The sequence below is a fragment of the Amblyomma americanum genome, chromosome 5, assembly GCF_052857255.1.
Source record: "Amblyomma americanum isolate KBUSLIRL-KWMA chromosome 5, ASM5285725v1, whole genome shotgun sequence".
NCBI lineage: Eukaryota > Metazoa > Arthropoda > Arachnida > Ixodida > Ixodidae > Amblyomma > Amblyomma americanum.
The window spans coordinates 74,490,529-74,562,617 of record NC_135501.1 but is presented as its reverse complement, the minus strand read 5'-3'; the positions used below and the strand labels follow the sequence as shown (position 1 = coordinate 74,562,617).

At 45.3% G+C, this 72,089-nt stretch overlaps 1 protein-coding gene across 1 annotated transcript; it reads left to right on the top strand.

Moving 5' to 3' along the window:
• Positions 1-31,210: 31,210 nt before the first annotated feature.
• LOC144134814 (hepatic triacylglycerol lipase-like) lies at positions 31,211-63,406 on the top strand. The gene is made up of 5 exons (XM_077667646.1): positions 31,211-31,518; positions 34,312-34,558; positions 46,256-46,444; positions 54,946-55,185; positions 63,243-63,406. The coding sequence occupies exons 1-5, from the start codon at positions 31,291-31,293 to the stop codon at positions 63,302-63,304; spliced, it is 966 nt and encodes a 321-aa protein (XP_077523772.1). The 5' UTR covers positions 31,211-31,290; the 3' UTR covers positions 63,305-63,406.
• Positions 63,407-72,089: the final 8,683 nt, after the last annotated feature.

Sequence of the window (72,089 nt, the reverse complement as noted above, 5' to 3'; positions counted from 1 at the left end):
ATCGCCAGAGTGGCCAGTAATGTGGGAATATGCAAAGCTCATTGACCTCGTGATTCTTCAAACTAAGGCGAAGTTACACGGATACGTTACTCATGATGCTCTTTCCAGACCGCCAGCAATCCAAAGCTAGCCAAGGATAGTTTATGGCGCGGCATGTCGAAACGAGTACAAACAAATCTCTGAGGACTCCTGAAACGAAATGTGTCATGCAGAACTAATCCTTCCAGGCGCCATTTGTATTCTTTTAAGAGTCCAGTTTCATTGCTTTTGCGACTTTAATATAAATAGGTGTCTTAGTAGATGTAGTGCATGCGAAAAGCAAGGAAAAAACTTTCTGATAAAACTGGACATATTTACTGTTCTCTTCGTAGAAGCATAAAAATTGGTTCGTGATATCGTCGTGTTGCTTGCTAAATTGTGACGTGTTTCTCGCGATGAAAGAAAATCAGCGGCCAAAGGACCATGCCATGCGTTATTTGTTTTCCAACCAGCATATAGCGCCAGAAACCCAGAAGAGAATTTTATAAAACCTGTTTGCATGGGTACGCACCAGTGCACTGTCATCAACACTGTTGTGAAAACATTACACACGTTCTTTTGCAGCCTAAGTTAATAAACACACTTTCAGTGATATAAACAGTCCTTAATACATCTGCACCAAAGAAATGCCTGCAATCTTAGTAAAATAAACATAGACGCTGCAAATTAGCAAGCTTAAATTTGCATAGAAAACGCCACAAAATGCTATCAGAGCAAGCTAAGCCCCCAGTTGCTGCAAATTTAAGGATATTCCTGGGAACAAGACTCAAGTAGGCGAATCCTCCTGCCTCGCTTTGAGCGAAGGGAACATATTTTGTAGCGCAGAGAACGCTCCGGGCTAAAAGCCGAGGGTCTTCAGAACGTGGCTGCGCGTTTATCGCTACCCAAGCGCAGAACTGCAGCAGTTTTAACGTGGCAGCGTTCTGAGGGAGAAAACAGATGTTGGCGCTATCGCCGTTGTGTGCGAAAATAATCAGCACGGCTATGGCAGGCGGGACCAGGAGAACAACCTAGGTGGAAGTAGGCAACCTATGTCACGTGATCCTGCTGCGCCATCACAGCCTGCCCAACGGATAATGAACAAAATGCCCACCGTGGCAGACCGCAGTTGTCACTCGGGTACAGCAACCTGGGCAACACAAGGCTCCCCGCTAGGAGCACTTGCCATCGCGGGGTAGGAACGCATCGCTTAACGATTGCCCCACTGCGCCAGGCAGGGTACGATGAATCCCAGGGATCTATGAATGTAAAGTAGAGAATGACACTCAGCATATATAGAAATTGACCCATTACGCTACAGCATCTTACCCTTAAAGGCATAGCTTAAGTGTCCCGTCGCCTTATCAGTGCAGGTTTCCGTAATTACCTCAAGTGTGAAAAATATGCGCACTCGTTTAAGCGGCACTCTGGGCGCAATAAAGCTTTCACTCACATCTTTCAGGCCGTTCAGTGTGGTGGGTTCGGCAGGCAAGTTCACCTGTGAAAAACGGACCTATCTGCCCTCAGCGGGAGGTGCCGCAACGATGCTCCATCGTAGGCTACCGACACGTCGAAGGGACAGTCAAAAGGTCATTTCTGCGCCACACCCGAAGGCTACGATGGCATGCACAGCGCGTGCACAGTGCGGACCGCCGTTGTGCTTACGGCTTACTGATGGCCTTTGTAGCTCAGGCTGCTATTATAGCTTTGCTTTGTAAAAACGGTGGGAAAGGAAACGAAGTACGTCCGACTAAGAGCTTGCGTTCAGGAATAACACCTGACGGATGCCATTCCATGTGGTGGCGTACCAAACCTTCTCTCAGCCAACATGCTATCTGCCACCGACCATTTGTGCAGGAACATTTACTTCAACAGCGACATGCGACCTACAGTGGTCAGGAGCGATCAAGATCTTGCCGAAGACCTACGAGCGCTTACACGCGCAGAATTTTGGATTACAATGTCATGCAGGATTGGCGGAAGGAATAAAGAGTGCTCATAGCACTAGAAGACGAGACCTTCACCTTTATTTTCCCCTGGGCTATGGAGTTTTACGTTTTACCCTTTGCTAAAACTATCCGCCTTTGGAGAAAAATGGCCGTGTGTTTGTGTGTGGTACTGAAAAGTAAATTGGTTGTTGGGGAATGGAAATGCCGCAGTATCTATCTCAGATATCGGCTGACACCTGAACCGCGCTGTAAGGGAATGGATAAAGGAGGGAGTGAAAGAGGAAAGGAAGGAAGAGCAGCCGTAGTGGAAGGCTCCGGAATAATTTCGACTACCTGGGGATCTTTAATGTCCACTGTCATCGCACACCACACGGGCGCCTTTTGCGTTTCGCCTCCATCGAAACGCAGTCGGTGTGGTCGGATTCGAACCTGGTAACTCCGGATGAGTAGCCGAGCGCCCTAGCCACTGATCCACCGCGGGGTACTTCTGCACAGGAATTTTGAGGAGACCTATGGAAATGATGGAAATGAATCCGTGACGTGGAAGCATTGCAATGACAACGTATTTCCTCTCCTGAAAGGGTGTCTCTGCATAACATGTTAGCAGGCACATATGAAATGAAAGACGCCCGAGTTATTATGCTGGCTTAGCTGATTACTGGCGTCCTAACACGCGATCAGAAACTTTAGGCTATGAAAACAGGTGACGCCTCGCACGTGTAGGCAATGTTTGCTAACAATTTCTTGTGTAAAATTTTCTCGTTACCGTCTGAAGTGACACGTGAGCTATGGAAAATGCCGAAGTTGAGGGGTCCGGAATAATTTAAGCATCCTGTGGGTCTCAAACGAACGTTGACTTTGCACAACCCTCAAGCCCCGTTTGGTTTCCACTCCCAATGAAATCGCCTAATGCATTTCAGCCTCAAACCAACTCAGTAAATTAATTTTATATCCTCTTCCCCTCTGTTGAAACGCGTCAGCCGAGAGGTGGGATTGAATCCTGGTGCTCCGCCACAGTAGTCGAGAGAAGTAAACACTCAGCCTTTGCCATAGCGACGTAGGCCTAGCAGGGCTGTAAATCGCAGTTATCGTCATTACCTGAAAAATTGCTTGATAAAAAGAATGACAACACGCATAGCCATAACTTGTGTGAGCTGATGGTACGAGATCAATGAAAACACTTTTCACAGTGTCGATTTTGATATTGCCGGAACCGTGATGTTCAGCATCCGGAAGATGTTTGCAGGGTACGCAGTGTCGAAAGTCGGCTCGTCGATGAAATGTCTGAGCTGGGCAGTCGCTCCTAGAGATCGCCTGATAATGGTTTGTATGAGGTCCGCCGAGTGCAGCGGCAGTGAGTCACAGATATGCCGTGGCGGCTAAAGTCAATAATATTCTTTGTAGTAACCGCAGTCCTATGAGATTCTAATTGAGAAGGGACACATGGCGACTCGCATTTCATGTGGTAACTGCCATAGAGTAACCTAGTGAAAGATGTTGCTGTCGAGGGATTCCATGCCATCTTCAATTAATAATCACATATGCTGTAGCAACTGTGTTGATTATCTGTTCAGGTGGTTTACAAGACTTTACAATAGAAAAGTAGCAGATACAAAAGGTCAGCGACGTAATCAATATTGTCGTTATGAGCTTGTGTGAAGTAATATTTTTTTGGATATCTGTTAGGAAAACAATTTGCTGGAGAAGTTGTCTCGTGTATTTTTGAGGGTGAATCCTGAAGCACAACCACTCAACCATAATTCACATTGTGCTTCTTTATTCACGACATCTTCGCCCGGGGAGTTTGTTGTGTGATAGCGCGTTCCGCATGCTCGAAATGGAAGGTTGTAATTCACCCGGACAATCCACATTATGATCGAGGACACACGACTGTTAAAAATAAGAGATTTTATCAGAGCGCCAGTCAACTGTAACCATTCATCAAGGCTTGCCACAGAAAATTATACCCCACATATTGCTAACGCAACAGGGCCTTTTAAATAAAGGCCACGCTCACTCTATGAGCGTATGTGTTAACACAGACACGGACAATCGTAAAAGTTTATGAAAAAAGGTAGAAGCGTATGGGGCTATACGAAGCCGTAATGAGTTATAATTCCGGGTAAGACCCAGTCTAAAACTTAGAAAATACAATGATTTTCGCAGTTTGCACTCATGATGCCGAGAAAGCAAAATACACTTGCAAATGGCGGAGCGCGGTATTCAAAATCTGAGAGGGCGCTGCTAAACAGGAAAAGTTCGTGAGGACTGTGATATCAGATCAACGCTTTCAACAGAGCGTATACCTCAAGCTCTTGTGGTGAACACCTATTCCTACAAGCCGAATGTCATTTTCAACATATTGTTTGCTTTATTTTGAAACCGCCTCAAATCTCGGGTGCTTTGACAGAAAAATAAACACAAAGTGCATAAAAGCGTTCTGTGGAAATTTGAAATTGCTATTATTGATCAACCATACTACCAATCATCTTTACACTAGGTATTTATTATTTCACATATCAATTTTATTTCAGGATCCAAAAATGCGTCCAAATGATGGTACCTGCCAGCGATGGAGGGCCTCTACATTTGCAGTTTTCGGGATGGCAGCGTTTTCCATGAGTACTAAGATTTCTTTCTTAATGTAGAGCTGCTTCAGATATCCTCATAGTCGCGTATGCTTAATATAATACATTGGCTAGGCAAGCATACCCAAAAAAGCTAGCATAGGTTTAGCTCTTGTTAAACCTAGTCATACGAATGAAAGCTCCGTTAAGCATGGATAAGAATGGTTTGGCGCCAGAGACGGTCCGACGCGCGCCTCATCGATTACGCGACTGAGCGACCGAGCGCCAGCGAAGCAGCTGTTATACTCCCACTAGTCACGTGGTTCAGCAGCGGCGAGGCTCCGAGGGAGCCCAGCTGCGGCACCGCTCCACAGCGAGACACACGGTATGACGTCACTTACCACACCTCCGCTCCAACGGGTCGAAGTCAAACGCGCACCAAACTTGACCGTGGGTGTTGCATAGACCCGTCAATTAACTGCAATGCTACTCAAGTGTTCGTTAAAGGGGCAAAAGTAAATTTGACATGAAATATGCATACGCCTTTAGTGCATACGTCACTGTATGGCGCAGACTATAGCAGGCGACAGTGACACTCCACATGGATGAGGTCATGAAAATATTATGGTTGCTTGCATATAATTATCTGTCAATGTGATTTGAATCTGCTTACTCGTCTGATTATTAGTGAAACTAAAACGGCGTAATTCATTTCATCAATAAAATTTTGAAGGAAATTTGAAAATGTAGAAAGAAAATCAATTATTAGTAAAGGAAATTTCAGTTATTAGGATATTAAAAAAGCTTGAGTGATCAGACGGAGAATGTAGGAAACTTGAAGAAAAACACGCGATTTATTTTTAACCAGGGTATGCTGATGGACATGCCTCGAGTCAATCAATGCTTTGCTGCTCCCATGAAGGGCTTATTGTTACCCGCGTTGTTGGGATTACTGTATTGCTACTTTTTGCTTTCAGATTTCTTCCTAAGGCTCACGGCTGCTAGTCAGGCAGAGACAAAGACTGAGACAAATGCTGATTTGCCCGGCGTATTATGTGACGAAGCAGATACGAGTGAGACATGGAACGAAACAATGTCTGTGTGTGATTTAAGAAGGGTAAGGCTGGTTGCAGTTACGGTTCCTCTTAGTGACAAAAACGTTGCTCGACTAGCCTGTATCTTGTATCCAAGTGAATTAACTTCAACAGCCCGTAAAGTCACTGCTCTAAAAAATATGTTTGAGCTAAAGTCATCTAAATAAATGTTTGCTTCATTTGGGCTACTAAAAAATAAAAATATATCTAATGTACATCAAGACACCAGACAGTTTACTAAGCAAAATCAAAACAAGATACTTCCCAGCCTCAAGTTTTATTGCTGTATTAGGAATTGTTCCAATGTGCTGAAGTCTCTGAGAATGCTAACAAAAATCAATATTTTTCGGTTTTCAACATAGGACGCAATTAAAGTATAGAGACGGTTAACTTCCGAATCAAAATTTTGTATCCTTGTGCTAAAGTTGGAGCGGAAGTTGAAGCTTTCGTTTAGAATATTTTTTGCTCAAAGCAAGAATGCTTGTAACTTTGCGGCGCGCCTATTATCAAAAAGGTAGGATATCGAAAAGCTGCACGTTTGTGCATCGGATTGTGCAACCCTGGTTATGTGAATTATTTTGGTAATCATCTCCAGTATCTAGCGCTGAAGCATTCGACGAGCATTGTTCATGTGCCAAAGATTCTTGCGACGGGCACCGTCTGTTGAGTCCATAACACATACGACTACTGCGGGAATTACTCGTTTGCAGCTTTACTTACTCTAGTTCTGCAGTCACTGACACCCTCAGAGGTTTCTTCAGTATTGAAAATATCCGAATTCAGGGCAAGGTGATACTTTTGGTTGGGACTAGTTTTTGTCAAGAGGAGTGCGCATTATTAACCATACCTCTAAGAACTGGCTATTTTGTACGCTCTAATATTTTCGGTTTGTTTGCGCTTACGCAAACCTGAAAGGCCATTTGATTTTATTTCTAATTCCAACATTTATGAAGTGCCCTCACTGACCTGGCAAGAAAAATTTGATCTTATTGTCGGCACGCTTGCCGCACGGTTACCGAGAGTGATTGACGTTTCCCAACGACCTCTGGGCTTTGTTATGCATCAGTAAGTCAGGGCTATTAACAAGCATGTCTGATTTAATTAAGCATAAAGGAATGAAGTATGTAAGGTCTAAATTTAGGCGTTGAATTGTCCTATAGGACGAGAGCATTATTATGTAAAACGTGTCCTCATTATGGACCATTTCATGTCATGGAAGCATATCTCGCCACCGTGACAGGACTTCGTTCCATGCATTGAACTGCTGCTCTCTATTTAGTGCAGGAAACGGAAACTAAAAGTCAGAAGATATCTCATGAAAAACCTGCTCAAATGAGACATCTGCAGATATTTTCAACTTATGGCAGGCCTATACAAACGAATCTTTGCAAAGCCGTCCTGGAATTAGGAAGGAAGGTATACATGACAAATCCGCTACACAATTTGCGGCCAACAAGCCTAAAATATTTAAACAATGACCCGTTTAAGATGCGTAATTGGAACTTTTACCGCTGAAATACCTTTTATTGCTCATAACGCCGTGCCGTGGCTCAGTGGTCATGGTGCTCGGCTGTGGACCGCAAGGACGCGTATTCGATCCCGGCCGCGGCGGTTGAATTTTATGTAGGCGAAATTCTAGAGGCTCGTGTACTGTGCGACGTCAGTGCACTTTAATGAACCACACGTGGTCCAAATTTCCGGAGTTATCCCCTCCGCCGTCCCTCAAGGCCTGTGTAGCTCTTTGATGCTAAACCCTATAAACCTAAAGCTAATCTTTTATTTCTTGCACAATGACGTGGTAAAGAAAACCGCGTTTTCCAAGAAGGACGCCAAGGATTACACCGAAGAGAAAAATAGTATCCCGATACTAGCGCTCATGGGCCAATTGGGAGATCTATTGAAGAACATATGTTTACTAGCAAAAAGATTTTTACCATATGGCAGCAAGGAAATGACATTCTGCTCCACTTAACTACGTTGACAAAGAAGTAGGCAATGTCACCTGAAAAGAACAAGAGGGAAATATTTGACGCAGTCATGGCGTTTCTAATACATAGCGAAAGCTTCTAGAATATCTGGCATTCTTGCGCCGCAGTGCTGTTTTAACACCTCACGCTGACCAAACGGGGGTGTGCAGTCACGGTTAGCGCAATTCGAAGCAGATCCGACTTGGGCCGGACCGACACGCCCTGACATGTTCTCTGAGCTGACTACTAAAGCAACAGCACGTCGAGGAATGAAGGAGGATCCAAAAAATATAGGAACGTCAAACCAGTGGACATATTTCATAGGTTTATTTGGTTCATTGCAGGCCCGGTGGGACTGTAGAAGTGGAGAAGAGTAAAAAATACCAGAAAATACAAAAGTATACAAAAATGCAGTACAAAATTAGGAACAATCATAATAAAGCACCAACAAAACATTTTTCATTGGGAGGGAACAAATGGCGCGTGCTAGTGAATTCTATTCAATTAACTGAAGTGAATACCATGTTTTAAAATGTGTGCGTTCAAAAATATGTGTAAGCTAAACGCGTGATGTCTGCTACTGGAAGAAAATATAGTGAAGCTGATATGTTTGTTACAGGATGGGCCCGATGATTTATCAATAATATCATCAAAAAACTTTAAACAGTTGACGAACCTGTGTTCAGCGAGCGCCGTTAGGTTAACGGCAGACATGACTGATGGCGGCGGTAACTTAGTAACAACGGCTCTAAATAAATATAATGGCTTTTGTTTGCATGTCCTCCATTCTGTCTACCTCATGGTGCCTGTAAATATTCCAAGTACGCGGCGTATAAAAGCTTTATAGTTATTTATTTATTTATTATACGTACTTCCAAGGACCTTCGGCAAAACAGAAAGGAGTTAATTATTACAATACTTACAGTACAGAACAAAACAATAATGAAACTATAAGGCACTTTGGACCGAAATCTTGAATTTAGTAGTGCCACAAATATTAGTGTTTATATAATACATAATGATATAATAAAATATTATATAATAACGTTAATATTACTATCACTACAATATATAATACAGTAATGATATTTTGTAGTCGTATATTATATATTAGAAATTTCTTGCCGCGCGGCGAATTGTCCTGCCTACGACGTAAACAGCCTTGTTCTTGTAGAGCTCTAGTTCCAACGGAAACAATACGCTTCAAGCATGACAGGTTTGTGCTGAACGTGAGACAATGATATTTATATTATAAAACTCGGTGAAGGGAATTGTCATTAAACTCGCTTGTGAATAAGGACTGAGGAGATTTATTAGTTGGTCTTACAGACATTAATCTGAATTTCTCTTAGTTCATATTATTTGGAAAATACAAGGAAGGATTCATTGAGGTGATGATGATCAAGGGGAGATGCAGTTATGTCAAATAAGACACAATCGTCTGCATATTCTTGTATTTTAGCGGAAATATCGATCCGAAAATAGTTAATATACAGCAAAAAAGGACGAGGACCAATGAGTGATCTGTGAGGAACGCCTAAAGCAAAATATTCTACGGAAGAATTATCTAAGTTAAAGTTTATGAACTGGGAACGACGCGACAAAAAAGGAGCATTCGACTTCAGCAAATGAGGGGTCTTAAGAATGGTATTTAGTTTGCAACGTAGTTTTGAAGGAAGTACGGCATCAAAAGCCTTGGTGCAATCTATTCATACTGTGTCAATTCGAAATTTCTTTTCCAGAATACGAGATGTGTTCGGGGTGAACTCAAGAAATAGTATTTTTGTGCAAACACTGTGCATAAATTGATTCAGAGTATTTATAGAATGTTGTTATAAACAGGAAATCAAAAATTGTGTTTTTATGTTATATGCTCTATTTTCTGCATGAATAAGGGTTTAGAAATATGGCAGGTAGTTGCAGAGATGTTGCATATTACCTGTCTTATGCAACGAAAGCACCTTGTCCATCTTTTATTATTAGGATACTATACCAGAATATTGTGATTTGCAGAATATAAGGGTAAGATAGATAGCGTGAAATACCTAAGGCTTACCTAACAACACACAAATTCAGATACCATCACGCCCTTATTTTTTTCCATCAAAGAGAAGTGTGAGACTTTTGAGTCGTTCTTTACGAACTGAGTTATCATTAATGAAGTGAGTGAATGAATGCTAATGAAAGGAGGAACTATATGAGTATTTACAATGAAAACTGATTGAAAGAGCGCATTGAAGGTGTTATAAGCTACTAATTAATCAGTAGTGGTGTCATCGCTGACACATAATGTCTTGCAAGATCCGTTACGACGAAGAATTGAACAGAGAACTCACAATGATTACTTTTCAAGAAAACTGGCAGCTGCCGGCTGCATAAAAATCCTTAAGCACACCTCATTTTTACACAGTGTTCATCATTTGCCTCAACGAACCTAGCAATCTGTACGGCGTTATGGGAGATCCTTAATTGTCTCAGCCTGCGAACACCATGCGACAGATGTAATACCTTTCAGTTTAGCCTAGGGATGTTTATATTTTCACGTTTTATTTTCATAGATTGAAGCATGCAGTACTTAATAAGCAATACCAGTCAAATAGGCATTCATAATACCCCTATCAATCTTTTCGCTAGGTTCTTCAAAACTGTATAAAACATCACCCATCGCCTGAATGATCGAGGTGTCATTAGCAGGATTGAAATATCGAAATGTAGTAAGAACGAAGGATGGTTTAGGAAAAGTGTATGGAACAGAAAAAAAATTGTTATGATCAGATCTGCCCTCTACTTCGTCACAAGTACATCCGGTCACCGTAAGGTTCGAGATAAGAAACATTAGGTCCAAAATAGCCCTTTGCCTGGTAGGCTTGCCGACAGTCCGATGGTTCAAGGCTTACGGAATCTAACGACCAAAAACTACTCAATGTGTGAATGACGCCGCAGTGGATCCTCCTGGATAACTTCGACCACATTGGGTTCTTAAACATGCACTGATATCACACAGTACACAAGCCTCTAGCATTTGGCCTTCAAGGAAACGCGACCGCCGCGGCCGAGATATAACCCGCATTTGTGCCACCACGGCAGCGAAGACAATCTGTGTAGCATCATGGAATCGCGACGCTGGCAGACAAGGACACAGAGAGGACACACACAAACACAATTGCGCTGATTCCGAGATAGGAGTTGACTTTGATACATGCCTGACCGGAGTCAGGGAATCCGGGGCGCGGGGAGTCGGTTCCGTAGAAAACTTGGGGCCACGTACGAGCAAGTGCTGGACATCCACAAAGCAGTCCTTGGCAACTCCTACAAAACAAACCTGGTTGCTAGCTGTATGCTTCTTTCGCACGAGTGTCCGGAAGTGTCCAAACGCCTGTTGCCACAAAAACCCGGTGGTAGTATCGGTTATGCGCTTGAGCTCGCGCCATTTCTTCAGCAAAGCTGCCGCAGCTGGGGAGTGAGCACAAGCAGTCGAAGATGTTGTCAATATCGGCGAGCTTGGTGCTGCCATTTTAACCGCATTATCTTGCACATTCGGTGTCCATGGCCCGCCGATAGGAGAAGCCCACCGAAAAGACCCCGAATTTCAGGCAGCACAATCCTGTTGCGGATGCAGAACCCCCGAGATCTTGCCTTGCGCAACGCTCTTGCGATAAAAGGAACAATGCGGCACAAATCAACCGAAAACACGGAGAAGGAGCCCTTTGTACAAGAAATGAATTTATGCAGGATATATTGCTAGGCTAGTTGGTAGTTGCGCTTCATGGAAACTAAGCGCTGGCAGAAAGACACAGAAAGGACACACACACACACACACAATTGTGCTGTGTGTGTCCTGCCTTTGTCCTTGTCTGTAAGCGCTGCGATTCTATGATGTTCGACAACTACCAACTAAGACATATTTAGAAACCTGGTGGGGCACCAACCAAGCCCCACTTTACACCTGTCAGCATTCTGCTCTTTACTTACTTGAAAATAAACAACAATACCGGTGCACTGTTTTCTTGCAACCTTAGAGATAAATAGTGCTCAGGTGGCCAAGCATAAAGTTTCCTATAATTGTTTAGCCGAAATTATTTCTAGACTCTGTACAACTTGCCCGGAGGCCGTTGTTTACACTTGCGTTCGGCTTCAGTGCATTTTTGTTACCAATATCGGTTTGTTCAGGTTCTGACGGGGCAAATTCGAATACTATTGTGCGTAGAGCAAGAATAACTTGCAATGCACGCCACTCAGAAGCGGGCAGCGACTTGTTAATCATGGGTTCCAACTTTCTAGAATAGCCGAGCTGGCGCGATGGGGCTGGGGTGAATGTGGTAACCGTCTGAAAAGGATCAATAGTAGGCTCAACAAAGCGCGCGAGTGGAAAGCCAAATTGGAGACGAACTAGCTCGTCAGAAACGTTCCTTCTATACCCGAGCATACAGGCGTAACCACTGAGCCGCAGTACTGGCTCAGTGGTTATGGTGCTTGGCTAAGCACCCGAAGAAAAAGGGTTCGATGCATTTCTGTGGAGGCGAATAGCTGGAGGACCGTGTTCTATGCGCTATCAGTGCATGTTAAAGAACCTCAGGTGGTCGACATTATCCGGAGCCCTCCCCTATGGCGTTTCTTATAGGCTGAGTCGCTTTTGGACGTTAAACAACATAAAACCAAAGTAACCCTTTCTTGTCCTTAAAAAATTGTTTCCACCTAGGTTCCCTCCCTGACTTCCCTGGTCTCTTCATGCGATGACGCGAAAGCGTTAATTTGTCGCTACGGTTGCTTGGGGGCCCCCTTGCGCGCCCTCTCAAATACAGTGACACGCTTGTTGCCATCATGAACCGCTTTAGTACACAATATCGTCTATATTAATTTACGACGCTAATTAGTGAATATAAACAGTGTTATTGTACTGTAATTCGCCTGATGTGCGGCGAGAGCAAAGTGCTCGTACAAGGCCTCCTTTTAAATTACTGAAAGAATGTATCTGAGTGGTGCAGGCGTATATTTTCCAGCTCCAGGACTACGACAGCGGTTCTATTCCGCTTGGCCACCTTTTTGTTTTCAGCGAAGCTGTCTTTGCACGGCACTGCCATCTAGACCAATAAGGATTTTGCAGTCACAACAACGCCAACGTCGGGTTGTTCAAGACCTTTAAACGATTCTGTGGTGGCCTAAATTGGTGTATTGACCTGCATTGTGACATGCCTTTCTTCTTTTTATAATCCTTCCATCATTAATGCATTTTGATGAAAGTTTAGACTGACTCGTGGTCAGTGACAGGGCAAGCGGACGTGTAAAAATCCCACTAATTGTATCGCACATTCTAGCCAGTGTATCTCACACTTGCACGTACTGGCACGTATGACGGTGATAGGAGGGCACTTTGGGCTTAGCCAAACGTGATCTCTCCACAAATTTCACTTTTATGCTTTGACGGTAGGCTGTTGCAACTACCGACATGGCTTTTTCCTGCCGTCCGAACCCAGCTCTGCGCGTCGTTGGACGCTGGTTTAGGCGTCGATGGCCATTTACTTTTCGTTAGGCGTACTGATGGCAATGTGCGTTCCCCTGGTTATGAAGGCGTCGTTCTGTCAACACAACAGAAGTACCCGCTCGTTACGAGCATTTTCGTAGATTCGACAGTTCCTTCTTTTTATAAGTCGGATGGGGCGAATGATGCTCTGGCAGGCCTTTTGGATAATTTAAAACTTTTTTCTGCTCCGTAGAAGCTTGAATTAGTCACGTTTTGCTACATACAGTACTACCTTCGGTCGCCAGTCATGTGCAAATACGCTCGTTTCGTTCTCTTGCTTTGTATGCAGACTTAAGAGGTTACACACGGATATGCTGTCTAATCTAGCAGTATAAATATCTGTAAGCGCCATGTTTAACTTTTTCTGTAATTGTTAGTCGCTATAGATTTGTTTGGTCACGTTTGAGTAAGTTTAGATAATTACTAAATCATAAGGTTAACAGTTGCTTACTTATCTTCTTTAGTGCAATTTTCCATGGTCAACGGATATTCGATTCAATATAAGAAAGCACTTTACTTTGGTATGTGATTCATATTCGAAGGATTCAGTATTCCGACGCCCCTGGTTTATTTAAAAGAAGAGGCTAAGGCTTACGCACAAAACGCTTTTAGCTCCCTTGCCGGCGCGCCGCGGGTGGCATTGGCACAGGAACGGAGGAGGACACGGAGCCAAACCTTAACCAAAATTGAGGAGGCGCTGCCTAAACGAACATTGGCGAAGCTTTGGGCGAAGCTTTCATTTCACCCAGCCCTGGTGCCTACGTGCTGGGCAGCCGCCGGGTCAGCGCATGTGTCAGCAACAACATCGTCATGGTCCCGTGGTTCAGCGCGCGGCATGAAGGAGCAGAAGTTCTGCCCTGCACCCTGAGAGGCGTACACGCAGTCCTGGTGGCAAGGCGAGAGTTGCCCTCAATACGAGGAGCGCCCTGGTTAGCACAGTTACATTGGCGCCCTCGCGCAGGGCGGCTAGTAACCAGCTATAATTTGTTCTCCCTATCAGCTGCCGATGGTGGTGCTGATCTGGAGAGACCGATACACTAAAACGAGGTTGTTTGGCTCAGTAGGATTTCAGGCCTTTGTCCAGTCGTGTACACGTAAGCTTTTATGCGAAGCATATTAACGTAGGTTTCGGGCCTTCGCGCGACGCCCGGCGGTGGCCACCATTGACCCTGAAGTGGGGTCACGTGACATGACGTCACGTGATGACGTCACACAGGCTGCAGATGGGGCCTCATATCGCGCCGTCGGTCGCCTCCCGGCGGTGGCCACCATTGACTTTCAAGTGACCTTCAAGTAGGTCACGTGACACGACGTCACGTGATGACGTCACACCGGCTGCAGATGGGGCCTCATATCGCACCGTTGGTCGCCTCCCGGCGGTGGCCACCATTGACCCTGAAGTGAGATCACATGATGTGACGTCACGTGATGACGTCACACCGGCTGCAGATGGGGCCTCATATCGCGCCGTCGTACGTCGCCCGGCGGAGGCCTCCACGCTTAGGTTCGCGCCGTCGCGCGCGACGCGGCGGCGGTGCCACATCCCTGCATCACGTGATATGTGACGTCACGCCAGGGATAAAGCGGCACGCGCCCGCCTTCGCGTCAGTCTGTGTGCCCGCAACCGCGCCAGCGTCTTTGCGCCGGGCGTGTATGCGGTCAAGATGCCTCCAAACGCTAAGGACGTTAATAATAGGAATGCAAAACGAAGGCTGCAGCGTGCTACGCAAACCGATGAAGAACGCGAAGAACGCCTAGCCAAGCGGCGCGCTCAATATGCGGCTCGACAACAACGCTCCGAGGGTGTTTCGCATCCACTGGGCTTAACCTTGATAAGCCTCCAATTTTTTTCCATCGTTCTGCACTGCAGTGCGTTCTATCTCAGAGCTGCCTAAGCGCAGATGACAGGAAAGCTGTGAAGCGTCTTGCGGGCAAGCATCGTTTTGCGAGTTGTACGCCAGAGCAGAAGACCGCTCGACTGTGTGGATTGCGCCAGGTTTAACGGTCGTGCACGAGGCGGGCAAGGCTGCCAAAGAAGACGAGCTTCATTCTAATGCTTCAGAACAGCTCTTTTTTTCAAGCAATGTATATTGCCTGAGGGTATAATGGTTATGTAATGTAAGATGAGGAAGATGCTTAAATAAATAAAAAGGTGGGCAGATCTAATGAAATCAAGTAGTGAACGATGATATGGACCCTGTGTCCAGGCAATATAGGAATCCGGATTGCCCGGTGCCTGACCTGCCGCCGCCAGGTGCCGAATTCTCGTCGGCTTCAGCGCCGGGCAAACCCACAACAGGTGGTGGATATTCGCCTCACAGTCTCTGATCTTGCAGACTGGACACCCGGGACGGGGATATAAATCTTAGAAATGCGGCCATTTGCGTGTCACAGCTGGAGTTGGGGCAACCCCTACCCGTATCCTCCGAAGCGCAACCTCCTCTGCACGAGTAAGATTACGGGGGAGGGTTACAGCACACGGAGGGATCGGAGCACGTGTGGGGCGCCGGAGATGTTCCTTTCTTGTTAAAAGGAGGGAGGTGTCATCTAGAGTGCGGACTCGAGGCAAAGACGAGGTTGGGGTCGAAAGGCGGGTCGCAGAATCTGTACGGCTTTGTGCGCTCAGGAGGTCACGCGGGACCCACTCAATACGGATTTGCTGCGTAATGCGTGCCGCTAGACGATGTATGTCTTGGCAAATTTCTGGGTTGCGACTGACGCGTCGCAGTAGGCGTGTGACGTGAAGGGCGTCGGTGCGAAAGATAATGCGGGCCGTAGGTAGCAGGGGAACGGCGGCAACAGAGCAAAGTGCCTCTTGAGCAGCAATCATCTCTGCACAGAAGGCGGAAGATGGTTCTGAGAGGCGAAACCTTGACGTTTTGTTTAAAGGCAGCTTGCAAGGACAGTAAACTGCCATTATTGTTTTGCAGGCCTGAATGCTTGCGTCAACGTACATAACGATGGAGCCATGCGGCAGATTGGCGTCTTGCTCTGTAATTCGGTCGCGAAACGACGATGCCGCGCGGGTAAATGATGGCCGACGTAGATCAGTTGGCTTGTCGTCGCTTAGCTGTACAAAACGCCAGGGAGGAAGAACTGGCGGGGCGGCTGTAGAATGGAGTGCGATGAAGCATATGCCCTGAGTGCACACGTTGTGTGTGTATGGTTTCACAGAACAGCTGGCGATCGCTTTGGCGGTACAAGGATAAAGCAGCGACAGATACTAATTCGGCTGCACGGCTGGAAGAACAAAAGCAGCTGACGGCGGAATGACAGACAGCGAAAGGCGCCAGAGATATAGAGCACAAAGTCCAGCTTGTGGTTAACAGGCGGGCAAAGGAGGCGGCACGTGATTGTGCTACGCTGGTAATCAAACCATTCTCGTGTTTACATGTACTCTTGATTGTGGGAGAGGCAAGTTGATTTTATGCTTCATTTCTCGGTGTGCTAACCAGCTGAACATGAAAACCGGCTTTAGGAAGTGCAATGAAAAGTAACTGTCTCAGTACTCGGTGGGCACCAAAAACGCACCGTGAGGGAAGCGATGGGGGTTGTACAGGACGAAAGGGTGATCGAGGTGCTGTACTGCAGGACACAAGAGTGAATTTGACCGCCTCTGGGCCTTGAACTCGCACTTACATTATGCTGTCGCAGCACATAAACGCCTTTTGCGTTTCGCCTCCGCTAAAACGGGGCCGCAGTGGCAGGTATTGCACCCGGATACTCTGGCTAGGTAGCCGAGCGCAAGGAAAAGCTATTCATCGGGCTGAACAGCCGGGGAATAATTTCGGCCCGCTGTTGTTCTTAAACGGGCACAAACATAGCAGCACACCTGGTGGAAGTGTACATCGACATGCGATCATCGCGGACTGCGATTTTAAGAATACGCTTATTAAGTTTGCTCGCAATACAACGTCATCGAAGTTATCAAAAACTGTCGCCACATTGAATTTCCGAAGTGCGGATATCACGGGATCTGTTCTTTTTTTAAAGTGCCTCATTGTCTATTTTGCGTCCTGAGTGAATGCTTTTTCCATATCCAACATAATTCTCAACGTTGATGCGGGTACTGAAGAGCCTTCATGCGCTGTCTGTTATCAAGCTTCATTACTATAGCTCCTTTTCAGTAATTAAGAGCAATCAGTCCCTGTTTACAGCGATAAACATCCTTGTTAGTCAGAATATTGCTCCTATTTCTTCCGAATTCTGTAACCATCATAGAAGAAATTGCACGCACGCGTTAACACCGAATGAGCAGTTCTTTTTTTCGAATTCAGCGAAATCTAGAAAACGAAAGTAAGTGAATCGATGCTATACTGGCTAACATATCTAAGATATTGGCTTTGGAAAAAAAACCTAATATACTAGAACCTGGGCTCAAATCCTATTTAAAAGAAAAAGCTGAGCCAGGTCCTGGGGATGTACGATTCAAATGACGAAATAAATTCGTAAGAACAACTCTTATTAGCTTGATCCTCATAGCCTGTAATCTTTCGAGAGTGATTTTGCTTTTTCCTTCTCCGGCGTTGCTTTGCTATCAACCCCGTAGGATAAGAATATATCGGCGGCAGACTTTGGTCCAAAATATCAATATAATGAAGACAACACTAAAACTCTCGCCATGAAAGCAAAAGGCGCTTCTGTTACACTGCACTCAAAATAAAAGTTTTCTTTAGCGCAGATGACATCTTGTTCCTAATTTGTCTTGAAATGACAGACAAAGGGAGGAACGACAGGGCTAGAGGTGGTCCCGGTTGTCTATTTCTTTACTAATAAAGAATTTATGTTCCTAAAGAATTTATGTTCCGGCTGAATTAACTAAGTAATCATTCTGAAGCATTATTTTCTGAACAAAGCTAGAATTACCACTGTTGAGATAAACTTTCGGAAGATAAATCGAGCAGAATTAGTTTCCTGTGAAATACAGCCAAAATCAGAAGATTATATGATATTATTGATCAAACTTAGTGCACTCATATCCGGCATATGGTTGAGCAGAGGCACTTTAAATATCTTGTAAAGAACATGACATAGGAACTTGGATAGCGGTAATGTTTAGGCGGACATCAAACTTTCGTTTTTTGCAGTGTTTTTAAGGTAGATTGGGCCCAGAAAAGAATCCTTTTCGCGTATGCCTCATTCTTATCTCAGTTCTAAGAATGTTGAGGACACTAATGCGTCGAGCTAGGCGTGCGGTTTCTCCGTTCCCGCGCAGTTAAAATCTAAGGTGATTGCGGGAGCATATGAATATTTTTGCCTTAATTTATGGGGTTGCTCAGGATATGAGGGATGCTGTAGGGGAGAGTACAGGATAATTCAGACCACCAGGGTATACGTAACGTGAACTTACTTCGCCCAGTACACATGCCTCTCTTCTAGCATTTCGCCTCTATCGAAATGCGAGCGCCGTGGCCGCGATCGAAACCGCGTCTTTCGGGTCAGCAGCCTAGCACGATAACCACTCAACAACGGCAGTGGAATATAAATACCTTTAATCTCTCTTGTTCATAAACCATTGCCAACCGCAAACGGCCGCATTTTGCACAAAAATATGCATAAAATTTTCGTATTCGTATTTTTCTTCTTCTTTTTAGCGGCTAAGTGCTCTCAACACAACTGAACTTGAAGGTGTGCTTGAGTATATGAAAGGCCAAGAATATGAAACTCCGAAGAAGGAGCCTCCAGTAAATAAAGAAACATTCATATGGGCGTTGCTCATTTACGGAATAACTAAAACGGCTCAGAGGTCTCTCATTGCACAGGTAACGTAATGTGTTTTCTTTCTTCATTTTTTACCGTGTATCAGATTCTATCGTGCATACTTCATGGCAGTGTGTATCCTGATTACTGCGAATCCTGAATATATGACGCACTTCATCTCTCATTGAAAATTTCCTTGAGTTGTGTCCGACCGCACTGTTTTGAATAAGAGCATATGGTTTCGTACACAAAGTCGGGCAACGAAAAGGATAATTTTATCCACTATTTCTAAATATTTATTTATTATGTTATTGATCTCACGTGTAAAGCTCCGCACGATTTGCATGGAGACCTTTTAGGAAGCTTTTCGGTATATGACACTGCCGGAATGATGCAACAACAAATATCTTATTGTAGCACAGGGCATACAGCTCATTTTTATTGATGTAAGACGCCGTTCTCAGAAAAACGATAAAAGAGCGAGGAAAACAGTAGCCTGGAATGCTGCGATTCCTGCAAAGTGAATTTTCTATTTTGGCCGTTCTAACTCAGAAGTCAGCTTTGCAAAAGGTGTAGGAATATGGAAATAAGCAAACAGCGGCCAGGCTGGGTTATGATTTAGCCGCATAAGAGTTGAGTTGAGTGGTTGTAAACTACCGGTGGGATTAGCCTTGCAGTTGCTGCCGGAAATTGCTCCTCCGTAGCGACACTTCAATAGAAATCACAGAAACAGTGTCCGCAAAAACCCAAATAGACACTCCTGAGGCCACCATGTGGAGGCCAAATCCGTGTCCTGCAGGTAAAGTAGAAGGCGAGAAGCATCCCTTCTACTCGACTGGCTCCCGCGCGGGAAAACAATGTCCTGAAGAGAACTGTGAGGAACTCCTGCCTTCTTCAGGGATCCGAATAACACAGCCCGTTCCGCGTTGTACAAAGTACAGAACAAGAGGTAATGTTCTATGTCACCACACATACCACACGTTGAACACAATGGTGACAACGCTAGGCCAGTCTTATACATCCACGCCGGCGTACGAGCAGAATCCGTGCGAACGCGGTGCAGCAAAGTGGCTTGGTACCTTTTGAGACCCTTGGTCACACATTGCTGATGAGGAGAGCTCCACAAAGAACTGAAGTGGCACAACACCACATCTCTGAACATTTGCTTGACTTCATGAGGGACTCCATGTACTGGAATCCCGGAGAGAGCTGTATGGGCGAGGTTGTCTGCTATCTCGTTGCCTAAGACACCTATGTGCGAGGGCACCCATTGAAAGCGTATAGAGAAGCCTTTGCTATGTAGATTCTGCACCAAACGTAGGGATCTAAGACTCAAGGCATCAGTGGGGAACCCGTACTCTAACCTTTGAAGGGCAGATTTTGAATCCGTAATTATAACAGTAGGTTGAGGCGTACAACACCGTAGCTTCTTTAGAGCTGCCTCAATGGCAACGCTTTCGGCCATTGTGGAGGACATGACTTTAGTAAAACGAACAGACCAATCATACTTCAAAGACGGAATATGAAAAGCAGCTGCACTAGATCCTCTGACCTTGTCCACAGAGCCGTCTGTAAAAATTTGAAGATGACTGGCATATTCGGTCTCAAGATGCTCCAGTACGAGCGAACGCATTGCCGCTAAAGGAGAATTCCGCTTAGCGCGAACGTGGGGAATTGTCAAGGAACAATCGAGGCTCGGAAAGGACCAGGGTGGCTTCAACGTCTTAGGTCGATCTCGAAGGTCGAGACCCAGAGAACGAAGAGTATTTAAAGCCAAGTACTCCCGGGACTCAGATCTCTTTCGAAGGCGCTGTAGAAGCGCTCTCCCGGCAACAGTCTCTCTGAGGCGGCCAATTTGCAGCAAAAGTCTTTGTGAAGCGGCTAGCCGAAGAGGTTTCGATTGAGACTCATACAGTACTGCATTGTTTGGAGCAGCCTGCGGAACGCGGAGAGCCCTCCTTAGTCCCATTCTGTGCAAAACCTCAAGGGTTTCGAGCTGCGATACCGAGGGGGAAATTAAAGGGAGCTGGTACATTATGCGACTTGTCACCAGGGCATCGTGAAGCCTGATCATTGAAGCAGGATGGTTTCCCCATTGCTCACTAGCAACTCTACGAAGCACATTGAGACGCGAAGATAGTGAAGCCACAATCGAGTCCACAGCTCGTCGCCACTGTAGACGTGAGTCAATAAGATGCGTTCACCCACAGATGCCAGGGCTGTAAGACCGCTCTTGAACGAGGTACTTTGACAAAATGCTGACTAACAGACACGGATTTAGTCTCTGTGCAGTGACTCTTAACAAGTAAGCGCAGTAAAAACCAGCATCGAGTATGTTTCTCACCAAAAGTTGCCAACAAAAGCGCCATCATGGCTGCGAATTTCAGACAAGCAGACCTCGCTGTTTATGTGGCGCCGAAATTTGCTGCCATTTTCAAATAAAACGCTAAGAAGAAACGAGCAGACCTCATTTGAGTACAACTAAATTGGCAGGTTCTTGCCGATGGTCTGTGCACTCCCTACTTGTAAATGTTTTGCAGTCGTATCTGCATGTTTATATTGCAGCTGCAGGACTAAAGGGTAGGAAGAATGTTTTAGATGGAGTACTATACATGAATACAGCTTCCGCAGAACATTCAGTGGAGGAGGAATTACGTCAGCTGTGTCACGCACGGCAGATCTCTAATACCTCCGACCGCAGCAACGAAGCGGCCGCACGCTTCGCTACGGCAAAAGGAAGTGGCAACGTGTGGAGCGCGTCATGGCATCATGAAACCAGAGTAGCGAAGGACACTGAGTGCACTGCACATCTCGAAAGAGGCTCGTTAATGTGGTACCTGAAGCAGCAGTGATATACGACGACCCGAATGTACAGCATCACTTTAATAACAAAAAAACAAGCAAGGACAGCGGTTTTTTAGCGCCCAAGTTGCCTAGCAAAAACCAATGAAAGAATGCAGATGACACCACGTAACAGCTAGCCTAGTTTGTGCTCAAATGGATTTGATGCTAGCCTCTCTCGACGAGGACAGAACCTTGAAAATTTTTTACGCTGGCGCTGCCAATGTATATTGCTAAGCACTCTTCAAGATTTATAGAAAAAGACGGTCAAATGATGCATTCGCCAGAGCGCGACGTCTACGATGACGCAACATTCACTTTACGTCAGCAAGCAGCACCCAGGGTAGACTGAACAGAAGCGTTCATTCATGCATTAAGAAGATAAAAACAAGCGCCAAAGCGCCAGTCAGATATTGCCATTGCTCTTGAAATGCCTTTATCATGGATGATCTTCTCAGCGGCATGCTCATCCTGGAAAAGTAAGCAGATGCGCAGCAACCTTTGACTTCGAAGTCGCGCCGACAGCTATATGCGTCCAACAGCGCCGAGTCCAATTCAGGACACCACAAACTCCTACCACATGTCTGCAAACTGGGCAATTTCTTTGCCGAGAGTAAACTCGCACCGCCTCCCAGCAATAGAGAAACAACTCGGGACATTTCTTTTTTGTAAGTCCAGTGTGAATATTCCTAGCTCTGCAGCGGCACCACATGCGCTGACGCGTGGACATTAGATGAGACGACCAACACGTTCACAGTAGAACATTCAAGGACATGCTGCCGCTGTCCATACCCCTTCAAAGCGCTTGCAGTAAAATTAGGTACGCTCGTTCAGTGTGTTTGTGGTCACGTCGGTCTTGTCGGACCTATGCAGCTAGCACTCGCGCCATATTTTACATCTTGTTGTAATGTACGCGGTCCAGTGACGAGGCACCTTGCTGCTGCCCTGTTCATTGTGCGGACTCGTACCCCTTAGGGTTTGTTTCCCCGCGTTGTCCTTCGTACTTACCTGAACTAACAAAAGATGATGCCGGCGTTGCAGCAACACGAGTGCCACGGATGCGCGATTGCTGCGCCGTCTCGCGCGGGTGTTTCTTGTCGCGCGCCGATGTTTCGGCGCGGCACTCCGCTCTTCGCCAGCGAGGCGAAGTCTAGTGGGAGCCTTTCCCTCCGGCTCGTCCCGTCTGGTCTCAGAGCTTCTCCCCTGCCGTCGTAGCATGGGCGAACATTCGCTCGCAACCTTGCTGGTTAGTCAGACGACCTTGATTCTTTAGCATATTTTGTTGCCATCAGGCGTTGCTGGAGCAACGAGTGGCGTGTTCACATGAGCCAAAGTGTCGACCCTTCGTTCCTTCGGAGGAAGGCCCACGGTTGTCGGCGTGCAGTCGGTAGCGCGCGCGATCACGGGGTGATCTCCGAGCGGTTTTGAACTCTGTCCGCCAAAGTTAAGCGGTCAGAACGCATTACCCTCCAATCTTAACACCTCGCATCTGGCAGCGCATCGTGGGGTTTGCTCTTTGAACATGAGACGACTGTCTGTTCAGTTTGAGAAAATTTCTTTGTCTTGACGTGACAAGTGCTAGGCCTGGCGTGAATTTTTGATTAATAGGAACTACAGCCCTATTTAGTATGCGATAGATTCTGCAGCAACAAGTTTCAACTGTTGGACATGTTCAACACATTTTTTTTCAAGTTTTTCTCCTGAGTTTTTTCATCTCACCAACCTCTTGGCACGGAGTAAGGGAGTGCAAGGCCTTGCGCCCGCGGAGTTACCATGCATCAAGTGAGCGAGTATGGATGCCGCGTGGATGGTCCGAGTTTTCCGTACATATTTTTCTCTACGGTCTCTGTTTCAATCCTAACAGTCAAAGCCCCGCGAGCCGGCAGGCCTTGGTTCACGGGTGCAGTTACGAGCTCGCTTGTTCTGCAGATTGGGGCTGTGCTCTCCGACACCATCGGATACGGTGGGCACCGACCACTCAGAAGCTGCATGCATGCAGTGAGCAGGGTCACCTCACCGGGCTGATAGCGTCATCCTACAGGACTGACGAATCTTCTCTGCTGCGCGAATTTAACCCTTCTCGGGTTTTTGTATTGTTTGCGGTCGTTGTCAGTGAGAGCTAGGCCAAAAGCTTTTCATAACTGCCTGCATCCTGTGAGCAGCGACACAACCACTGGACAGTGGTTTTGGAATAGGCGCACTTTCCTGCCCTGTAGTTTTTGTAACCTCGCACGAACTGATCCATCCTGTTCACCTCAAGAAAGCGCGTTGTTCCCTCGTACTTTATTTAGCACAGCCGCCCGACACGTTTTTGCTGGCTAGTTAAGTATTGCGCCAGAAAGCCCTTGCGGACGCTGTTTCCCCTCTCGTCACTACGTTAAAGGTATGCGGAGCACTTTTCGGCAATCATGCACATCCAGTGGGGCCACTCAGGCTTAGTGTCCAGTAAACATCATCTCGCTGCCGCCTCCAGCGACGGAGCTGCCTGTATCCTGTTCGGCGGCCCTACTCGGTACAGCTAAGGCGAGGCCAGTCAGCAGTCTCTGCCGGCTGCCGTTACCCTGACGACTACTCCAGAATCCCGGCCTGCAATTTTCAACCGGTCTTCTCTTCGTGGGTCTGCGGACACGTAGTCCATTAGTGATGCGAGTCGTCCCAGCGGAGACCTTCATATCGCCTTCGGAACTGCGCTGAGGTCTACATTAACGCTGTCGTCGTGATATCCACTAAAACACCTACCTCCAGTGCACGAAGACCAGGAGAAGCCTTCAGAGTATCTAGTCGGGGGCGCGTGGGTCTACTTAAGGTTTGGGCGATATGGGCTCTCCTCACCTTAAGGGTTTGTTTCCCTGCAATGTCCTTTCTATTTACCTTAAAGGGAAGCTGAAGCACTTTTCGAAAAAATTGAGTTCCATGCGGCATTTTATAGTTTTTAGTCCGCTGAAAAGAATATCGCATTCGAAAAGGGCGGAAATAAACGCGAAAAGCTGTTTTTCGGAAGAAAACGGGCACCAGCGTCTCAGGGCGCCGAGCGAACGCCGCTTATGGCCGGGATCGTCATGACGTCATCTACGGGGATCTCCGGCCAGCACCGACTGTGTTGCTGCGTAGCGCGTTGCTTCAGCTGGCTTGAGAACTGCGTTTTGCAAATTATGGATCCGTCGTTCACCAAAGTGCGGGCCGAAAAGCAGCAAGCAAAGCAGGACGGCCGGCAGACTGCCCGTGAATGGCATCACTTCCGCCAGTTCCGTCCCCCCATTCGGCGCTTCCGGAAGTGAAGAGGGCGTGTCGGCGGCGGCTGCTTTTTAACAAGCGATTGCGGCTTATTTTGCGTGCAGAATCGAGAAAAAATTTACACACATGATTTTCAATGTCCCTTCTTCCCAACCACAGCGTTTCATGCAATTTGAAAACCGTTTCAGCTTCCCTTTAACTAACAAGGGAGGGCGGCACAGCAACATGAGCGCCACACCGGCGCACTTGCTGCACGTGCGCGCTGGAGACAGATCTCGCTCCTGAGCACGGGATCTCGTAGCGCGCGGATATTTCGGCGTGGCGCTCCCCTATTCGCCAGGGAGGCGAGGTATAGCGGAAATGTTTTCCCTCGTGCCGTCCCGTCAGGCCTCGGAGCTTTTCCCCTACCGTAACAGAAAAAAACGGCGCCAGTTTCTTTTCTGGTGATATGCACCAACTAGCCTCCCAAAGTAATCTACTCCCCTGCCATAGCGTCGGCGAACATTCGCTCGCAGCCTTGCTGAAGAGCCGGACAACCGCTATTCCTTAGAGTTTTTTGTTTCTTTCTAGCGTGATTGCTATTGCAGCAATAAATATTTTTAGAATAGCGCACCAGCGCTAGTGTACGCCATACGCAAGCACTTAGCTGACGTTACGCTGAGTCACACCGGGGCTTTTAGTTTAACGCACGTAAACACGAATGCAAAAAGCAGGAACCACATATGGTGTCAAAAGAAGAAATATTTCTCCTTTTTTAATTACACGTAAGCCAGGACCTGCCAAGTCGTGCTGGGCAGGTGGCCAGTTGAACCCAGCTGTGTTTGCACGTTCCTTCCCGAAGAAGCGCTGAATCATCCGCGAACACAAACCGCACGAAGAATGCCAACTACCTATGCTGCTGCCACGCAGGTTGTCATCTTGCAAAGTCCAAACTTTCCTAAGCCGAGCAAGAACATCATCTAAACAGCAACCACCGAGACGTCGAGACGGATACAACTTATGTACATTACCACGGGGGGGAGGGGGGGGGGAGTAAAAATCCAGGCCAAGGTGGTACACTCGAAAACGAGGCGTCTTATTAGGTTTTGGGGCGCCACAGCCGCCGAACAAAGATAAAAATGGGGTAAATTAATCAACAGTTCGTTGCTCTGCAGACAGGGTGAGGCGAAAGCCCAAAGCGGAGTTTATAGGCATAAGCACGCTAACAATATAACCATTGTCATCAGCCTCGCAACGCTTTATCGGGGCAAAAGTCACTCCCACGTCTCTCCAGGTAACCGTGTATTTGCCAGCTGTGGTCACCGTATCCCAGCAAACTTCTTAATGTCATCCGCCCACCTAACATTCTGTCGCCCCTTGCTACTCTTGCCTTTTTTTTGGAATCCATTCCGTCACCCTTAAGGACCAGCAGATGTCTTGCCTTCGTACTACATGCCCTGTCGAACCGCATTTCTTCCTCTTGATTTCGACTAGTATATCATTAACCCGTGCTTTTTTTCTCATAGCCACTCTGCCCGCTTCTAGTCTCTAAATGTTACACCTACAATTTTTCCGTTTATAGCTGAGCCCTGCTCTATATCTTCTGTTTGAGCTCCGTAGGTGAGTACGGCTAGGATACAGCTGCTTTTACTTTTTCCTTAAAGGATATTGGTAAACTACCATTCATCATCTGATAGCAATGGCCGAATGCGTTCCACCCCATTCTTAATCTTGTAGGTATTTAGCGCTTGTGATACGGATCTGCGGTCACTAGCTTTTAAAAGTAGACGTATGCAGTAACCAATTCCAGAACCTCGCTTCCTAATGCAATCTGTTGTTTCCCTGCGAATTTGCTGAATATTACTTCGATTCTGTGCATATGAATGTTCAGACCAACCATTCGGCTCTGCCTATTTGTCTTTGATCGCGGTATGCCATTCATCTCCTGAGTGACCTAGCAAGGCAATATCATCAGCCGATCGCAGGCTACTACCGTATTATTCATTAACTCTTATTTCCAACTATTCCCAATCCAGGCGCCGGAACACCTCCTGTGAACAGACAGCGAACGGCATTGGCCAGATGATGTCTTCCTGCTTGACACCCTTCCTTATTGTCATTTGATTGCGGACTTTATTAAGGACTATGGCAGCTGTGCAGTCGCTATAGATACCAGCCAGTATTTTCACAAGACTCTTGCACACCCTTATTCCGCAATGCCTATATGGCTGTCGAGGTTTACAGTGAGTCAAATGCTTCTCATAATCAACGAACGCTAACAACAGGGGTTGCTAATATGCTGCGCATTTCTTTGCCGCCTGATTGATAGTGTGAATATTGTCTACTTTCGAGTATCTTAAAAGAAAACCTGCCTAACATTTTGGTTGATAGGAGTTTAAGTTCTTCATGGTTCTGTTTGCGATTACCTTAATAAATACCTTGTCGGCAACCGACAGCAAGCTGATCAGTCTTCAAGTTTTCAAGTCCTTGACGTCTCCCTTCTCATGAATTAAGATCATATTAGCGTTCTTCTAAGCTTCTGGCATGCTCGAGGTTAAAAGTCATTGCGTGTACAGGGTGGCTACTCTTTCTAGCACGATCTCTCCCTGCGCTCTTCAAGAGGTCTGCTGTTACCTGATCCTCACCAGCTGCATTTCCCCCGTGGATTGGTCCTAAAGCTTTCTTTACAGCCTCTTTCGTTATTGGCAGGCTGTCCCATTGCTGTGCGCTACTGTCCCTCTCATTAACGTTGTGATTAGACTGGCTACTTTATATATCTGTGCAGAACTATCCGGCTTATTTAACTATCTTTATTCATATTGTTAATGACTTTACCTTCTTTTTTCTCAGTGAATACATCTGGTTTTTACCTATGCTTAGTTTCATCTTTACTGCTTTCAAGCTGCCTCCGTTCTTAAGAGCATGTTCGATTTTCTCCTAATTAAGCGTCGTTATGTCGGCTACCTTGAGGTTATTAACTTTGATCGCTCTGGAAGCTCTATTCTGTCCATAGGGTTAGACGCTTTCATGGTTTCGCGTTTCTTATTCGAATTTTTCGTGTCCTCAGATCGCTTGCCGGCATGTAGTCAAACCATCCTACCGCCTGCTTTTACTGAGCACTCCGTAATGATAGCTGTGAGCTTATCGTGAATTGTTTGAACATTATGGTAATCTTCCTCAGTTGGAGCCGAATATACGTTCTGCAGCGATATTCTGAATGCATCTACTTTTCCTCTTACCTGAATCTCGTTAATGGGCTTCCACTTCACTAATTTATTCCGTTCCCTCTTCTGGCCCTACTAATGTGAGACCTCGCCATTCTGTGGTTGCTACAACTCACCTTTGCAAGGACGTCCACATTCTGCACGATGCCAGGGTGCGCGTATAGTATGATGTCCTTTTTCCTTTTTGACTGACCATTGGGGCTCTTCCACTTCCACCTCTTGTTCTTTCATTTCCGGAGGAAGGTACTTATAATCGATAAATTATTTCTCTGTGCGAGCTCTGCGAATAACACCCCATGCTACTTCTGGAGCCTTAGGCATAATCGTCTGCCGCCTGGTTTCCGGCCTGCTTTTTGCCAACCTTCGCATTGAAGTCGCGCATTAGTACAGTATACCACGTCTTAATAAAAGCTTTCAACGATCTATCTCCTCATGGCAGGATGTAGGCGCGTTGGCCTGCACTAACTTCATCTTGTACCTCTCATTAAGCCTAATTACGATAGATGCCACCATCTCGGTAATAGCATAGAACTCCTCTATGCTGCCGTCTATATACTTACTGATGAAGAATCCCACAACTAGTTTTTGTATGTCCACTAATCCACGATAGCACTGTTAATGCCCGGCGCTTAGTAATGCATACGCCTCACATGTGCTGCTGACCTCAATAAGGCCTATGACATCTCATTTAAAACCCTTTAGTTCTTCGAACTGCACTGCTAGCCTAACCTCATTGGATAAGGTTCTATCGCTGAACGGTGCCAGCTTTAGTTTCCAATGGTTGTCTGTCCGGAGCAAGAGATTCTTAGCACCGCCGCTGCGTTACAGGTATGAACGTCGCCTTGGTCAGTTGCTCCGCAGCCGACGGGGACTTAGGGCCGGGGGTTAACTGGTTTGTCCTTAGAAGGTTGTGGTCATGTACTACACCAAGGTGGCCAAATACTGCATTTATGCGGGAGTGCGTTGTCGGTTTAGTCACCTAGATGAAGCCCCGCCCCAGGCCTGCAAATGAAATTCCATCAACACGTGGAGTTTCTTAAGCGAGGTGGTGAGCTTCACGGCAGCGGGGTTCAATCACCGGTCCTCTTGCAGAGAAGGTAGATGCTCTACCTCTTTGCCATCGCCGCATTATCGCTTATAACTCATCGCTTTTCATCGCTGGGTATAACTGTCTAGTTCTTTGCCGTTTGCTTACCTAAGTCTGTTTTCCTTTCGTTCTTTTTTTATATACCTCTTTTCTGGGCAGGATGCCCTGCAAGGCCTCAACACGTGTAGGTTCTTGGAAAGCAGACTCAATGACAGGCGCGGGGAAAGTAGAACGGTCAAGATACCAGGGCAGAGCTGGAGTACCAGCTGGCCTCCGTATTTCATAGAGTCTCAAGCCATCCTCACTAAATATGGGGACGCACTAACCCCAAGCGCAAACAGGAGAGTGTGGCGAAAGCTGACACTGCTTCCTCCCTTCCCATGTTAACTGATTGCCTCAGCCACCTTGAGGCAAATTACCATGTCGGTCAACCAATGGAGGACGGACTGCGAAATTTGAAGATATGCAGACCGCTTGCTGCCTTATACGGGGATCAAAATCTCGGCAACTTAATGCAAGAGGCATGAGCTGGAATTTAAAAATTTGTGTGAAGCTTGTCTTGTTCTTTAGGTGGAGGAAGGGAATGCCGCGGTCACTTAGAGTCTTGTAAAAAAATGTGCGGCCTGTGGCATTTGCTTTTGGGATGTGAAATGTGGCTCTGTTCGCACCGCCAGCTGTCAAACTCGAAGTGTCGCCGTCTTTATTATCCTTCTGTAGCGAAGAACATCCAAGGTTTCTGAAAACCTAACTACATAGCTTAGAAGCACACCCCTTAGGCCGTGTAATTCTGTCCCAGACGGTACCTAGGCCATTTACTCATTCTTGTCTTGAGCTTGTTGCACAAAAAACTCTCTATTACTGTTGGTTCAGTTCACTAGTAGAAAATCCTTCGAAAATTTTGACGTGGTATAAGAAAGACATATGCAATACCCGCATAAAGGTTTAGCGCATATAACGTGAGTGTGTCGCATGACCCAATGCACGCTATCGAGGGTACCAAAATCTAATCGCATTGCACTGGCACCACTCGCACCATTTACAGAATATCGACATTTGCTACGCTGCTGTCCTAGCTGAATTCAAGCAAAACGCTCTACTTCTACCACAAGTAAAAAAAAAAACGGTGTTTTCGAAATTTTAACAATTTTTTTGTTCTCTCACCTGCATGCAGAAATCTCGATATCATAGGGTTGAGGTATGAAATATATAAAATGTTGTAGGAGATCACACTGCACAACATATTTTCGTGCTTGGCTTCATATTTGTTCACGCCGATACAACTTTCGATAATCGTTTTCCCAAGGGTTGCAAACTGAACACTGCTCGTGATCTTATTGGCAGGCGATGGCCCATAGTGGAGAAGGCCTACATTTATTGACAGTATATTCACCCAGTTTGTGAAATAGGGTATTTAGTTTTCACATACTTGTGTTACATCAGGTATTAAATGCATCTTTTCTGAAAAACAGTTGTTGATGGTTGCAATAAACAAGGTATCCACACATATCCAAAAGCGCTATTTTGTACAGAAATAGCAATGTACGCACGAAAATATCATGAACTGCAGAGTTGTGTCTTTCCGTGGAGACTGTTTTATATTCCTATTCCTCGTGAAAGTTCAACGAACAGGAACATTCTTCATCATTCTTTGTTAACTTTATAGGCAAATCTCCTCCTACCTCTCCTTCAGTTTTCTTAAAAACATTGAAAGATAACTTGTACATGGGGACGCCTTTAAATATTTTACCAATTTAAAAACGAAGTTTTCTGCATACCTCTCATGACAACCATCCCGAAAAAAAGTTAAGTTTAAGGTCACATAAATTAAGAATGGAACTGGTGCCAGGCGGAAATTTATGTGGCAGTTAAACGGTCACTGCACTTTCAAGCACTTTCAATCTTGGTGACTGCCAAATATGTGTTTTTTTTTCATTATGGCGTGGAAATACGTGTTCCTCTCGGCAGAAACAAATGTACTTTAGTCTTGAAGGAAATTATTTATTTCCATATTTATTTCGACCACTTTCGCAGGTATTATCATTTGTATTGACGCAGCAAAGACCTTACAAATGCTACGCAACAGTTGGATGTTTTTCTCCTGAGAATAGAATGGGCCTGGAAATTGGTGGGCCGGTCTCACCCGAAGAAGCTAGTGTGAAGTTTTATTATTACACCAATCAGAGCCGTCTTGGAAGGGAAGTCAACCTTACGAATTGGGAAAATGCCACTAAAGATATCCGAGCACCCAAAAAGCCACTGACTGTAATTATTCACGGATTCAAAGAAAGCTGCAAGACCAAACAGGTTGTCAAACTGAGGGACTCTCTCCTGACAAACGTAAGGCATATTTAATATTTATTCACATTTGCAGACAACAAATGCATACAGCACAATGACATGCGCACGCAGACACACCTAAATGAGGTGTTTGAAACAAGCGCGCCAGTAATTTTAAAAAATAAAGTGTCGAGGTAAATGGAAGCTTTCTGCGGTATTGCAATACCAAGGTTTGCGGACGTCAAAAACGAAGCGAATCCTGTGGACAGGTAAAGCGGTCAGCTAAAGAGTAACAGTTAACTTTTTACTATTACCGATATGCGGCTGCCTGCAATCACAGAATTGTTGTGGGCAGTTAGTAATAGCCATGCCTAGTTTAGAAACTACGATAACAGGATTACCATCACCGCTGTGGCTCAAAAACGCCGGGGCATTTGTTGCACCATTCGAATGCCGCGCGCCTGCAAGGTAGCTCAAAGCGACATTTGGGAAATCGCAAAACGCCGTGGCGCACATAATACGTGCCATGCTCTGCCTTCCCCGCACTGGAGTAGTGAAGTGGCGAGGACTGTAGAGCAGCGCAGCGCGGGCGAAACAGGGAATTTTCACGCGACTTGAGCGTCACCGAGCATCGTGGTAATATGGACATCGCTATGCGCTGCCCGCAGGCGTAGGGTTTTCGAATTGCGCAATCAATGACCGTACGCAGTACCTCGAAAACTCAGTATTTAAGAATTAGTGTAGGGCTTCCTAGAAACACCTGTCCGACAGTGATCTGCAATATTTAAATACAGGCTTTTAAGTTAGAATGGAGCGCTTGTCCGCAAAGCATTGCGAGTGTCGTAGCGCATGAAAATGCAGCCAGGGCATAGTACTTATTAGGCTGGTTAGCCACTACATAGTAGTCACTTGTTTAACTACGTCTCTTAGTCTCCCTATTTAATGAAATGCGCGTAGCCCATCGTGAACAAAAATTCCTGCATATTTTTACAATTTCGAAAACGCAGTTATGCCCGGCACTGTGGCTCAAAAAATATTGCCTACAGCGCTCCAAAATGCACGCGAGCATGGAGGCAGCGCAAACGCTTTATTGAAAGGAACTCTTCGCAAAAGCCAGAATTTGTTGGGCCACAGCACCTAGAGAAGCTGCGTTTTCAATATTCCGAAAACTTATACGACTATTACCTATGGTGGGTTACGTGTCTAAAATAAGGAGACTGTCAGTAATAGCAAAAAGTTTATTCAATATAGTGAACAGCCAAACAGTTAGCACATGTTAGCAGTAATCTGAGGCTACACACCGCTGACAACTCAGTGCCGAGAGAAGCGCTGTTCTGAATCAAAAAGGGTGTATTTAAAACTCGGTATATATATTCACATTACATAGACAGGCAAGTCTCGTGCCCGAAATGTCGTGTATAAGTATCATTAACACTGATGCACACACAGAAAAAAATATATATACACATATATTGTATATGTTACAAGATACTATATGGAGCACCGGACGCGGTATTCGGAGGTCGTGGGTTCGGATGCCACCTGCGGCATGGTTGCTTTTTCTGCTGCTTTGTAAGTAATTTTCTTTAAGCGGTAGATTCTTCTAAGTATTATTATCCCACTGATAAGCACAACCCATAAAAAAATTACACTTTGCCCTATGCACATTGGTTTCGGTGACTGTTGGCTGCCATCATAAGTTTGTCAAAACGAGCCCCTCATTTCCTTTGCCTTGTCTGTTAATAGCTTAACGAGAGTCTTGGTTCTGGCAGTCTTGATGCCATAGGTAGCTTAAGAGGGTTCTCGCAAAGTTTACGCTTTCGCCGTTAGATGACCTTCCACGTCACACTCGCGGTATTACAGGACGTTCTACATCCGCCGGCCGCTATGGCCGAGGGTGGCGCTAGTGAACACTTTCAAGGTTAGCTTACACCCCATAAACATAAATACCCACGAGAGCAGCAGATTGGACAGCCGTCGCCGTAGTTCAGTTGGTGGAGCACCGGAAGCGTTATTCGGGGGCGTGGGTGCGGATCGCACCGCCGGCATGGTTGTTTTTTTCGGCTGCTTTATAAGTAATTTTCTTTAAGCGATATATTAATCTAAGTATTATTATCCCACTGATAAGCACAAGACATAAAAAAATCGAACATTCCCCTATGCCTCTTGGTTTCGGTGACTGTTGGCTCCCTTAATAAGTTTGTCAGACGAGCGCCTCATTACCTTCACCTGTCTGTTATATATATATATATATATATATATATATAGAGAGAGAGAGAGAGAGAGAGTTATGTGTGTGTGTGTGTGCGCGCGCGTGTGTGTGTGTGTGTGTGTGTGTGTGTGTGTGTGTGTGTGTGTGTGTGTGTGTGTGTGTGTGTGTGTGTGTGTGTGTGTGTGTGTGTGTGTGTGTGTGTGTGTGTGTGTGTGTGTGTGTGTGTGTGTGTGTGTGTGTGTGTGTGTGTGTGCGTGTGTGTGTGTGTTTGTGTGTGTGTGTGTTCACAATAACGTAATGTGTTAGTACTTCACACTCAAGCCCACCGAAGCATGGATTGAGGCCAGGAAGCTGTTACTGAGCTCCAGTTTATATTTCTCCTACCCTGCAGCAGCTTCTCGAGTTTCTGTTCGGCGCTGCTGATATACCTGTGCCACTCACTCTAAACAGAAAGGAGTAAACATATTTATGAAAGGGTGTGGGCTAGAGGACAGCTTACTCCCTTTTTACTCCCATATGGGTGTATTCCTGTTTATAATGTGCGGATCAATGATTATGTCTAATCATAGTTGTTAATAAACGTGCAATAGGTACTAATAGACAAGCTGGAGTGCCTAACACTGCTTCGCCTTCAATTATAGGTTGAATGTGACGTTATTGTCGTCGACTGGAAGGGTGCGGCTGCATTTCCATACTACGGTGCAGCGGCCGCCAACAGCCCAATGGCTGGCGCAGAGCTCTCCGTGCTGCTTCAATCGATGTACACCAAATTATCCCTGGATCCCGAAAAAGTACACCTAATTGGCTTCAGTCTCGGCGCACACGCAGCAGGGTGTTGCGGCCGCCACTTTCATAATTACACTCGGAAGAAGCTTGGACGAATCACAGGTATTGCCCTACGTATACCTTGCTTTATAGTGTTCATGTTTTTCCGTGCGTACGCATTATCTGTGCCATTAGATGAAAGTCCTGTTGTGTGTTTCTCTGTGTGGCCACCAAATGAAGCCTCCGGTGCCTGCAGCTAGCCTAGCGCGAAAACCTTTCCCTGACTACAGCAGCAGGGATAATGTGCGTCTGCGTAAAAAGGTAAAGCTCCTTGACAATTAATGAGCGGGTTCTAGATAGGCATGTGCAGCAGCATCCCCGAGCGAGCGTTGAATGAGAAGAGAAGAAAAAGCGGCTCGTCAGCCGAAACGTCAGCGTGAACGTGTCATCAGCTGAGCTGAAGTGGCTGGCAAAGATGAGATACGTGTAATGGAACATACATAAAATAAATTAACGCATTGCTGTCAAGGCATGAAAGCAAGCTAAAGTAAAGTGACATTCATCGGCGCATTTTTCAGGCAACTAAATGCGGAGAAGGGTTAAAGCATAATTGGGCAAGCATCGTAAAAACGCATTCTGTGCACGGATTGCATCACATGAGAACGTCTTAGCGTGGGCCAAATTTTTGACTAAAAGATTAGTATGTACTTCGAAGTATATTGTTACAGCAGTTGCAATGAGGCATGCATTCTACCGACACATAAGAAAAGTTGGTGTCGTATCCAGCAATCCAGAGTGCAGCAATAAAAACAAAATTTATCATCGTAAATAATGGAGTAATTGTTAACAAATTACTTTGAATAGGGGCGAAAACATGGAGTATTTACTGTAGTAGAACTTTCTGACGGGCTTGTTGGTACATCTCTATTAAACAGCGTGCGCTAACAGGAGGTACAAAGGAAACTTGGAGACAACTTGCGCTTCTTTCTGCTGTCTCCAAGCTTTCTGTGTACGTCCTGTTAGCGCACGCTGTTTAATGGAGTATTTACAGGCTTACGGAACGACATCCATTCACAATGAGGAGATTGTTCAAAGGTTCCAGGAAAACTTTAGATTGAATAAGAAAACATGTTGTACATGTTCTATGCTACACTCAATGCGGCAAAATTAGTGTTAAATAAATGAATGATAACCTTACATATATTTGCTACGGATTGCGCAATATAAGTAAAGAGCGCGAGAGGAGGACAATATCTGGCTTACACAAGAGATAAAGTGTATTATCATGAAACCTCGGTGCATGAAAGCGTCGAGTCTCATAAATAGAGCTGACAGAGCTGTCAAAGTTAGCAAATTAGCCTAAGGTACCCGACATGAGGCAGTGCATTGTGTAGAGGATCCAGCTTACACTAACAATTGGAGATAGGTAAAAAGCAGTTAAAGAGGAATCGAATTATACGCAAAAAGTCGAATATGGCAACCCATTACCGATCACGATAAGATGTTACAGGTAGCTGAGCAGTTTAGCAGAAATGTAGGTAGTGGCTGAAGTAATTAGTATCTTAACGACGGAACCAGCGGCGCATACGAATCGCGCACCCCTGCGGAAATGAAAGGGAAAGGAAAGAAAGCCGTAGAAGTGGGGGGGGGGGGGGGGGGAACCCGTGCAACGGGAAAAAGAAGCTGCTGAGTTTCAGGTAACTAGAGATTTGTTGACGCAAGATAGGGTGATTGCGGTAGGAAACCCCGGAACCTTATCTAAACAAAGCTCCATTACATGGAACGTGCCGGAGTCTTGATAGTACGAAGACATTATTTTTATCCATAGTAAGAGGGATGGCGCCTGAGTCGAAAAATGAAAAATATATACGCTTGCGGTCCTTTGCAACAAGCACTGAGTGAACGCTCCGCTTTTCAGTGAAAGGCATCGATTAACATCAAGGAGTAAAAATTAAATAGATGCCCAAATCTGAAAGTATCAATTTCTGGGCATGTTGGCTCTTGCCAATCGCTTTTTTCTTTCAGAGCCATGGAAAGAATGAGGCAATAGAAAAGTTACGACTGATATTTTAAACGCACAACGAGAAGACTATCTTTGAAAATCTTCGTTTTGCCTTTGAAAGGGTCCAGTAGGCAAGGCCGGGCACCTAATTTCAGGCAGCTTACTCGATTGCAGTGATCTTATTCGTCATTAGTAGCAAAATTTACTGGTGTATTCATGGAAGCATTTTCTCCACGGCAAAAAAAAGCTTTTATTTTGCGTAGTAAAAAGGCGCGAATGATTGTCGGGTCCGGTTGATATTAATGAATTACGGCTGTCACGCAGAGCTGCCAGGAACTAAGGCGTAAGTTCACAGCTCTATATACTTTATTAAGTCTTAGACACAATTGGCCCATATGAAAGCTTTTTATCATCTTCATGCCGATTTTGCCGCGCATTAGCGTCCAATTTTGTGCAATATCTCAACGCAATGATGCCTTGAGAGAAAACTGTCAGTCACGAAAAGCACTTTTGTACACTCTACAATATTCGAAAAAAACGTCTGAGAACAGCGTTGCTATGCATGACATTAGCCTCAAAGCCAGAGGTTTTAAAGACGCTACAAAGGGAGAAGAACCTCGTGTAACAGCTATATCGTCTTGCAAAACTTCTATGTAATGGAGTGGAAGCAGGCACGAGCGGCAGGCAACTGACGGGTGAGCAGCCTAATCAGCATGGTAGACGACAGCCGAATAATGTACTTCTCATCAAGGTGGTTAGACTAGTTGCTCATGAACAACCAGCGGAACAATGGATAAGGCTTAGGGTTAGTAGGTGGCTCCAAGATCAACTACGAAACTGTTGATCCCTGTGGAAATCAAGTTTCCGGAAAAATTCGCACTTAATGGACATACCTCGAGACTCGTAGTGGGCAAACTATGCAGCTTGAAGAAGCTTAAGCTTGAGGTGGAAATTTGTCGCCATAAAGCCACTGAGGTATAGTTATCGCTCCCTTGATTTGGGCACTTCACGTACGACAAGCCTGCATTTTGCCTAACGTATGTCAGCATCTCAAGCGCTGATGTTCAGAAGCATTTTCAAATTGGTGCTGTAAAATAAACGCTGATAGCACGTTAAAGTAAACCACGTCAGCAAGCCTACTACTACAACAAAGTTAGCATTGTTGGGTACCATTCAGGTTAAAAAAATGTGCTTTTGGCTCTATCAGCCGATTTGGAAAGATTGTATCTTTTTCTTCGCTGATAAGAACCACTTGTAGCCCTTTCCCTCTACAACAAGCCGAAAACAAAAATTTATAAAAAATTCGACGCACGAAAACGTCTGTCGATTTTTAAAAAGAAAAAAAAACACAAAGAACCTGCAGCGCATTTAATGAGGTTGCCACTAATATATTAACGGCCAACTTAGGCGTCAGTAGACCGACAACCAAGGTGGCTTTCGGCGAGGCTATACTAAAACAGACAAGATTAACAATATCAATAATGCTATAGAGTAATCCACAGAATATACGAGACAATATATATAGCCTTCATAAACTACAAGAAATAATTCGCCTCATTCTGTCGAGACGCAGAGCCTAACAGAAAGGCTGGAGTTGATTCGAAGGCAACATAAGAATCCATGGAAAGAAAAAAAGATAGCTGCAGCGTTAACTGACAGGAAGGAATTATAGTGGCTCAAGGAGCCATGCGGGTCAATGACATTCTAGTCGTGATTACCAAAGCGAAGGAGGCATCGGCATGCGATGTACGGCACAGACAAGACAACTGGTGGTCGTTAATGGTAACGGACCGCATTTTAAGAGGACGCGAGCGCAGTAGGGGGCGTCAGAGAGTCAGGTGCGCAGATGGGATTACGATGTTTGCAGGCATAAGATGGCTTTAGGACAGGGCTAATTGACAGGATAGGGCTAAATGGAGAGTTATGGGAGAGAGCTGTGTCCGGCATTGGGTGCTGTTACGATTATGATGAAAGCGCTGTAATGTGCAAGATAAAAAGTAGTCTCTGCAATAGATCGGCAACTGCCACTGCCACATGACGTTCTTTGAGATGAATAGCCTGAACGGTATCAGTGGTTTAAGTGTGTTGGCAATGAGTACACTATTTTATTCCTTGCCTTTTTTATGCAATTTATTTTTTCATTTCAGTACCCTCAGGGCCGGATGGCATGACACATGGCAGCAGGGTACAATAGACAAAATAAGAAAAAATTAACAGCACTCACTGTTAATATAAAATGTGAACAAATATATGGCTCGCGCCAATCAGTAGGTTACAGCAATGTAATGAAACAAATTAGCAGCTGGTAGCTGAAAATTATGAGCAAAGAATAAAAATAGACAAGTACATCACGCAAAAAAACATAAGGACCAATTTTTCGAATAGGCAGGAAATAACTGTTGCTCAAGTATACTGTTATCCACTTAAACTGAAGAATTTGTCAAAAGAAAAAAGAAAAAAGAAACAAGGTTTGTTTGAACCACCATATGAGCTTAAAAAGAATAAAGAAAGGCCAGTGTGGAAAAATTTCATGTACTATGTTACGATCAGGTGAAAGTAGATTTAAACACAGAATTGCCACATATTTCGATGACTGGTCGGGGACGGTGATTTCATCGTGCCGGTGTGTTGGGAATGAATGAGTTGTAGAAGTGATTGGTTTGGCATGAAAGAATATCAACTTTATGACGATGATCGATCCGAGTGGAAACATAGCATGGTGGCATTATAAATTTGCTCCTAAGGATGGGGTTATCACAGTAAATCTTATGAAATAGACAAAGAGGGAATATATTTCTACGTTGGGACAGTAGTGGCAGCGATAAGATTAATTTTATGGCAGTAACACAAGAGGTGCGATGAAAATTCTAGAGAATGGCGGGCCGCATGGTTCTCTATAGATTCGAGTTGGCATATTAGTGTCTCTTGATAGGGGCCCCAGATGAATGCAGCATATTCCAGTTTAGTACGAAGCATTGACTTGTATAAAAGCAATTTTACGGAGCTATAACAAGGGATAAAGTTACGGCGCATGTAGCTCAGCATGCGATTAGCGTCGTTGGTTACATGATCTACATGCACTTTCCAAGAAACATTATTGGAAATAAATAAACCCAAATATGTATAAAACGGCACAGGCTCGAGGCTACTATCATTAAGACTATGTGAAGGTAATGTGCTGTTAGGACGAGAAACACACATATATTGCAATTTTATGTTTAGTTCGATGTTCCAACTGTTAGTCCATTCAAAAGCATGATTAGTATCCGATTGAAGAAGAGCTACGCCTGAGTCACTGTTAATTTCGCGGTATAAGGCGCAGTCGTCTGGTAAAGATTATTGTTGAACATGGGTTGTCAGGTAAGTCTTTGGTGTATATAAGAAAAAGTAGAGGTCCTGGAACAGAGCTTTGTGGCACTCCAGATAAAACTGGAGAAGTGATGCAGGAAGCGTTATACACGATGACAAATTGTGAGCGATTAGTGAGAAACGATGCAGCCACCTAAGAACGTTAGGGTCAAGCCTAAGTTTACTCAGTTAAAAAAAAGCAGTTGATGAGAGACCTTGTCAAACGAGTTTGAAAAATCGAGAAATGTGCAGGCGACCACTGAACCTCTGTCAAGGAAGGAATTTAGATATTATGTGAAGGTTAAAAGCTGCGTTTCACAAGAAAACAACTTCCGAAATCCATGTTGACTGTCAGTAAAGAAAGCATTAGATTCAAGGAATGATGTAAAGTGAGAGTAAATAACATGCTCCATAAAGTTACCCGGAATGCTGGTAAGTTAGATGGGTCAATAATTGTGCGGAGAATGTTGATCACCAGGCTTATGCAAGAGAATCACCTTCCCGACCTTCCATTCATCTGGTGCGCAGGCTGCTTAGACAGATTGCTTTCTACGCAGCCTGTCAAATTTAATGGCGCTGTGTTGGCGCACCCAAAATGTAGTCTTATCTGATTTTCTGCAAGTACATGACATTTACCTAAATTCGTGGTGTTGTGGGCACCAGATAAGTTTGTCATGTGCAGCTTTTGAGGCAGTGTGTCCCGACTCTGAAAAGTTGCATTTCATCTGTTGTATTAAAGAGGAGTAACAAACAGGACAGAGTAGGAGAGCGGACAACATAACTTACAAATGAGTTTTATTGGAAGTGCGCACGTCTATTTATGCAACAATAACACGGCACATATGCGTCTTGTCTTCTACAGACGTTCTGCTGAAAAGAAAAAAACCGTTTCAAAAGCACGTGAATATATCACCCAATCACCATCCACTGTATCCCGAGATGATCCCGAGATGATAGCGTCAGAGATGTCATGCGAACAGACTCATTATATTTTCTGACAATATGGTATGCTTAGCTTCCTCTCCGGTGCGTCTATTGTAACGAACAAGCAGAACCTCGATATCAACAGACCCGTTCTAGCGGGGACGTGATTGATTTGTTTAATTCTCTTCCACACAGCCAACACATGCAGTACGTGCAGCAACGTATCGCAGACGATGATGAATGCCTGTCTCAAAATGAGTTTGAAATACCCACCGTGTCCTTTTCAGAACTGCTTTTCCCAATCACTCATACGTTGTATAGAATGGTCAATTATTAATGCAGAAGACTAGGATATGCATTGGCGCCCGGATAGCTTCCAGCCTCAGCAACATACTTATAGGCTGGGTTGATAAAATGGTGAAGAACATTTTAGCCGGTTCATTCCTACGCATTTTATGTTATGTGGATGATTGCCTGGTGTTTGGTACTTCAATAGAGCCTCCACATATGTCAGTTGTTCTTGAAACTTTTGCACGAAATGGATCGGGACTGAAATATAGTCATGGAGTCGACAGCAAGCCGTCTTCAAATTACATGGCTTGGAATCGACTTTCGAGCCAAACCATGTTTGTTGGCTGCATTCTTCTAGGAGCGAGGAACTTCTTTCAAACTCTAGATCTTTTCATTCTAAACCTGTGAAATCAGGGATTGTTAGGGAATGCCTAAGTATTGCTGCGAACAAAATCGTGTCTACATCGAATGAACTCTAGACTCTGAGTTTAGGTTGCACAGGAGCAGGGAATTTCGCTTCCCAGACTCAGTGCTCGTTCGAACTGGGGATAAGGTCTCAATTCGTTTAAATCGAGGTAACGCGGTTCGGGATACCAAATCGGTTCTGAAGGAAGAAATAAACAGGCGGTCAGGCCATAATTTTATACTTTGTCACATCGAGTAATGATTTTGGGGATCAGGTGCGTAGTAAATAGTTCTTTTCCACTCCACACAAAGTGGAGAAAGTGGGGGCTGTTGTTCAAAGAAAACATCAAGGGCATAGTAGGAGGCCGTGCAACATTAATCATGAAAATAGGTAGGTTAAATCTATATTCTCTAGTGTATCACATTGCTCTGCTATGTGAACTCACGTAAATAGGCTAGACTGGCCAATGCACTAATGCGCGACTCACGGAGCACGCTAATTCCTAGAAAAAGAATGCTACAAACCTGGCTAAGCATTGCGCTTCATGTCAATGCGTTCCGTATTTTGTTGATACCGAGGTGCTGTTTGTTCATTACAATAGGCGCACCATGGAGGTAGCTTAAGCATTCCATAATGTTACGTCAAGGCCAGCCGCTGAATGCGGTACGACATGGCAGATGGCTATGACATTATTTAATGGCGGACGCCCTGGCATGAACACTACCATTCGCGCCATCGCCCACTTTGTCCTTTTCGAGGTACGAACAGAGAACGGAAGAATATGAAGGACTTGCCGCTACGGTGGATGAGAAGATGATCGGACGAGCTCTGACCCACAAAGCGTTCCAACCACAGTCACCTGAAGCCGATGGCATGGTCCATGGACGCACCAAACGACATAGGCAGGGGGCTGTGTCCTCACGTGAATCGGATGGGTGGGTTCGTAGGATCTGGTCATGGCGACATCTTCAAATCGGCGTGTCTTGTTGTCGGGGCAGGGGCCGAGGCTGGGGCGAACGGCAAGACCAGTTCTAGTCACGAGGGCTGGGGCAAAGCCAGGAGGTGTGGACCAGGAACACACGGCCGACGACCAAGGTAGATGCAGGAAGCCGAAGCTCCAAGACCACGATGGCGATGATTCCCCGCACCTGACAGCAAACGCTACGCGACGATAAGGCAATGAATACAGTGGCACAATAAAGATGGATATGTCATCATTTATTGGTAGAGGACCTAGCTCACGCCCCTGTCCACTTCGAAGTCTTCTAGTCCGTGCGAATATTACGAGAAAAAATTAGGTTTGTTAGCATGACATTTCTGACTCTAGTTTCACTGGAGATAAGCATGCTTTATAGTGGATAGTGGTTAGGCGATATGTATTTTCGTGCTTTTGAAGCGGTTTTTACTTTTTACTAGAACGTCTGTGGTAAATGCGCATGTCCGTAGTTATAATCTGGTATAAATTGATGTGCGCACTTCCATTGAAGCTTAGTTGAATGTTCAGCGCTGTCCCGTTGTCACTTCTCACACTGAGTCCTCTTCAATTTTTCTGTTGAACTATCATGAATTGTTACCAAATCGCCCAATTTGCTGTTCTATTGTATAACGATTTCCACTTTATGAGCTTCGAGTCAACGACCGACAATAAATTTCGGCTGTTCCTGCAACCCTATACTTCCTGATTCTCCAAGAGTGGCTAAGAGCCGTCGCAGCCTAGTAATAAATGTTTTATTGATTCTTTCATAAGCATTGAGAACTAGAACCTCCTTGCTATGCAACTTTTCCAAACACAACGTGATATTGGTGATACGTGAGTCTATCTTTTACATACCCACTTCGGAAGTGCATTATGTGCCATTACGGCATACATTTATGTTTCACTAAGGAACTAAAAAAAGCTAGATTAATTTCACCGGCTCTACATTCAAGTAAACCCCGTTCACCAAGAAACGCTACGGTTAAACCTCACCGTTAGTACAGCAGTGAGATCAGCTTAGAAGCCAACAACCTAGAGGATGTATTTTTTTTCTGTAACAGGCGTTGAGTGATGGAGCCAATAGTCTGAGTTTGAAACGTTACACGCTGCATGTGTCCTAACACGTGTTTCAGATCGCCGTGCAGTGGGCTTTTAGAATGAGACGACAGGTAGCGAATTTTGTCTCTAGCCAGAGCCAGTAGAAAATGAGCTGTTGGTTAGGACGCGCTACGTAGAGCTCTTTCGTCGCCTACTACCATCGATACAACGATGCAGCTATCGCTGATTGGTCGCCAGAAATGCCCCGCTAGTGCCCTGCGCTTCGATGATTTTTCCGCTGCAGCCAATAGTGTAGTTTACAGAACTATATAGCAGGTTGCTTGAAGCGCCGCTAGGTAGCCCCGTCTACTTTTGCTGATCACGACAAATGAATAAATATCGTATTTGTGCGTTACAAACGGTGTGGTTCGGAAGAGTCTTTGCCTGCATCGGCAAACCTACCGGACGCAATAACTATTTATCCTTTGCCTTGGGATGCTTTTTTTTCCTAGCCTTAATTTGTTGCACCGAGAGCACTGCACTGGCGAATATGCCATGAAAAACCACACCTTATATTTGCGGCTAGTTTTTAAGCGTTACACGCGTCATAGGGGGCGCGTACTTTAACATAAATACTTATGGCGACGCATTCCACCCTGTAAGATTGAAACAGACGAAGATAAAATAATTTTTCCTCCAGTTTATTTCAATATGCAAACTTCCATAGAATATTTTGGCTGTGCATGCGGAATGACACGTTCCTGTTAGTGTAAAGATGACAAAGAATGTAAATTGATCTGCATGTTGTGATTGCGAGTGCAGAGAATACCGCATGACAATGCCCGGTGTGCTTCTGGCTGCAACTTGCGCCTGTCACTACCATTACTTCAGAGCTGTTCCGATATTTTATGTGCCTAATCTTGACGAATATCATCGCCCGTTCAAAGCCTTTTTTTGTTACCTTTCTAAACCGAGTGTCTAATATCCTCGTTGGAGACATTGTTAGGCAACGCCTTATCTGTTGTAATAGCAGTATAGTGTTCTGTGGTGGCGCGGATACGTGGGCGCCAAGAAGAAAATGATGCCAAGGTTCGTTGACAGAGGCGCTAAACCAGAAGACCCCGTTTATTTCGACGATGATATTTTTATATAGAAACGAATGTAGTAGTTCTCGAGGTACATGATAACAGCACCGCCCTCTGTACATAACAGATATATACACAGCAGAAAGCTAGATCTTAAAGACAGATCTCCGCCTGCTCAAGTGCTGTGCATCGGATAGTACTATAGTGTTTACAAAGAGGCAGAACCAAAAATAGTTGCGTAGACACATTTCTGGGAATCAAGAGTGCATTGGACCGGTACTGGTAATTTTTTTCCATGGTTGTTTCTCAATCAGTCATGCTAGTAAATCATGACCTTACCGTTCGAAACGGATGTTCGTTTAGTCGCGGTGAAGAAAATACGACGGACGCCTATTCTAACAGTACGCGAATAATCAACGCCGCCTGTGGCAAAATCATGGGTGAAATGACCACAGAGTATATAACGAGTCTCGTGATCGCTTTTGTGATGCAGGGTTTATGGTTTACTGTTGATCGACTGAAGTGCGTATTATTGATTTTGGCTCCTGAGTTCATGAACCCTCTTTGGTTTTAATTTTTTATATGATGATTTTGTGTATAATTTGTTGTCAGGAAAACGCGTGCACATTGTGGTAATAGCTTTGACATTTTGTTGCCTGCTGGGGTCAGGGTTGCTGCGCGCGTTTTGGGGCGTTGTCAACTGCACTTTGTTCGCTTTTAGTATTAATTCATCTCATAAAAACCGGTTGTAAGCTGTTATTTACTGGTTTCGTTTGGTGCTGAGAGTTGAGCCAGCTGTGGAAACGTCGACGAAGAATTTTTTGCGCTTGATGACGCGGAAGATATAGTTGCGAGCAACAACGGTTCATGTCCGGAGGGGTGCAGTTGACATTTAAGGGATGGCTTCTTGAGGGGAGGTTTAGAGGCGTTAGGGGCAGTCTCACTGTGACCGCGTGCAAGCGCGAAGGCAAAATGAAACCGCGAGATGGCGGGCGCGCAGTACAAGAATTGCGGGGTCAGCTCATCAGCAGAAAGAGCACGAAAACAAGGCTGGCATGAAGTGCCAGACCAGTGGGAGTACATTGAACCCTACAAGAAATTGAGTTGTTAGGACTGCAAAATACATAATCAGCGCTAATATTTGGTCTGCGCTTTGGTCTACACTTTTGGGGAATATTTTGCAGTCATTTTGTTGTACAAGCATTTAAGTAATAGTATTTTAAGTAAGAGTATTGCACAAGGGCCCCCGGAGAGGTATTTAAAGCTGCACTAGGACTATTCATTAGGACTTCGTCACAGACATACAATGAGGACACAAATATAACCTCTAATTATTTCCGTTATTGCAAGCTCAGACTTAACCGAATGCGTCTTCTTTCAGGAAATGTTTTTGTTATATCTACGATTCTTACCGCTATATACAGCCTCGGTCCTTTGGTCATATAAAATCTGTGAATTAATTACAAATCTTGTAGCCAAATGCTATAGAGGGCGGAATAAAGACACTTACATCGACACCGCAAAAAGTAGTCTACGATGTTAATGCACGCTATGAGAAATAAAGTGAGCGCAGTGCCGAATGTTCACTTCCCTCCTTGTACAATTTCTTTCGTGCACAAGTGGTGTGTCAATGTTCTGAGACGAACGATATTGGTCGGCAAGTACAAATATAAAGATTAAAGAATATGTAGACAGTTCCGTAAGTAATGAAGAAAATAACGCAGCGCCAACTATTTGTCTCCTTCTTAAGGTCTTGATCCCGCAGGACTTCTTTTTGAAAACACGAATGTGTCATTATCAGCAGAGGATGCAACTTTTGTGGACGTTATTCATACCAATGGAGGGAACATCACTGACTTGAAATTTGGGACGAAGAATGCGATAGGACAAGTTGACTTTTACCCCAATGGCGGTTCACATCAGCCAGGATGCCCTGGAGGTAAATATTTTTTATGTTTCTGCCGTTTGCGATTGCGTTTCGACCCCATTTAAACTGTAGATCCATTTCACTTTCAGGTATTTGCGGTTTTTCTATTTAGGATACTCGACATTTTCAGTATATTGAATGCTCGTGGTGACCACAGCCGATATTACCTCCATGCCTCCATGCCTCCTGTTTTTGTGTTCATTGTCCTTCGGGATACGACAGATTATTTTAAAGCAACCAGTGACGGTTTCTCCTCGAATAATGGGAAACCAGCAGGTGCAACTAGCTTCGGAAGCAGCCGCGAGGTAATTTGAGGCGCGAATTAGGTGAGATACTCGGAATAGGAAACGCGAAGCTACGCAGTTTGATTGCAAGTGCAGTGAGCTTTCGTGAAGGAAGTGAGCAGTTTTAAAAGATTCTTTTCCAGCGGTGTATCAGCGCTGTGCTCAATCATGCTTGTAAAATGCATTGTGCGTTTTCTTCCGGAAAAATTAGGTTCTGTGGCCAATATTATACAGTACACGCGCAATAAACGTGGGCAGAACGCTACAAAGGGTAAAAAGTGAAATTTTTTTGGGAGTGTGATCTTGATTTGGAACGTGCAATATAATATTTATATATTGAGCTTACATGGCCCTCCATATGTACATTAACCTTGCATCTCAACCTGACGATTTTGGTTCAGTCCTTCTTTTTTCTGAATAAAGCTTTGCTGAACAAAAACGACCTAAAAAGAGCCACGAGCTTCTATGCGCCACATTTCCACAAAAATCTGCTTCAGGGAATCTCAACCGCGATGACCTTTAGTAAGCACTGAACACGGGCGGTCACCTGTACTCGTCTCGTGCTATCTTCATCATCATCGCGTGTGGCCTGCCCCTGTCGTGCGCTGCCTTCATTGTTCTGTGTCGCGCACGGAAGTCAATGATCCCGTGACCATTCTCTAGACCCCGTCGGTAGCCCATGATGTTTGGTTGAAGAAACCGCCCCGTTTGCTGGAGCTGAAAGCCTAAGTGAATGATTGATTTCCCCACACTGCCGGTTATGTAGTCGCGTTGGTTCGTTCTGACATCGACGGAACAGCGGTGCATGCTGCGCTTTCCGCAAGAAATCATGGATTAAAAAAACAAATGCAGGAATAGTCTAGTTAAGAGGAAAGGAAATCGGCAAGCTAGGCTAGAGGAAAGTGCATTCCTTTGCTTTGTGCCGAAACACACGGATCCAAAACAGCCTCCCTATACAAGTCTGCACAAGATATTCCATGACCGGGGCGCACGTGCAGTATCTAGCATTCTCAGAGGCTTCATGGATGCTGCGGCAAACTCGAGGGCTCCCCGTCGGGCGTGTTTCTTTCCACTTATGTCTTTTATTTACTCCTTCCACCGGCACGTACCTTTGATACCGACCCTTTAGGTGCGAGTCAACAGTTCCGTGCACTTACCTGTTCTACTTCGTACAACCACTCACACGCACACTAACATAACGCCCAATTTTACCTGCTAGAGCGCAGAGGTGGGGCGGGCGATGTTTTAACTGCAGTATCCTTCGCTGAAGTAGCCGCCGTTGTCACTTTGATGGAAGCGATTGCTACGACACCCCTCAAAGCCGGATTGTGGTTAACGGGGCCTGACACGCTCTAGTGTTAAAATTCTTGAAAGAATCAACGGCTGAGAGAGCCATCAAAGAACATAGACGAACGAAATTGCAACACACTGATTCCGGCAAGCAAGAGCGTTAGTTATGTTGACAATTACAACAAGAAAACATGTTATCTTAGGTCTGAGCTACAATGACTTTGAAAAGAACGCGCTCACTTAGCACTAATCATACAATTTAGCACTCTAATTCGACATACACGAAACAAGAAAGGAAGGCGACTGCAACTAAAAAAAATACCGAAGAAGGCAGGAAATTTTGAAGCACAATGAGGAGAGGCTACATCTAAAGCCTTGCTGCAGAAGAGTCCAGTCTGGAGCATGGAGCGAGCAATGCAACAAAACAGCGCCAGATTGAGAATGCATGTAGTGTCACACGAACTGGTTACCATCAGAGGAGGGCAAATGCCCTCATTTTTGCTTTTCATTCCACACCCTCACCAATAAATCTTTCGCCCTCCCTCAACCTCATTTTATAAAAATCTACGGCCCTCCCTCGCCCTCATCCGCACTTCCTAAAATTTGTTCACCCGCCCTCGCGCTCACCCTTAGTTTATCAGCCTTCCCTCACCGTCAACCTCCCACTCAGCACTTTTGCATTCAACTTTGAATTCCTTATTTCGGTTTGTGGGGATGTTACTGCGTTGCATAAGGTGCAAACGCTTTCAAAACTCCGTCCGATTTAGACTGTCTCCAACCGCTCGGCTCCCTTCCTCCGAAGTGTCAGTAGCCAAGAATGGAAACAAGAATGGGCCCAAGAATACAATACTCCACACGGTAGAGGCTAAAATGCAGTGTGACAGGAGAACCCGGCACTTATCACGACGCCCTTAGAAGCCAATAACCGGCCAGAGAGTGGTCAGGGAGCAAACGTGGGTTAATGATATGCTAGTCTAAATCAACAAGAAAAAATGAGCTTGGGCAGGGCATGCAACGCGATGGGAAGTTAACCTAAGGTCGTTAAGTATAACTAACTGAGTACCAAGAGAAGGCAAATGCAGCAGGGGCTGCGATAGCTAGGTCAGCGGATTAGATTAAGAAGTTTGCAGGAGATGAGGTGGCCGAAGGTGGCAGTGGACAGGGTTACTTGAGATATGGGAGCTGCCTTTGCCCTTCAGTGGGTGTTGTCAGGCTCATGATGATGATTATGCACGAAGAATATTTAATAAGGAAGCGATCACACAACCCTTATTAATACTTGGAAAAATTTGTTGTACAGACGAGGCGTTGTATCAATGTCTGTCTAAAGGAGCATTTAGGGGCTTTATTCCGACAATTATTATCATGTAGCGGTACATTGTAGGGACAGAAAATAAGGAAAAAATTGGTGATCTCCTAGCTCTATTAGCTCGGGATATACGTAGCGAAAACGCGGCGACATCTGGTACGTAACAGTTAATATATGAAAGTCGCGCATTCACTACATGCGGCATTGTTCATGACCAAGCCTTGAACCGTCGTGGCGGTGCAATAAAGAAAAAAAAGCCGCCGTGGCGGAGGAGTAGTGTCTCTGCCTATATCGCCGAAGGCCCTGGTTCGATTCCCAGCCTCGACACAGGGTTTTCATTTTTATTCAGTGAGTGTGCGGGAGTTTCTGTGGCTCCTGCCACCGACCACGTCGGTCATGTAGTGCGGAGCAGCTGCAGGCGGCGCGGCGTCGTGGCTGGTCACCTGGTGCGATCCGACCACGGTGGGATTACTAGGACGGCGAACCTGCGAGTTCGTGACCAATGTAGCTTTCGCTACAAAAAGAAAGACAAAACAAGGGTGCGTCCGCTGTTTTCACGCACTTACATACATTTTCGCCATAAGGCATGCCTAAGACGAGAGATCATGGAGATTTATTGGGTAAAAAAAAAAGGTAACACGTGTGTCAGCCAGCCTTCTTTTTCAGTTGCAAACTAGCAGTTTTAACGGGATAGCATTAAGTCTCCTGTTCTGCAGAAAATCTGGCGTCATCAACATCGGCGTAGGCGTCGACGGCGTTTAGAGAGAAAAATCTCCGCAGAAGCAGCCTAGATGGGCCACTTAGGTCACGTGACCTTGTGGCGTCGTCACAACTTGCCCATCGCATGTTTAGAAAAGTGACTACTCTGGCAACTAAGTAATGAATTGCAATTAATGATTGGCCACGAGAGGTCACTCGGTAAAAGCTACGTGGGTCGCACCTGTCATAGTAGGGCACTGGCACATCGCTAAACCGCTGCACCACTGCGTCAGTATTGGTCTGAGGACTCCCAGGTTTCTATGAATGAAAACTCGAAAATGACGAATTCCGTATTTATGGGCATTAAACAATTGAGGATAACGCGTCATGCCCTTAAGGAGGAGCTTAAGTGTCTCCTGCAGTTTTTAATATCTGGACAAGACGTGAAATGTCATGGCAGCGCCAGCTCTTCATTTCCTGTTTGCGCAACTCCTGTGTTTTTATGTGGGTATCTTTGGCCTTTCTGTAGAAATTTATCCTGTATGTCGCCACAAAATTAGCTGAGAGTCTGTCCTTCTCCTCTTTTTACGTGGTTGTCTCTTTATTTATCGATTAAAGTTCTTTTCGTTGTGAGCCATTACCAACTAGCCGGAATTGCTGCTTTATTATTACTAACTTAGATAGACAAGAAAAAAATAGGAGGTATGGTGAAGTTCAGGCACCAACAATGCCACCGTAATTATCGAAAGACATGTATAAACGTAAAGAATGCTACGCGATTGAAGGCCACAATACAAAAATAATACACGAGAGGCAGAGATCTAACTAAACTGGGAAAAAAGAGTTCGAGCGAGCGGCGGAAATTTGCAGCTTATCTGCGGAGTGAGTGCTTTCGGTGGCAATAAGTTCCGCTGGGCTAGCTGGGCTGCAGACGCTCACTGTTGGGCTGATGTGGTGCGCATATGCAAATGAGGTTGTGGCCGCACATCTTTGAAGCCACTGTTACCGCACTCGAAGTATCATACCCCGGCCGAAGGCTCGCTTCACAGCAACATTCTTTGCTGACCTTACACGCGTCGCACGCACCGGCCTCCTCCAAGCAATTTTCTCGGCGTTCGTTTTCCCCACCGCCGCATGCTCGTAGTAAAGAAAGACGATATAAAGCAACAGGACATGTACAGTAAAGCCAGATCATGAAAGGAAAGCGAAGAGAAATAGCATGGCACGGACAGGGCAGAGCGAGAGACGCAGACGGGCGTTTACTTTCAACTTTGCCATTATTTCGTAGAGCGGGGGGCGGAACAGGCAAGACCAGAAAGTAGAGAACTACACAGGGTGGAAAATGGTCAAATTAGAGAAGAAGAAAAAACGAAAAAAATAGAGATCACTGCGGCTAACCGCATTGGAAGAACGCGAAAGCGTTGACGCCGCCTCGACACTGGTTGCCTTTCAGATTTTGCGCCATGGTTGTTTTCTCGTTCACTTGATTGGTTGGTTATCGAGTAACTATGATTATACACTCATTTCATCTCCACAACCATTTCGAGTTTTCAAATTTTGCACCACGCTTCGTTCCCGCCCACTAACTATATGCCCGTCCAGTCTATTTACCTACCCCCCCCCCCCCCCCATTACCGTTTGCTTCTCATTAATTACCTAATTGCCTCAAATTTATCATTGTTTTTCATCTATTTTCTGGTTACGTATCAATCACTTATCACTGCTGACATGATTACCCATTTCGAGTTTTCAAACTTGGCGCCATGCTTTCGCTCCATCGATAGTTCCGGTTTTTCAAATTTGGCGCCAGCTGTAGCTTCGCCTGCTTCCGGCGTTTTCAAATTTCGTGGCACCTTTGCTCTTACTCTGCTTACTTTTGAACACTTTTGGCTCTAATTAATTAAATATTCATTCCATTTCGAAAACATTTTTTCCGGGCAGCATCCTCACATCATCTTATTTCGACTGCAACCACTCGTGGGACCTTATCTCTTTTGAGTTGCCCACACCTGCTGCCGACGAATTTTGTGGACACAATCCTCGCCGAGATAATCTAGCAAAGCTTTCGCTTTTAAAAAAATTCTAAGGACGTTTACGGCTCTCCGTGAAGAGAAAGCACATCTCACTCGGTGTCTCTGGCTCTGCAGACTCATTGTGTTGCCTTTATGTGTCGCCGGCACGTGTGGCAATTGTATTAGTTCGATAGCAGTATTAGTTGATGAAGACGGCGATGTGAAATGGACAGCGCGCGAGAATGTGTACATCAGTTTGATTGCAGTATTATTATAAGGTGGTAATGTGCAATCTACAGCTCGAAAGTGTGTTGCAGTTTAACATGAGGCGTGATCGCCTGCGGCGGTAGCATTGTTCTCTCGCGCAGTGGCCAGCGAAAGTGATCTGTTTGCGGCGCTCCGGATTCGTATCCCAGTCGCGGCATTGTTTATTTTTACGGCCTGGCTCTGTTATACAGACGACAGCGACCTGCGGATCAACCCAGGAAAGGGGCTTTAAAGCTGCGCTCTAAAGCAGTGTACAAAACCATTTTGCTACTTGCACAAGCTCCGCACAAGAAGTTGTACAAGAGTGAACCTTTTCAATGACAAGCCCAGAATGTAAACTTCGCCTATATAAGGTACTCTCAAGAAACATCGAAGGTGCGGAGCGCGAAATTCATCTGTGTGTACAGCGGAGTGAGGCCACGAACAAACGTGCGAAGGATAGCGCAATCACAGTCGGGAAATAGAGATGAGGGAGAGGGGGGGGGGGGGGGGGGGGGTGTCCAGACAGCTGTATTGTAGATACACCTTGGAGTGGGCAGATGAGGCGGAGAGAGAACATAAAAACAAACTTGGAAAAATAACGAGAGGCGAGGAAGAGGGGGTTGCGTTGAAGGGCTGCTCCAAAACAAGACAACCCTAAAAAGGCAAGCACACTGATGAATGAAGAAGGCAGAAAAACGCACGGAAGACTCTTTTTAGCAGAAGGTTACGCCTTTATCTTCGAGTGAAAGCGATGGAAGGAACGCCCACGCCGAAGTCTTAAGCACTTTAAATTTTGAAGGCTCCTATTATTTCTCTAATGAGTCGATTACCGGTTTTTGTCAATATAGAGACGTTTTCGCAGCATAGAAGAGAACGAGATATCGTGCTGTGGACACGGAGGTGCCCATAAATTACGTTGTGTTGGTATAGACGTCGGCGATCATTTACGCGTCTGCGGGACTGGCCATTGTACTCCGCGCCATAGCTTAAGGGAATGCAGTCAGATCTGATGTGCAAGGCACCATTTTCGGCCTGTGTGTAGTGGAACTTGGGCTTCCGCCTCTTTTACGCATGTTTATAATGCTGCAAAGCCTATAACGCTTGTTAGGTGTGTTGCCTGGTACGTTGGGGCTTGCGTGGTCATTTTGAGGCGGTGACACCATACCATCTCTGCCCTCCCTCACCCTCGCCGTCACACATTGTTGGGCCCTTATCCTCACTGACCCTCACCTCACCAAGTGAAGCTCTGATGAGATGAGAGTGTGGACGCCCTCAAGAAGGGTGACCATCGTGAGAGAGTCCATGTCTGGTTACTAAACACACCTTAGGGTCCATGGACCGTATGCACGCGAAAAGAATGCCAGATTGAGTCCCGTATAAATTTTTGCACTGTGTATAGTTTTGTGCCACGGAGTCGCGCAATGTCCCACACTGTGAACTTTGCACTGTGGTGCAATTATACTGTGTTCCGTACAGTCGCAGGTCTTCACATTTGATTACAACACTGCTAGGTTACCAACGAATGCTTTTCTTATAGTTGTTTTATTCTATTTGCAAAAAAAATTGCGAATATCTGCAAATATTTACCGGGCTTTGCAACACTGCTCTGTTAAAGGAAAAATCCGGAGATGCTTTAAGATTAAAGCATACTAATCAGATTCTACTAAGTTTTCTTCCTGCCCGCCCTTAAAATGTTCACCTGCTTTTGTTTGCGTGCAGCAATTCATTCCTGCATAGATTTTAGGGTTTGCCTGCGCCATTGCATCCTTTCACGAGATTTCTGCTTGGAACATTGCGTTTGGGACGCTACAAACATTAATCACGGTTTATTGGCTGCTCTCCGCGTGAAAAAAATCTTTAAGCTTGTTCAAGGTTCTCTCACAAAGTGAAAAGATACTTAACCATTCAAAGCTTTGAAAGAGTGGCACTGCCATAAGAAAAAAAAAAGGCTGGAAGTGGTAATGAGAAAGCAGAGGTGAATATCACATCAAGCCAGGCAACACCCGTATTCAGCGTGGTTCGTAAAAAATCTCAGCTTCACATTATTGTATTCGTGCCAGAAAGCAATTGAAACTCAATTTTTGGAGCGGTAGCAACGTCGTTCGCTTCCTAAGGAAAAGCACGTTACTGAATGTTATGGGCAATTACGAAAATATTGCTGCCTTTATAATACACGTTTTAACTATTTGAAGTTAATTAAACTCTGAACATTGAAGTTTCTATACTTTCTGTGCGGCAATGTCTATTTTAGTATTGAAGCTAATGTAAAATGACGTTCGGTTGGATAATGTTGGATAATGTGCTTCGTTGTGCTCGTTTTTTTACTCTTGCCATTTATTGTTACCTATATGCGGCGTCATTACCAGTTGTAAAAATTGAGCAGCGTCCTGTGCTGTCTCTTGCAGAGAAAACACATTTAATGACAATGCCCTTTGTTCAATAATTTTTTGGTGCGTGTAAAGAACTGACAATGTCAATTTTCAATTATCTTTCGTGTGTGTACAACCACTTACTTTCCAAATCATTGCGACTATAAATGATTCTTTCATATATTATGGGTTTATTGTGGCTTATGTGAGTGTATGAGTGATAGCCAGGCACCCGCTATGTATGATTAGGTGTGATATACAGTATAAACAACAAATAAAACAGTTTTTCTAAAATTTTCAGGTTTTTCCCAAATAAGCTGCAGTCACAACAGAGCTTGGTGGCTCTTCATTGAATCCGTGGAAACCAAAAACTGCACTTTCAAATCAGTACTCTGCGGCGGTGGGGTGTCCCCGTACGATGTGTGTTTGGAGCGTAACAGCTCAGTATCTGCTGAAATGGGCTTTCATAGTGACTCTCGTAAAGTTAATGGAAGCTACTACCTGAAAACCAGGCCCGATTCGCCATACTGTATTTTGCACGGTAAGTGATTTCAACATCGTTTCCAACTGCGCTGGCGCCGAACTTATGTCCTCCGGGTTAGAGCCCTCTGTAAAGGCTTCCAACCCTGATTCTGCGACAATTTTGGTTTACGACAAAAACTAAGACACAATTTCTTTAAATTTCGAAATGGTCTATTAGTACCAATATTCATAATATAATATATCGCTCTTGTGTGGCAGCTAATTGAAACATTCCCTGTTAACGTCACCACGCGAAGAGCGCTCTTACGGGTATTTTTTTTTTATTACGGCGGTTCCGTCATTTCAGCTCGCTCCGGAGAAAGTGTTTATTGGCTTGTGGGAATATTTAACTGCGGAACTCAAATCAGCAAAGAGCATCATGTCGCCTAACGGCCAATAATTCACAGTAGCGACAATAGCTATAGCCTAGGAAGCTTGGTGTCAGATGGAGCGTGGATAATATGCCGCACAGGCGAGAGTATAGGACCTGTAACAGATGTCGTCAGGACCCAAAATCAGCTTTCCTTTATTCAACTCAGGAATCGCGGAGCCAGACCTCGCGGTCATTGTTGTTGTTTTCTTTCAACCTTGTAGAAAGGGTACATACCTACGTGCGGCTACTGGTCAGGGGTTGGTGGAGAATGCCAACGAAAGTCACATCGGCGACTACTAGAAAAATAGAGACATCACGCGCCAATCTAAAATAGTAAAATGATACAAAGCTTCAACAAGATAGTTAGAGAAAGAAGACAAAAAATAATTTTGAACCTCGAAAGAGAAAACTACAGAATTTTACACATCTGCAAGAATTTCAGGAACCTTTCCAGCCGCCGTATTTTAGTCATGAAAGTATCCACAAACCCTACTAAACGTGAATTCCTTGGCGCTCACACCGAATGAAATAAATGGGAGCGACAAAGGGAGCCCTAACCTCACGAGAGGACCTTAGGATGTCTTTCGCCAAAGTGCGAATTGCTGGTAAGAGAGGAGAAAATATCCTATCGATGCAACTTCCCCTCCCAAGTCACAAGGTTGTGTTGTTGTAAACCCACATATGGAAAAATACATATCCAAACGAAAACTTCAGTGCCCAAAAGCGTTAGTGGCATCTCGCACAGCCTCCGTTGGCGTGGCTGTACATTCCAGGGGTACGTTAAGTGCTGAAAATGCAAGGTATAGAGTAAGGGTTCACGGGAGACGCCTAAGATATATTGGAACCGAAGGAAACAGGAAATCTTTAAGTGAACAAAGTCAGGGACGGAATATATTACAAGGGTACTGGGAGCCGACCTTGCCAACAACTCAGCTACTGTCGTGAATTGGTAACCCACCCCCGACTTTCTGCAGGGGAACGCTATCGCGTGCAGATTCGAACAAGAGGACAAGAGAACAAAGAAATCAAAGAAAACAAAACGAAGCCGTATTTATAAATAAAGGAAAAGGGGCCGATAAGAAACAGACAAGAAAACAAGAAAAACACACTCAACACGCGTACGACACTACAGATTAATGGAAAGAGTTCACCAGGTACTGAGCGTCCCAGGTGAAGCGGGAATGCCTTGCAGACAGGACGGACGCGGGTGGTTGTATTGAGAAACGTCGCTGACGCTGCGTCGAAGGAAGCGCCGGAAGGTAGCCAGTTGGTATTAGGAGCGCAGAGGAACACAGGGAGACGCCGATGGATTCCCGTCAACAGCCCCAAGAACTTGGCAATAGAAGGAGAATCGTAGCCAGATCCCGTCGACGGCGGCCCGAAACGCCGGAAGCTTAAAGCAGGTTTTCTAAGGGTGCCTTTAAATAGCACGCACCCTCAGCCCATCGGCTGCCACCTCCACACTTGCAAAGAACGCAGAAGGCTTACGTCGGTGGTCCAAGGAAGGCCACGGCAGCGCGGACCCAACGTCCAACGGCTGCCACCTCAACGCTTAAATGACACGACCTCTGCTGCGCTGTCTCCCTTCACACCTCAGTTTTCTGACACGTCAGATCTCCGCTCCTTGTGCTTGCCACGCTCCCTGCCGCCGTCCCCTCGCACACACTATTAGCATGTGCACACGCGCCACGCTGGGCTGGCGCGCCCAGCGCTCCGCAGTCCGACGCACCACTGTCGACGCAGCGCGTTCAAAAATCCTCCGCAGATGTGTTGTGCACCTCACAACCACCTTGTTGAAAAAAACACCAGAATGACCAAGTACATAGCCAATGCTGAGTTCTTTGGAAGTGCATGGAACAAAAACTTCAAGCCACAATTCAAAAGAGTTTTCTATGAGGTTTCGGGCGAGATTAAATCCGACAGAGAACCTGAAAAGATGATAACTTGTTACAGATACCTTTCAATTTTGCAAATAGTCAAACCAAGAACCACAAACTCTAATATGAAAATAGCAGTACATTTAGGAATACGGATGGAATAACTACAAAGCCATTTGCTACGAACATATCTGAATTACCGCCTTCTCACATCTACCGGAGGCTTCAGTTGAGAGAAAATTGCGTTGGGGAAAGTCCTCTAGCGGATCAGCAAGAAGATAAATTACAATATTAGCTCGTATATGTTTCGCGGTCAAGCGGAAAATGTGGCGATCGAAGACCACTGATGATGTTTGTTCGTCTCTAACCCGTTATAGGGAATCGAGATCGACTTGAAGCTGGGCAAACAGATTTTTCGTGAGCTTAACTTACGGCAGCTGATACCATGGCCAGAGATTAGAAAGAAGAAATTAACGTGGTTGCCGAAACCAAACAGTGTTTATTGATGCCGGGAGCTTCTTCGAAATACATGAGGAAATTTCGTACAACAACGTTGATTGCGGTAACTGAGATCAGGGCTACAGGATTCCAGATGAAGCACAGCGTTCGGAACTGATTTTGAGAAACCGAGATTTAGACGTGGGTACGTCTTTCCGAGAACCCTAAGACTTGAAGGTCGTAGTTTGGCGGCGGCAAAAACCACGCCGCCAAACAAACTAAAGTCTCGGCCTCACACATTCCTTATCTAAAACTGTAATGTCGTATCACCGACACCGAATTATTTATTGCGTACGCGTGTCAAATTGGCCCATAGTACGTTCTATTTTCAGCGCATTATTCTCAATATGCAGTCCCCAGCCTGAACGTTGGTCATAACTAACGCGCAGATATCTTACCGTCTCCGCCTGCGGATTAGGTCGGAGTGATAGGCTAGGGAGATGGGCTTGCGCGTCGTTGTTGCTGTCGGCATGCTGATCGAGCTAAAGAAAAGCGAAAAGCACGGCGGAGAAGCAGAACTATATCAAAGCGAACACTACAGTGAAGCATGAAAGGAGGTTGATGATAAAGGGAGGGCGAGAATGAGAAGGCGGAGGAAGTGGTAGCGATGGAAGAAAGAAAGCCGGTATTGCAAGGTGGACAGTGCAAGAAGAGAGTGCTGTTGGGGGGAGGCAAGAGAGGTCGCATTCAGTCTGCCTCGGCTGTTTCACAATGACGTCCTAAACGAGTTTCAGATCTTCGTAGTGCTGAGAACGCGCACCACAACCTCCTGCTCGTAAGCGAATTCGCGGGATGCTGTAGCAGCCAGATGCCGCAGAAACACTTTCTTTTCTGGCGGATCACATTGTAGAGTTTGTTAACCAACGGCGCACTTCCTTGCCCACATGAGGTAATTTTTGCGCTAAGATTGAGAGCCCTATAAATGTCTGAACCTGCATTGTTGGTTTTTCCGATTCGTCGTACGATCAACCACTAAACTGCTGGTCGCAGCTTTAGTCTACCATTAATCGGCAGTCGAACCTGTATCCAGCATGGACATGGTCTTGTACGAGGGCTATTTGTGGAGTCGACCCCGTTTACCATAGGAACAGGCATGCACAACAGTGAATTCGCGGACCAAGAGCCTCGTGGGCCGCTCGAAACGAAGACGCTTCCTTTGTGGCTTTAGCATTCCACCTTGAAGCAATAAGACAAATACGTTGCAACGCGCTCTCGCAGGCATTAGCAAACGCTGGAGAGGACGTAAAACCGGGCAAGCGTTGCTCCGCGCCGCGCTACAAAAGTGAGGAGCGTTCATTCAGTTTGACAGTTTAAGAGGACTTGTGCGACAAAGAGGCAATGCTTCGCACTCCACTCATAAGGGCAGCTGATGCGTCGTCCATACTTTCTGCCTAGTACAGCAGAAACTAAGCCTACGCTGGAATTTCGCGTTAGTACTGTAATCATCGCTAAATTCTTTTTCTATAGTATAACGCCTAGGAACCTAGACACGTGCGTGATGTCTCCTTTCCACCATGTCCCTAGGCTGATCAGTACACAGCCCAGCTACTATCACGTCGGCGGCAGACAGGACAACTATTATGACTGCAGCTTCAAGGCAATCACTTTTCTCAGGAGGAGAGCTGATTTCTTAGAAGACACTATGTTCTAAAACATCATTAACAATTTCTCTAGCGGTTGAACAAAACTATACCAGCGCAAGGACGAACAGAACGCAACAATCCATCATCGCTTCAGTCGAGTGTTCGATTGTGTCATCCACGTCCCTGTTCAAGTACCTATCAGGCGCATTCTGGTCCACGGTGATGTTGCATTGCAGGAGCCATGTGTTCTCTCAGAGGACGTCCAACTAAGGCTTCAAGTCACACTTGTTGGCGCCGCATTTCAAACATAGGAGTAACGTCTGCATTAGGTGCTTGGCTCGGAGGGCATCAGGCATGCTTGTCCACCTCAATGTTTAGGCCAGTCTCCGGATGCCATACTGCCAGCAGCGCCACCAACCAAATGAGAACAACTGTATACATTGCCATCAGGGGAGTCCACGCTTTCAGTCATGCTTTTCAGCGCTAGCAAGTTTGGAGGTTTTTCTAATCATCTGAGTTCTCCAACTGTTGCTGCTGTTCGGCATCACGCATTGGCATTGTGCATGGTACGTTTTTTTTTTCTTCATTGCGTCCGAGCAGCGCGCGCTTGTTGATCGGTTCGGCGGCTAGCAGCGTTTCCTCCCAGAAGTAGGGAGATCGGTTGAGTTTGGATCGACAGCCCGTTTTCGCAGGTGGGCCCAAAGTTAAACGTGGATGCTGTTATGGGCGACATATATGAGCTGACAGAGAGCTGCCTCAAGGCTGCGCTCTCGAACAGGTCCAGAGAACCGTGGGGCGGTGGTACAGGCGGCGTTACACAGGCTAGTAAGTAGTGCCCATGTTGTAGCCGGGTATACCGTCGTCGTCGCTGCCACTAGGGTGAACATGGGTGCTGCTGGCACCCAGAAACAGTTCTCTAGCGCATTAATGAAGCCGTTTATTACAGAGTAATCCCTCGCAACCGGGGTGCCTGTTTGAAGGGTATGATGTGTGGCGGAGTGCGTGAGTGTTCGCGTTTGGAGGCGGCCGCGTCAAGGGAATGCGGTGGAAAAAGTGACTTACGAAGCTTGGGGATCAGTGGGTGTGGTGGTGACCTTCATGTGTCACAGCGTCCGACATGGCCTGACCTGAACTCTGATGAGGCCGCCGCGTTGCGGCGGTCTCGCTGGTGAAACGCTGCGTCCGTATAGATGACATCCTGTTGCTCTCCGAATAAGGCGTGCAAGGTGTTTCTCACATACGGTGTTGTCTCCTCATATTTCTTGATTCACATTGCGCGGTAGTGGCTGGATCCGCAGCTGCTCGGCTATCAGAATAAGTATGTCTGGCTGCATGTGTTATCCTAGCTCGCGGAGGAGTCTGCGGCCGCCCGATGTTGTGCGTAGGCGCTTGTGCTGGCCCGGCCTCTAGGCCTCTAAAATATCTTCAACAGTGCAGAAGTAGCATGCAAGAAAAGCGTTCATGGTGCGCTTCTAGGTTGATCCTGCAGTTGAGCGCCAACGTCAGTGGTGGCGTTTGATAGGAACAAGACGTCACTAAGTCATGCGCTCCTCATGAGGCTGTGCCCTGAAGCTTGGACAGCCAATAATAGCTAGCACTAGCAGCGATAACCTCACTTCGGCTTAAATGCAAGTTGTGCGCTGCAGACGGGTTACAATGAAGTTGTGGCCCATAAAATCTCCGTATATTAGATTTTGTTTTCTCAAATGATTTCCCTGGTAATTGTACACGTGAATAGCGTTGCGTCTAGGAAAAGGCGCTGTTAGACTTCGAAGATCTTTATACATTTCTCTTTGTAATGCTCCTACAAGCAGGTATCCGTGGCCACACTGGCATGAACTAGAAGCTCTAGCCCCGTTTCGTCGCTTCGTAAGCCTGAAATACTGTTAAGCAGAGTGCGCCAGCGGTAACACAACAATCAATATATTTGGTGTGTCGTGTTCACAGTGCTGACACTTGGGCCACTGCATTGCGCCGAGTATGTTTCATTTTTGTGTTAATGCGTGAAATGCGTGGTATGGTTATATTTTTACCGACCACAATTTTTACCGTGCTCGACTCCGGACTACCACGTCTACTCTCCTGCTATGCGCTCATTACACTTCGTCCATTTACCGGCTAGGTAAATTAGGAGCTGGCAAAGATCAGCCTGTCATTGCAGCATTTTCCTCTTTCAATGTACGGCAGTCGGTGCTCTCAAGTGCGCATAAGCTGAAGGACACCTCTTACAGAATATCCGAAGATTTTTCACGTGCTGTGCGCGAGAAGAGAAAGATATTGTGGGATTACGCAAAAACAAACAGAAACAAACCAGTGCTTAAGTTTGATACACTGAACTCAAACGGAAAACGTTATCAGTATGATAGCGAGTCAGGGGGTGTGGTCCAGCTGTGACCACTGGGCTCGTCCTTGAAAACTAGGCCGCTTAGTTTGCTGCTCAACTGCCAGAGCATTAAAAATAAAATTGATGAATTCTGTTTTCTCGTTCAGTCTCTAAATCCCTCAATTATCCTTGGTACTGAGCCATGACTCGACTCATCTGTCTTAAATTCTGAGGTTTTCCCTTCCGGATAACAGTGTTTTCTTCGCGATCGTGGCACAAGAGGCGGGGGTGTGTTCATTCTCGTTGCAACGGCAATATCATTTGCAATGGTGAAATCTTTTGCTGTTACGGAGTCTGTGTTTTGTAAATTAACATTGTGAAATGAAAAATGCTTAAAAGTTGGGGTATTCTATCGCCCACCAGGTTCATCACGAGCAGAATTTGAGCATCAGATATTCTCGACTCTGTTGAAGGTGATCCTATCTTTTTGGGCGGTGACTTCAACCTCCCCAGCATAGATTGGTCAGCTAGTTCCCCGAGAGACAGTGCTGAAGGTTCCCTGTACTCTACATTTTTTTTATTTAATTGATTCATTTAGGTTCTATCAGTACATTCATGATGCGTCTCGAAATGATGGCTCTGGGAATATTCTTGATATATTGCTGTGTATTGCCCCAAACATTATAACATAGGTTAAAGTACTGCCTGGAATAAGCGATCGCAATATAGTGATTGCTGACATTTCTATTGGAAATGTGTCAGTCGCAAGGAAACTTGCGCCAGAAGTCTATGTATTTAGTAAGGAGAATTATGGTAGCAATAACATAAAATTAGAATCATATTTTTTGGTTTTCGATACTTTAGCTGATGAACTTGGTACTGAGCAGTTATGGACCATTCTAAAAGACAAACTCCTACAGCTACAAGACATGTTCATCCCCGCGCAAACTATATCTCCTAGAAGAGGTAAAAGCAACGCATGGTTCAACAGCGAGTTATACGCTCTAACGAAAAGTATAAAGCGAGTTTACCTAAAATTTAGTAAATAGCTTTGTCCTGCGAGTCTGGCTGAACTAAAAAAGTTAAGTCTGATTTAAATCGCTGGAAGGAACAGCGAAACTCTCCTACTTTTCTTCACTAGGAAACAGGTTGGTACATGATTCGAAACAATTCTGGAAACATGTTCGCAGTCGCGGCAAAGATGACTGTTCGGTACAAACGATAAAAAGTGGTGAAACGCTCATTGAAAATGACGCATGTAAGGCTGCGACATTTAATAAATATTTCTTGTGAGTATTTATATCATCCCACTAGCGAGTTCTACTGATTCCAACAAATGCTGATCTGATGCCAGAAGTTATCTTTAGCATAGCAGGTATTCGCAACACATTCAGTTTACGTATGTTTCTTCCTGAATTCCAGAATCGCCAAGTGATGAAAGTACATCCACCACCGTCACTGATCCGCCCAGACTACCACGTTGACATTTCCGCCGACCCGAATAAAGCTTCTTCAGTGTATGTAAAATGTTTACGGTGCATAATAAAAGTCTTGGAACTCACTTCGGTGATAATATGCTGCAAGAAACACAATATACAAACTGCTTCTTGAGTTCAAATGAACGTTGATAAACAACTCTAAAACAGCAAAACAAGTTTCCAGTAAGCAAAATGCAGCACGTCTAGGTTAAATAAATTGCTTAATGATCGGGAACCTTTTAGAAGTCGTCTAGTGTAACTAGGAAAGGTATTCTGTATGTCGTAGAGATGAATTCTAAATCGCAACAATGAATTAGGCCAATAAACCAGTCATAAAAGAGGATTTGAGGAAATACCTAGTGATATTTATAGGTCATTTTGATGAAGGTGTTGTCAGTTATCCTAGTATTATCATATTGAAATGCAATGTAGAGCTTGAATACCTTAACTTCCAAGGCAGCCAATATGAGTTCCGTATCGTTTTGACACATCAAAAATTTTAAAATGATGAAACTCATCTAGCAAGCTTTATTTTTGTGTTCATACTCCCCTTGCTCTTTTTCCCCCACCTGGTAATGCAGCTGGGGCCCACGAAGCAGCCTTGTTGATGTACTGTCGGTGCATCGATGCTTGGAATTAGCCGGCGATGCACTCTGCAGAAAATATTCAAATGGCAACATTAGGACCCAAAAGTGTTTTCCTTGCCTGTATTTGAGTGCTAAAAAAGTAAGCACTGGCTCGCGAGCACAGGAATATGAATGAGCCCTATATCAAAAGCACTAAAACTATTCGTACCCTAACAGAAAAATAATGCCATGTTCTTACTGAATTACGAGCATTTGATATATTGAATATCATCATCAGAAGCACAGCAACCATTCCTGCAGGACAAATGCCTTTTGCATATTCTTCAAATAAACGTGCTGTGCGCCGTAAGGAACAAAATACAAAGAATCGTCATTACTTTTATTTTTCCTTTGATGATATTTAGTGGAGTATTAATAAGAGGGACAATATGAAGATAACATCAGAAAGGCGGTAGGAGGAGCGCAGCTGGACATTCAACATGAAAGACAGAGAAAGAAAAGGTATATACACAAAACTGATGCTCCGAAAACCGAATATAAAAGCGAGAAAAGCAAGTGGAAGGAAAAAGTAACCAGTGTCAGCGCTCCACGTGAGATGTTACTTATTTCCTGAATTTTGAGGGACCACATGTATTGAAAATAAACTGAGGTAGTTAATACATCCTTCCATGGGGACAGAAAAGCACTATAAATTAGTGGCGGTGGGGTCCTGTTCTGAGGAGGGGCAGCACAAGTGAGCAAAGGGAAAGAAGTATTTTGAGTATATGTAAAACATCTCAATGAGCTATCAGCACAGTTTCAAACAGTTTCTCACATTTTAAGGTAGGCTTGGTGCCAATTTGTAAGCGCTAAAGAATACTTCAGTTTGAAATGATCAAAAGTGTCCTGTAGGAACTGTGCATGAAAAGAACACGCTGACAAGGGTATCTCCGATTAACCCGAGTGAGTTTGTGGTTTCAGCAGCAAGTTTCGTGACATGCTCCAAGGTTGTCAGGCTGCTTCTGGTTAAGTTTTGTAGCGCAAGCTACATTGGCCACAAACTCGCAGTTTCGCCGTGCTCGCTGTCCCACCGTGGTCGCACCACGTGACAAACCATGTGCCTGGTCACGGGACCAACCGCGAGACGAACTACGTGCCCAGCCACGGCACCGCGACGCCGGCAGCTGTTCGCACCACGTGGTCGTGGTCGGTGGCGGTTGCCACTGAAAGCACCGCACACTCACTGAATAATAAAAACAAACCTGTGTTGAGAATGGGAATTGAAGCAGGGCATTTGGCGCATGAGGGGGAGACGCGACCACTCCGCCACGACGGCTGATGGTTTAATCATGAATAAAGGCGCATGTAGTGAATGCGCGCCTTTCATGTATTAACTCTTCCGAACCAGATGTCGCCACGCTTTCGCTACGTACATCCTGGCCTAACAGAGCTAGGCCATCATCAATTTTTTTTCTCTATACTGGTAACACTAGAGTTTGAAAAGGAGGCCAATATCGGATGGCTACCTGGCTAGTTGGCGCATGCTTCAGAATATTGCAGTCATAGAGACAACAAAGTTGGGCACAGACAAGGGCAGTTACTAAAGCTAATATTAGTGCACTTGGGCAATAAGTTAGATTCTGGAATTTGATATCGTAGGCTTCGAAAGTTCGCAAGACAGGCAGTACAGCAAGAAGTAGCAATTCAATGCTAATAGCAGAGGATGGACGTTCAGTCATGAGAAGGTTGCTAAAAGGTGATAGAGAAAAGTGACGAAAAGCTTTCGAGAAATTCAAGTCGATGGCATTTGCCCAAAATGAAGAATCAAAGTTACATGAAGATCTATGACGAATTAAAAAAGGTGCATTTCCCATAGTAACCAGAAGTGAAGTCGTGATTACTGGTAAAGAAAAATTGCTTTGAATTATAGTGGGAAGAGAGATGCGGCTACATTTCATTCTCTAATACTTAATGAAAAATGCACATCAATAAAATAGTAGAAGAGTCCGAGGGATCAGAATGGTTTCAGCTTGAATTATTGATACTAGTTCGGGTAGCTTCAGGTTGGCGGAGAGAGAACCAGATAATTTGATAGTCTAAACATTATTGCGTAAAATATTTCTCCAGATAGGCTTAAGTTTAAAGTATCTCCAAGGACTTGTTACCCAGCTCCTAGACACTCGAAAGCTCGCACTTACTAATGAGTTCCGAGACACAATGAGGATTAATAGTTAATGGAGTAAAATGGTTTAATGAATAACTACTTTTTCTCAAAAAGTGCCGATGGAACATGCTGTCAGGCAAAAATCTGCAAAGATTTATGAACTGAAACGAAAATGCCAGTACACGAGCAATCAGTTTGCTTTGCTATAATCATGACACAGAGAAAAGAGACACCAGAGCCCTCTCTTATTCACAGAAAACAAGGCAACAGTAATAAAACTCTCATCGCAATTTGTCACTTTCTTTACATCTATCAGTGACCTGCGATAAGTGCCATCACATCGTACCTTTAAATATTTGTGAAGCACACTATAACGTGCATACACGAAAATGCCAGTATTTATAGTCGAAAAAGTGTGACATAATCTAGCCAAAATTAACAACACATCTGACTCTGTATGGACAGAATGCAACAATTAAAAGAAGACCAACATTGGGCGTAAAACTTCAACTGGCGTGCAACAGGCCAGTTGATTCTAACGATCAAGTAATATGAATACGTAAACATATGAGGCCAACCTATTCAAATTGCTCGAGTAGTAAGTGATTTCTTAAAATATTATAAGAAAGGAAGGAAAAGATTTTCTCTAGCCCCAGCATCTGCCATCGACGCTGAACCACATGAGCTGGGGCAGCGGAAATAAAGGAGAGCAGGCACATTGAAGATATGAAATGAACGAGGTGAGGAGACAGGAAGAGAGGCTAGGGAGGAGAGGTAATATACACAAAAATCATTTACACAATATTAAATATGTACGAAGCAGTACCATTAAGGAAAAGAGCGCCGAAAGTAACAGAACGTTTCTTGGGAATCGACAAAATAAAGCGACACTGCAGTAACAACTTGCGACGTACTTGAAGGAGGATGTGCCACCTGCAGGTATTCATTCTCTATTAGGGCTGTGACAGCAGTACAAAAAATAGCGAACTTGGCCCATCAGTGAATATCACAAATATATTAAGAAATAGGGAAAACCACCTTGTTTAGAACATTGAAGTTCTTCTAGTATTATTAAACGAATTTGACTATGAAGAAAATAACTATGCCCACGACTATTCGAACAACAATCAAACTGCGAAATTCTAGCTTCTTGTTAAGCGGAAAAGCGATCGGCATCATAAAAAAAGTTCTTCAATATGGATGAAAAAATTAGAGACTGAAGAAGGCAAATTTAATTTCCTCGGTAATTGCGATCTGAGATAGTGCTTTGTAAATTGCAGGGTTTGACGTTTCGACGCGGTGGGTACATAGGCAATAACTGTATTGGAGGCCTCCGAATTATTTTGACAACCTACAATTTGGCTGATGCGCTTGCATTGATTAGCATAAAATATTGCTTGAAAGCACTATTTTTTAAGGTGAACGCCACCGTCACGTACCTTAAAGCGCGACTGGGGTATCCACTGAGCCAGGGAGGAAGATAAGTGCCTTGACGTGCGCATAACTGCATCGAAATGGAAAGGTGCATAACTGCCTCGATTTGTAGGTGGACGTCACCGCCTACACACAGGACGGTTGCATATCAACTGATGAATTGATCCAGTTATACCTTCTACTCAGTCTTCATACACAAAGACACACCGCTGTAACCCGAGGAGTCAGGATAGCAATGCTTGCGCAAAAAACTAAAAAGAAAAATGAATACTATAACTCATATCTGTAAATCACATTGTATGCTCGAACGTCATTATTTGCCTACGTGAACACAGCCGATGTAGAAAGGCTTACCTCATCAATGCCGTAGAATCTGTTCAAAGTCGCGCTGCTCATTTCGCTCATTCATTGTACTCTTATGACATCAGCGTTTCCTCCTTAAAAAACACATCCGGATTATCATCCTTATCGCTTCGCTATCGCATTGCCAGCTTGTCTTTATTTAGCAAATTCTTCCACTGCCCCATGCACATCGCACCTTATCTTCTTCCCCCAGCACGCATACCTAATCATCGCACCAGCCATCACCTACCAGGTGCCCGTCCACGCTCATACACCGTCACTTTTTCTAATTCCTTCTTTCCTCGCGCAGCCGCAGACTGGAACGCCCTTCCAAACAACGTTGGCATCATCACTTGCCAAAGTATTTTCGCTGAAAACGCGGAAAATTTCCCGTTATTGTGAATTTGTGCTTTTTATTCTTTCCACCCCTTATGTAACGCCCTTTTGTTTGGGGCCTTAAACCTAATAAAATGAAATGAAATTGTTGTAAAGAAATGGTGTGGTCTGTGTACCTCACTGTCAGTGAATGTTTCTGAGGCGTTGCAACTCCGTCATCTCTTCATGTGGAACAGTAAATTTTTCAGTTACAGTACCTGGTACGTGACAAGCGTTTAGAGCTCGGGATTTACTCTTCATTAAGCACTGCGTAACAAATCTTTTGTATGAAAAATTTTTGATGGCTTCAAAACTATGTGTTACACTCATCTGGGGACCAGTGCTATAATAGCTACTGCCACATTCAGCTCAGATTTTATGTTACCACCAATTTGGTACCTGCGGCGAAATATTCATTAACTTCGTTAAGTAGGTCGGTTAATACGACGGGGTATTTTATTGAACACTACCAAGACGGCCTGACTGTGTGAAACTAGCGTAACGCCAAATATAAGTATATATAATTTATTTTTGACTCTGAGTGGTTGTGCATATTGCGGCGTTGTCAGCCCCGAGGTTTCTTTAAAAGACAAGCAGCAGCAAGCAGCAGGTAAAAAATTGTCTGCAATGTGGGGGAAGCACCGTTTCCACACCATGGTGCTTTCACACAAACCAGCAATTCCGCGTATTTTCCGAAGAGGTTGTGTTCAGAAAAAGCAAAGGGGATAGTGTATCGTGCTTTTACCTTGCAGAGCTGCCCATGGGCTATAATATAAGCAGGAGTGGAGGGTTCTGTATTCATTTAAACATCACAGTGAATGCTTCCTCGGTACAAATCATGTAAGCAGAAGTCTGTTGATCCATGTGAAATCCAGTATCGGCTGTTAGCGACTCTATGTAGTTCAACTGAATACGAGAAAGGTACAAACGAAACACTTCCCACTTGACAGATGCAATTTACCGGTTGGAACTGGTTCGCTTACCTTTATATTAATATTGTTGCAATCCACGACGAATAATAATTGGTTTTTTTTGGAGGGGGGGAAAGGAAATGGCGCAGTATCTGTCTCATATATCGTTGGACACCTGAACCGCGCCGTAAGGGAAGGGATAAGAGAGGGAGTGAAAGAAGAAAGGAAGAATTAGGTGCCGTAGTGGAGGGCTCCGGAATAATTTCGACCACCTGGGGATCTTTAACGTGCACTGACATCGCACAGCACACGGGCGCCTTAGCGTTTTTCCTCCATAAAAACGCAGCCGCCGCGGTCGGGTTCGAACCCGGGAACTCCGGATCAGTAGTCGAGCGCCCTAACCACTGAGCCACCGCGGCGGGTCACGACGAATCGAAGAACGAGCTTATGTGCGAAAAAGGAGGTAGGACCACCTCGAGGTTTTAACGCGCACTGACATCACACTACACGCGCAAAAGGTGCCCGTGTGCTATGCTATGGCAGTGGACGTTAAAGACCCCCAGGTGGTCGAAAAAGTTGTGGAGCCTTCGCTACGACACCTCTTTTTTCCTTTCTTCATGCACTATCTACTTTATCCCTTCATTTATGAATCGGTTCGGCTGTCCAACGAGATACTTGAGACAGTTACTGAGCCATTTCCTTTCCATAAAACCAATTTTCATTTTTATTCTTTGATTCCCGAAAACCCACTTCTGGACTCGCATTTTTTTGGCAGCTATTAGTGCACGATTATCGGGTATGCAGCGTTTGCATTGGCCTAAGGCAAATCCGTACAGCGAATTGAAAGGGACGGGGAGGAGGAACAAAGCACATTTAGCGTGCCCTTCTACATTCCCACATTGTGCGTTCTTTATACACACACATTTAGCGCGTTCTTCTAAAAGAAAAATGTTTTTTGGGCTGACCTACGACCACAATTGACTGAATTACTCGGCGATGGCGAAAGCAACAAGGATGGTCGGTGGTCGTCGAACAGAATGCCTATAGTTCTTGACCGAGCTCAATGCAAAGCTGGCAAGGAACCTTCAAGATAAGGAATCAAAAGCTCCTACAATAATCCAGCGAAATGCGAAAGTGGTTGTTCGTGGCCACGATCAAACGAGATAAGTCTGGTCGCATCTCACGTCACAAACAAAATGATAAAACCGCCTGCCGCCGGCTTCAGCGTGAACGAGCAAACTACAAATATGCGCGACATTACTCCCGCCCCCCCCCCCTCCCAAAAAAACGTCTGCTCGATACTTTACAACAAAAAAACATACAAATGCAGATTAGCAGGAAGTAAACACAGAAGAGAAAAATACTACGACAGCGAATACAAAGCGTCCGTTAGCGTCTATTATAAGGCTTTAGGCGCGCGACATCCACGGCTTCTGATAGTGAACGATGCCGCTGTCATGCTGTCACTCCGTTTGGGGACACTTCGTAGTCAAGCTCGCAAATTCGACGAATAATCTTGTATGAGCTAAAGTATTGGCGCAGAAGCTTTAAACTATCTACCCGGCAGCGAGTGGTAATCCACACCCATATACAAGCTTTTCACTCTGTTCGCGGCGGTGGGTGGGAATCCACACCCGTATGCGGTCACCAGGTGCGTTGTTGATCTTTGATCCGCAATGGGAGAAGTCGTCGGTCTTTTGCACGCTGAAGGTGGCGAGTGATGTCGATGTCTGCATTTGTTACGTTAGGGGGCATGACGTCGAGCGTAGTGGTTGTCTCCCGGTCATGGATGAGCCTAAATAGTGTCATATGGGTGGTCGCTGGCACTGCGGTATTGCAGGCAAAGACGACACAAACGCGGATGGCATCCCAGGTCTTGTGTTCAGCGTCCGCATACATGCACAGCATGTCAGCCACTGCGACTCAGCGATAGTTTTGTCAGACGCTCCGTAAGACAACGGGTCTGAGGATGGTATGCAGTAGTTCGCTGCGACTTATGTGTCTGGGGCTCAGAATGAGGCGTATATGCCGTTACCCTATCCATGATGAGAACTTCTGGGGCGCCGCGAGGCAAACGGATCTGCTCGACAAAAATCTCTGCTACCTCAACTGCTGTACTACCACTAGGCAGGACTTCCTTTGCTTCTGCGTAGCACGTCAATTAGTTTCACACTACAACGATCCACTTGTTGCCCGATGTTGATGTTGGGAAGGGGCCGAGGAGCTGCATTACAACCTCTAGAAAGGGCGTGCTCGTTGCTGGTATGGGCTTCAAAAGTTTAGCTTGCCTTAGTGGTAGCGTCTTTCGTAGTAGAGACTCCCGGCGTGGTTTGAGGTACTCTGGAACATCGGCACATAATCGGAGGGGTAAACACGAGGTCTCCAGCTGTTGGTTCGTCGTGCGAAACCTGCATAATTTCTTCTTGTAAGATGTACAGAATGACCAGGCGGTACGCCGTCCTGTTGAGGGCGAAGTTCTTTTCACGAGGACGCCATTCTGGCAGAGACATGTTAGATAAACCACGCCTTAATGCTGCTGGGGTGACGAAGCTTAGCGCTCCAGAGAGTGGTTTAGAAGCTGCAGGTCTGAACACGAGCGTTAGTGTTGAGCGAAGTAGCGGGTGCCTATCTGCTTCAAAAGGGGGCCCTCATCGTCCTCTTCTAGCGGCCATTCGACAGGTGCTCGAGATAGGAAGTCCGAATCGGGGTGCTTGCCTAGAGATTTGCAGATGACGGTGATGTCGAACTCCTGGAGGTGCAGGGTCCACGGAGCGAGGCGGCTGGAGGGTTCCTTGAAATTGGCAAGCTAACACTGTGCGTGGTGATCACTTACCACCTTGAATGGTCGCCCATACAGGTAGAGACAGAATTTTGTAGTAGCCCCGAAAATGGCGAGGCACTCCTTATCGATCGTCGAATAGTACGCGTCCCTCTTCGAGAGAGAGCGACTTCATGCGCGATTACTTTCTCCTGTCCGTCGCTTTTCTGAACGAGGACAG

Excerpts from the sequence above, each read along its gene's own strand:
- LOC144134814 (XM_077667646.1), top strand. The coding sequence starts at position 31,291 with ATGGGCCTGGAAATTGGTGGGCCGGTCTCACCCGAAGAAGCTAGTGTG. Across the intron at positions 34,559-46,255 it reads GAAGCTTGGACGAATCACAG|GTCTTGATCCCGCAGGACTT; the intron begins GTATTGCCCTAC and ends CTCCTTCTTAAG. Across the intron at positions 55,186-63,242 it reads GCCATACTGTATTTTGCACG|AATCGCCAAGTGATGAAAGT; the intron begins GTAAGTGATTTC and ends CCTGAATTCCAG.